The sequence below is a fragment of the Carex rostrata genome, chromosome 12, assembly GCF_964058835.1.
Source record: "Carex rostrata chromosome 12, lpCarRost1.2, whole genome shotgun sequence".
NCBI lineage: Eukaryota > Viridiplantae > Streptophyta > Magnoliopsida > Poales > Cyperaceae > Carex > Carex rostrata.
The window spans coordinates 7,416,698-7,488,786 of NC_135929.1; the positions used below are offsets into that span (position 1 = coordinate 7,416,698).

At 32.1% G+C, this 72,089-nt stretch overlaps 6 protein-coding genes, 2 long non-coding RNA genes and 2 other non-coding genes across 12 annotated transcripts in view; 5 read left to right on the plus strand and 5 right to left on the minus strand.

Moving 5' to 3' along the window:
* Positions 1–213, plus strand: part of LOC144563573 (F-box/kelch-repeat protein At1g57790-like) — a 1,071-nt gene extending 858 nt beyond the window's left edge. Inside the window, exon 1 of the mRNA XM_078313065.1 lies at positions 1–213. This exon is cut by the window's left edge and continues 858 nt beyond it. Coding sequence (XP_078169191.1) covers positions 1–213 — 213 coding nt within the window.
* A 2,451-nt stretch (positions 214–2,664) lies between these two features.
* Positions 2,665–6,477, minus strand: LOC144563210 (bidirectional sugar transporter SWEET6b-like). The gene is made up of 6 exons (XM_078312636.1): positions 6,363–6,477; positions 6,231–6,267; positions 5,073–5,289; positions 4,803–4,964; positions 3,432–3,551; positions 2,665–2,994 (listed from the first exon to the last, which is right to left on the minus strand). The coding sequence occupies exons 1-6, from the start codon at positions 6,403–6,405 to the stop codon at positions 2,830–2,832; spliced, it is 744 nt and encodes a 247-aa protein (XP_078168762.1). The 5' UTR covers positions 6,406–6,477; the 3' UTR covers positions 2,665–2,829.
* A 20,554-nt stretch (positions 6,478–27,031) lies between these two features.
* On the minus strand, positions 27,032–27,228 carry LOC144563732 (U2 spliceosomal RNA). The gene has a single exon (XR_013514402.1). It is a non-coding gene; the product is annotated as a U2 spliceosomal RNA (small nuclear RNA).
* A 3,990-nt stretch (positions 27,229–31,218) lies between these two features.
* LOC144563574 (uncharacterized) lies at positions 31,219–32,868 on the plus strand. Its single transcript, XM_078313066.1, has 2 exons — positions 31,219–31,788; positions 32,359–32,868. Exons 1-2 carry the CDS (start codon positions 31,219–31,221, stop codon positions 32,866–32,868), a joined length of 1,080 nt encoding a protein of 359 aa, XP_078169192.1.
* A 17,246-nt stretch (positions 32,869–50,114) lies between these two features.
* Positions 50,115–50,311, plus strand: LOC144563753 (U2 spliceosomal RNA). The gene has a single exon (XR_013514420.1). It is a non-coding gene; the product is annotated as a U2 spliceosomal RNA (small nuclear RNA).
* A 152-nt stretch (positions 50,312–50,463) lies between these two features.
* Positions 50,464–53,875, plus strand: LOC144563657 (uncharacterized). The gene is made up of 3 exons (XR_013514386.1): positions 50,464–50,515; positions 51,813–51,938; positions 53,347–53,875. It is a non-coding gene; the product is annotated as an uncharacterized LOC144563657 (long non-coding RNA).
* LOC144563656 (protein GAMETE EXPRESSED 3-like) lies at positions 50,588–55,439 on the minus strand. Of its 2 annotated transcripts, XM_078313134.1 has the most exons (10): positions 55,245–55,438; positions 54,521–54,705; positions 53,909–54,226; positions 53,361–53,607; positions 52,676–52,960; positions 52,319–52,405; positions 52,016–52,048; positions 51,860–51,919; positions 51,433–51,575; positions 50,588–51,219 (listed from the first exon to the last, which is right to left on the minus strand). In XM_078313134.1, the coding sequence occupies exons 1-10, from the start codon at positions 55,354–55,356 to the stop codon at positions 50,692–50,694; spliced, it is 1,998 nt and encodes a 665-aa protein (XP_078169260.1). In that variant the 5' UTR covers positions 55,357–55,438; the 3' UTR covers positions 50,588–50,691. The 2 variants fall into 2 exon arrangements, with proteins under 2 accessions (XP_078169260.1, XP_078169261.1); XM_078313135.1 differs by lacking the exon at positions 52,016–52,048 and having other exon boundaries at positions 55,245–55,439.
* Positions 55,440–61,797: 6,358 nt separating this feature from the next.
* LOC144563337 (uncharacterized) lies at positions 61,798–64,160 on the plus strand. Its single transcript, XR_013514318.1, has 4 exons — positions 61,798–62,079; positions 62,932–62,961; positions 63,578–63,658; positions 63,872–64,160. It is a non-coding gene; the product is annotated as an uncharacterized LOC144563337 (long non-coding RNA).
* A 1,706-nt stretch (positions 64,161–65,866) lies between these two features.
* Positions 65,867–67,510, minus strand: WDR5B (Transducin/WD40 repeat-like superfamily protein). The gene is made up of 2 exons (XM_078312352.1): positions 66,638–67,510; positions 65,867–66,560 (listed from the first exon to the last, which is right to left on the minus strand). Exons 1-2 carry the CDS (start codon positions 67,361–67,363, stop codon positions 66,270–66,272), a joined length of 1,017 nt encoding a protein of 338 aa, XP_078168478.1. The 5' UTR covers positions 67,364–67,510; the 3' UTR covers positions 65,867–66,269.
* A 1,388-nt stretch (positions 67,511–68,898) lies between these two features.
* UBC37 (ubiquitin-conjugating enzyme 37) overlaps positions 68,899–72,089 on the minus strand; it is a 3,432-nt gene continuing 241 nt past the window's right edge. The window contains exons 2-7 of one of the 2 annotated variants that reach the window (XM_078312354.1): positions 71,882–72,054; positions 71,435–71,504; positions 71,029–71,134; positions 70,353–70,451; positions 69,726–69,848; positions 68,899–69,355 (exon numbers count right to left, since the gene is read on the minus strand). In XM_078312354.1, the coding sequence (XP_078168480.1) occupies positions 69,044–69,355; positions 69,726–69,848; positions 70,353–70,451; positions 71,029–71,134; positions 71,435–71,504; positions 71,882–72,014 (843 nt within the window). In that variant the 5' untranslated portion in view covers positions 72,015–72,054 and the 3' untranslated portion in view covers positions 68,899–69,043. Of the gene's footprint in view, positions 69,356–69,725; positions 69,849–70,352; positions 70,452–71,028; positions 71,135–71,434; positions 71,505–71,881 lie in introns of both variants that reach the window. The other variant, XM_078312353.1, reaches the window with a different exon arrangement.

A 72,089-nucleotide genomic window follows, 5' to 3' on the forward strand; every position in this document is an offset into this window, starting at 1 on the left:
AGCTTAGGTGGCCGGTGCTTTTTTGTTTCGTTCAATCCTCTTTCCATCGAGATTGCAGAAGATTTTAGAGGAGAACATGATATGATATATTTTTTTGGTGAAATGACAGAAGTTGGGAGTTTTTTCTGTTATGACGTACGCTATGCATGTATGAATTTTCCTGAAGGCGCACCCATTCAGACACTTTTTATCAGAAGAATTCTTGTTGGATAGTGCCTAAATGGGATTGTTCTTCACCAGGGGAGAAACATTAATTGATTCTAATTTTTTGAATGAAAACCTTTTTGATTGCTATTATTTTTTTTTCAATTTTTTTTTTATTATTGATAAAAGTTTGTTGAATGTGTGGATTTTATATATATGAGAACTCATTGCATGCTTTCAGACTTCTCGACTCTTTCTTTGAGAAACTTTGGTCTACATTTGTATTAGGCAGTACTCGTTGTTGGAGAGGTGAGATGTTAAGCCTCAGGATTAAGAAATGAAGGACATTTTTCAAGTTATTAATTTATTTTATTAGGGCTTGGGCCTCATATTATTTCTATAATAAAACCAGAACTTCTATCCTAACCTATTCCAGCCCAGCCCAAAAGAAATAACGAAAAAAAGAAAAAAGTAAAAGGCGTCTGGTCCTCATTTGGACCCTTTTAAGATGATCTGGGCCGTAAAATCTAAATCAAACGCTTTAGACCGAGCCTTGGACCGTCGATGACATGGATCTGAAATTGTTTCATCCGAATCTCTATTTCCGCACCTATTTATTTATAGGGATACGCTTTAAGATTCGTGTCAGTTTAAAACGGATGTTGCAGATTACCTTACTAGATCTGAACTTCTGCTGAAACCAAAAACATCGCTTTAAGATTCGTGCCAGGTATAAACGGATGATGCAGATCTCATTCTATACGGTATACATACGGCAGATACCGCACTGGATCTGAACTGTTGGCAAAGGACGCGATTGCTCCGTCGGATTTGATCGGCAGCTCGTCGAGTTGGGTTTTCTTTAAATCCACATCCTCTGAGGTAACAGAATATTTCTGTTTGGATCACGACCGTCCAATCATGCAGATTCTGATTGGACGGTCCAGATCCAAACATAAATATTTTGATACCTTAGGTGATACGAATTATTTTTCTTTGCGAATGGATTGTACGCAAAAGTGTCTTACAATAACCTCTTTCGCTTGTTGCGCATTCTAGAGAAAACGCAGAGAGGCAGCTAAATTGGGCAGGAAACAGCTGACGTAGAAGCTTCTAGAAACCGATTATGATGATGATGAAGAATTAGTTATTTGGATTAGAAAAATTAAGAGTAGATAGCTTCAGTTTTAAGCAATATTCCTTTCAGAAAGATAAGCAGAGAAGGGCTGATGATCAAAATCTCACAGTCTAATTATTAGCAGCCTGGCAAGTTGTCTGACTTGGCGAATATCAGAGCTGCTATAGTTCCCAATCTGTCAAAACTAGAAAGGTATCTCGACAAGAATGTGTCGATAAGGGAAGTAAAAAAAAAAAAAACCCTGTCAGATATTGAAAATGAAATTAGAGGGGTTGATTTCGGTTTTGTGACCAAAGCCGTTGATATGAATCTGTCGACTGAGCTACAATCACTCAATCAGAGATATCCTACCATTGATGGATTGAAGAATAACCGAGTTTCAATTGAACCAAATGATGTCTTTAATGATACTGGCCTAAGAGACATACAACTGCTCGATCTGATCAGATTTTTGTTAATTTTTTTCCAACAAGCCCTCAGTTTATTTTCTGAATACAGCCATGCTTGAGATATTGGAATCCACATCCCCTCAGGTTACATGACTGAGTACAATTGAATCGGATGGTTTGAAATTGAAATTTTTAACTTGGCACGAATCTCAAAGCACAAATAAAACTGCCCCCCTACGCCATCCTGAGCAGGCACTGGCTGAAACTAAATCTGGGCCATTCATTTCAATTGTGTTGAGTCAAGTACCTGGGAGAACATACCGATTCAAGATATTGGGTACCTAACAAACAACATGAGGTTGTCAGCATTCTGATAACCTCCTAACAAATAACATGTGATTTTGTCTTAGTACTATAAAAGAGACGCATAACAGAAATTAGACCTGAGTGGCTATTAGAAATTGCACCACAGTTTTATGAGCTCAAATATATAGATGATTCCTCTAAAAGGAAATGGCCTCTGTGACAAGGGAAAGTTGCTCTGTTTCTTGTGCATATATATAGGTTGTTTTATTTTTGTAGTGAACTAAAAATGTGGAATTACGTCTGAGAGTTTCCATTTATTATTTCTAGGAATTTGATCTTTCTTTACTGTTGTGGTACCCCATGCTATTCCTACAAGGAGAAATTATTGAAGAAAGTATTAACCTTGTTTTACAGTTTTACTGTTATCTTGATGGAGCTAGTATCCTAAGTTATAATTGTTTTGTTACCTCATGTAAATGTCATTGAACAAAACAAAATTGCTTGCCTTTGGTTAAGTTGACAACTAAGATTGAATAAGTTTTTTTAACACCTGATAGTGAATTAAAATCATGATTGACCTAAACACCATTTGATTACTCCAATTGCATTTTTTCCAATTCATGCTTAAACCTTCTGCCTTGCTGAATTACCCGTAATCAAACAATTGCAAATGTGATGGTTATCCAATTATTCTACGGAGTACAATAATCCTTTTAGAAGCCAACATAGCACAAGAGATACAAATGCAAAAATCTAATGTAAAGCACAGAAATAACCGTAGTATTAATTTTCACTGAGATGAAACTCGTATTATTAATAGGGTAGTAATGTATTAGAATATAAAATCCATCTCTATCTCTCGACTGTCACGCAGCTGAAAGAGTCAGGTGCACTGGTCGCAACAACCTCTGGCACCTCAATGTTTTGCTTTGGCTCGTCTTTGGGAGTGGTACGGTAGTACTTGAAGTAGAGAATTAGCTGAGCTGCACTAAGTAATGCACCGAGACCATTTGGAATCTGCTCATTCAAGAAAATTATGGCCATTCTCAATCAAATGTCAAGACAGAGATATATATTCATCTCGGGTTATGCCACCACTAAATTTTGTTGGCACATATATATATTATTATTATATTATATATATGTATGTATCGGCTAAAAGTTGGTTTTTGTTGCTTATCTGAAACCATAATATTTTACTCTGATTTTCTTTTTACTATTTTGGTTTGGTCCAGCAGCAGCGCGAATACAAGTACCAAAGTACTGATTTGAGCCCCTTTTCATTTTGTCTCTGTTGCATATTATGAATAACTAAATGAGCTCTGTGGAGATTCATGGAATGACCCAAATAACTCTAAAATGACAGAGAAATATTAAGCAGGAAATTTCTTAGGTACAAAATGCTACGCACTAAACAGATTTTGGTTTATACCAATTGAGAAAATATTGCTAACCAAGATGTAGAGGTCAAAGCGAAGGAGAGAGTAGGACATCCAGCAAATCCCATTTAGAAAGCTGATGAAGGAGAGAGAAAATGGCATGTATTTCACACTCTTCGTGTCAATCACTGTTTTCTGTCAAAAGATGCAAAACAGAGGGAAACTGTTAACTAAACAGATATCTCTTGTGGCAGATTATTACATTCTTACAGTGTTGAATTTGCGGTAAGTAAGATCGTTAGCCACAGGGCACAACTTAATTGGATCTTTTCTAATTTATTTTTTTGCATTCATACTTGAAAAATATTAATCGATTAATGAAATGACATTTCATAGAATAAATAAAACAAAGCTCCAAAAAATCTAGGTTCATAAGCACTCAATAATGACTGAATTAAATTAAAATATGATATGAAATTTAATTGATGTCTAACTTATTTCAAAATGTGCCTAGGTACCAGTTCCAATATCATAGAACATTGCTGTTTTGGTATGACATTCAGTTCCACAATGTTTAATCATTAGGAAAACACATGCTTCAATAGAAACACAGAACTCTTTGCCATTTTTGTACAGAAAGTTTCTTTCTCAAATATGTGCTAAGTCATGATCGGCCTTCTCTTAACCAATGTTTCTTTTGCAAAACAGAGAAACTTGAACAAAAAGATGCAACCACCTAAAATACTTCTTTTCAGGTTTCTGTTTAAAAACTCACCAATTACTGACAAATATCATGCACCTAATCTGGCCAAGTTCCCATCTACCAAATAGAATGCACATGCATTTGTGACTCCATATATAGAAACATACAATATATCTGATGTTCAATCATCTTATTGAGTGTATGTATGAGTTTCAATTTTGGTGGACCCTAATTTAATGTAAACCTGAATGAATTTAAAATGTTTTTAAGACATCATGCTGTCAACTTTCTTGAAATATCAAGCTAGTAGGAAATTTTGGCTACTTGTAAAGTTAAGAAAGGTGATTTAAAAGCATCTAGAGTAATAACTAAATTAGAACCCAATTTTGTAACTCAAATTGATATACAAACTGAGAACATTATTTATTCAAGTTAAGACTTAAGATGACCAAATTAAGGCATAATATATATATATATATAATAAAAATAAGATCTGATTAACCGTGGTTTTTTATCCAAACAATCCTAAAGCCAATGACACACATCTGTAATGCAAATACTAAGGTATACCACAATAGCAATGGCAAACTACATATTTAGTTCTTTTCAAAATTGTTAGTGTTGTGACACTTGATAAAAACTGAGCCAACTTTTTAGTTAAAGCTCAGTACATATAATATCATAAATGACCAATACACTTCCATGCACATTACAGCTGCTTATAAGAAAAAAGATGTTCTTACCATGATAGAAAGAGGTGATGCATACATGGCAGTGCCAAAGATGACACAGAGAATACCCACAATCTCTGTTCTCTTGTTGTGAGTGTGGGCACCACCAAGAACTCCAGCCAGGACAGCCCCAACAAATACTAGCTCTGCTACCAATATCCCCAAAATTTTAAGCTGCATTGCAAAGGAATATGTATTATAAAAATGTTAGTATTGGCAGAATACACAACAATGATATAATTTATCATCTTCCATGTTAACATAAAAAGAACAAGAGCTAACACGGAGGCGGCGTGGGGAGAAGGCAAAGAAAATGGAGATGTAGAGAGCCTCGATCAGTAAGCCGGCGCCATTGATGGTGAGAACGAGGACGCTGTTTGGATGCACAATCGGTAGCCCGTACACAATCCACATCATGCAATTCAGCAGCGTAGCTAGGTATGGCATCGGCGAGAACTGCTCCACTGCCTTCTTGCTTACAATAGTCATGAATGTGGGCCTATTTGTTCATCCAATGTTCAAAAAAAAATAGTTACTATAGTTTGTTTATACATACACTTTGTGTCTGAGCTAATGCACTCAAAGAAAGTATTATACTATTAATAAATTGTTTAATTAAGTTTATCTTAATAATAGGTTAATAAGAGTACCATCAGGTTAAATTTGCTGTTAATATAACTGCAAAAAAAGAGGATAAAAATGCAAATTTGCCAAGTCCAAGAGGATGCAGATACATAGAACTTTATGGACTGGACTGCTGGAGTGCAAACCAAATTCAACAGCATAAATAATTTAAAGTTTATGCATTGCAAAGCCAATTCATACGTTCTCATGCACATTGAAATTTAAAGATACCAAAACCGCAGAAAACCTTAAACCTTTTTTTTCCATAGTTGAAATTTAAATTTGCAAAGATTAAGGGTATACAAAATAGGAAACTATAATAAAAGCATCAATCTTTGAAAAGGCAAACCTAGAAACAACAAATATCAAATGTCAAAGATGCAGTGGAAACATACCTAGTGCTTTTTAAATTTTATGGTACAGCGGAGAACAAAAGTAAATCAGAGGCGCTGTGTTACGTATTTACACTATTTGCATACTAGTCCAGAAAAATACTAGTCCAACAAAAGTCATAAATTAATTTGACAGACTTTTTCATACTAGTCCAGAAAAATACTATTTGCACTATAGATTCGCTTATTGCATCCGGTTAACCAAAAATTTAATTCTTTTTGAACAACTCTATCTATGAACAACGACAGTCATAATCTCAGAAAAAACAACAGAGGTTGTATCCTCCTCAAATCTCAACTACAGCAAACATGAAAAGGATGCAAAATAGATTGAAAATCTCATCAGATAGCGGATCTAATTAAAAACGCAACGTAAATAGGACGGATCTAACTATTGCGATAAGAGGAGATCAGATAAGCTTACAGTGGAGAGAGGAACAAGCCGAAGGAGATCACATTTCCTGAAATAATGAAAAGAGAAAGCGATTAAACTTTCTAGTCTGACAAGATGGAGAGAGAGGGAGAGGAATAACTGGAGATCGCCATTTGTACGTACCTATTATTCCAACCACTGTGCGTACTGAACTTGTGGAAATCATTTTCGCGTGAGGGAGAGAGCGAGAAAAGGAGAAGGAGAGATGCAATATGCAGAGAACGAGAGAGAAGCAGTGAAGCAAGAGGTGGGACTGTGAGAGAGATATATAACTTCAGCGAATCAAGCGATTAAACCCAAATAGAAACTAAAATTTTAACCTGGATTTACTAATTAGACGGGATCCAATTCCACCCCAGGTACCTCACTGAAGCATAATTAGAAACCAACGGTCTAGAATCGTCATTTTAACTTGGCACTTCTCAAAGCACAAGTAATACTGGTCCCTGGGCTATCCCAAATAGAAACCGTTTTTTAGGTAATCTGGGCCCTCCGTTTCAATTCGTTTGTGTCAGGTACCTGAGAGGATTCGGATGCAATTAGACGGCCGTTAGTCATTTTAAGTATCGCCGTTAAGTATTAGCATTATGAAGAAACTGACAACAGACACCAGACGCCAGACAACAGTCTTCTTTTTCTTACAACTTTTTAACCGGACGTATTTAAAATGACCAAAATAACCTTTTTAAAGAATTTGAATATTATTGATTTTGTGGGGCCCACCGGGCTTGGAAGCTTCTCCAACTTTTTTTTCTGTGTGCGGCGGTTGGACCCCTGGTAGGGGTGTCAATAACACCCGTGACACCCGTTTAGACATTTGCTCTCGGGTAGGGTACGGTTACCTCGGCTATATCCGGGACGGGTAGTCGGGTAGGACGGGTAGTTGGGTAGAACGGGTACAGATAGGTAGGGTAGGTTTTTAAAAAAGTGTACCCTATCCGTGCCCGTCTCGAGTAACGGGTACGGGTACCTCGGATAGGGTACGGTTTTTTTTTTTCTGATTTTTTTGTGTTTTTTTTACTGTTTTTTGTGTTTTTTTTGGTGTTTTTTGGTGTTCTTTTTTTGTGTGTTTTTATTTTTTCTATTTTTTTTTACAAACCAGCGGGAATTTTTTTTAAAAATTTGAATTTCAAAATTAAATGGGTTAATGGGTACGGGTTAAACGGGTAAAGGGTGCGGGTAGAAAGGGTAAAGTATGCAGGTTCGGGTTCGGGTAAATGGGTGCGGGTACGGGTACAAGGGATTCGGGTAGGCGGGTTTCGGGTACGGGTAAGGCGGGTACGGGTTGGGCGGGTTTTTTCTCAAATATTGGTACCCTACCAGTCTCAAACCCATACCTGTGTACCCGTTTACCCGCCTATACCCGGGCACGGGTACGGGTACCTCGGGTAATGGGTACGGGCTGGGTAAAACGGGTAGTACCCGAACGGGTATTAGCAAATGTCTACACTCGTTTATCCTACCCGTATCGTATTCGATAAGATGAGTATAAATAAGATTTTTTTTTCATTAACTTATTGAGTATGAGTATAGGTATGGATAAATATTTTGTTTCATTAGATAAATAAGTATGGATACAGATAAAGGTTATTTTGTACCCGTTGGGTAACGGATAATTATATAAAATAAATTATATCATAAGAAGAATATTACGCTAAATATTTTATTTTTTTTATTTGAATATTTTATTATTTAGTTAAAGAATTGAATTTGTTAGAAGAGATATTTGTGATTTTGATTTTTTTTACTTAATAAAAATCTATTACTTAGAATTAATTGCATATTTATATTTTAATTTTATATTAGTAATTGTAATTGTATATGTATGGCATAATAAGTTTTGATGGTTTATTTGTAAAAATAATAAAACTATTATATTTGTATTATTCGTTATTCGTCAACTACCATTTTATCTTAACGGGTATGGGTAGGATAGGATAAGACAAATTTTTAACGAGTATAGGTAGGATATGAATAAGGTTAGTTCTTAGTGGGTATGGGCATAAAAATGATTCCACCTTATCCGTATCATACCCATTGACACCCCTAACCCCTGGGCCCTGGGGAGATGATAAAATTGATTATTTGCACATTTGTGTAATTTTAATATTTAGATTTGTTAATCAACAACAGAAGATAAAATAAATATTAATTCTAAGTAAAGAATGATAAAAATGTTTAGACACTAACGCTCATTTAATTCTAAAGTAGAACATTATAATTAGGCGTTTTCCTCTTTCAAAAAAGCTGAGCATTATACCAGATATCTGACGATTCTGACATGACAGTCTCTGCATATTATTAACACTTGCTTATTTCTTCATAAAAAAAGGAAAAAGTTCCTTTTTTATTCAAATGGAACAAAATGATCTTTGTTTCGACTAACTAAAGTGTCGTCACATCTCAGATGTCTTTAAAGAATGTGGATGGATCAATTTCATGGGTAAATTCGGAAGGCCGGCCCGGCCCACTATTTGTTAAAGAACTCTTTTCATATCGCCTGAAGTAACTCAATTTGTGAGTTTAGATCCGGGACCGTCAAATCTGGATTGACACGAATATTAAAGGTATTCTGTGCATGCACCTCTGGCTGGATTAACACGAGTTCTGATCAGACGGTCCGAATCTAAACTCTATCGCGTGGAGAGTTGTATGGCTTCTTCTCTCCCTTGGATCCAATCAATTAATAAATATGACCACCGTTTAATTTCAATCGATCAGACCAAATGATTTGAATTGATTCAAATCAGAACCTCTCAACTATGCTCTTATGTATCATTAATTTTAATCGAACGGTGGTCCGTCTAGAAATGATTCGTTTAAGCTCTGATTAAAATTAAACGACATAAAAGTTTGAGGGAGGAAGAGAGAAAGATGACATTTAGAAATATTGAACTCGTTCAATTAAAATCAAAGAGCATATTAGTCATTATTTTTTAAAATAATTAAAAGGATATAGAAGAGAGTATGTTAAATTTGTACAAAGATATTAGATATTTTGATACTTTGATGGATAAATTAGCTATTTTTAGATGGGCATATTAGATTTTTTTTTTTTTAATCTTAAGCTGCATTAAGGAGAATTTATTTGACAATTAAGTTAAAAAGTAACTTTGTTAAAACATTTTTAAGCTAAGCAAAAAATTTAAGTCTTACATAATCATGTGGCTTAAGAACTTGAGCAAGTTTTAAAAAATAAACAAAAGAATTAATGAATAAAAAAGTTGTATGCATTCCAAATTTACTTGACATACGTGGTATAATATAATAGGTTGTAGTATATAATCGTAGATTTTCGGAAAGATTTCGATAAAACAAACTAACAGCTATACTGGAAGGGGGCCCCTGTATCAGAACTAAGTGCAGGTCCCACATTATAGTTTCACAAAGCCATATAGTGATAGTCTATAGAAGATCCGTCAGAATGAAAAATCGCATCAGTGACAGAAGCTGAGAGTGGGCCGGGCATCTTCGTTAAGATAAATTCTATTGGAAATTTGGGTGTAATTGCCAAACGAACTTGTACTAAAAAAAAATACAATAATTGACCAAGTGCCATATATTAAAAAATATCACACTCAAAATAACTTGACATACATTAAAAAAAAAAAAAAAAAACACACACACACACAATAAAAGACTATGAAAAATTGAAGAGACAATAAAAAGGAGCAATAAAGGACACACATGTGCACCATTGTGGAAGTTTCGGTTTTGGGCGAGCCTGCCTGTGTATAGAGGTGTGGACTGGTTCCGGTTTAGTTGGTTTTGAACCGAACCGAATTATTTTGGATCAAACGGTTCGGTTTTTCGGTTTAATTAATAGTTTGTTTTCTAAAACCGAATTATAACTTTGGTTCAGTTCAGTTCAGTTTGAAAATTTTCAAAAACAAAATAACCAAACCGACTGAACTTTTATATATTATGAATTTGGTCCGGACTTTCCCGGTTTATTTTTTAATCAATTGCTTTAAATACTTCGGTTTATTTCTTAATATCTCAATTTATTTCTTAATATCCTGGTTTATTTCTTAATATTTCTTAATATCCCGGTTTATTATAAATCAATTGCTTCACAAACAAAAATTAATATATTTCGTTTTGAACCGAACAAACTGAAATAAAATTTTGATTCGGTTCGGTTGCAATACTAAATCAGTTCGATTCGATTCTATTTTTGAAACCAAATGATAACTTTAGTTTGCCTAATTCGGTTCGGTTTCAACCAAACACCCTTAGGCTGTGTGTGGAGATCTTTATCAAGGCCTCAAGGGCAAATTTTAGCTCCATTTCTATGATTCTTATTTATATATTTGCTAACATAAGACTGTAATTGTATAGAATTATATGGAATAAAAAAAAAATTGAGTGTGGAATTCCACCAACAAATTACAGGTTTTCATGAGCATGGAATGTACGGCAAAAATATGAGATGAGTTACGGTGAGCCATGAAGTAAAATGAGTTGGTGCTCCATGACACTGTATTTTTATTTTGAAAATCCAAACGACCGATCCGAACCGTTAGATGTGATATCCATATTGAAGTGTGCTTGGAGACCAAATGTTATATTTTTTGGAATTTTTTTACTATTTATTAAGCAATTTTGAAAACTGTTGTTTTGCTGTGAACAGGAAAAAACAGTAAAAATTTATGGACCACCGGATCAGCGATTTTCAAAATTACTTAATAAATGGTAAAAAAAAAATCAAAAATATGTAAAATTTGGTCTCCAAGCACATTTCAATATGGAGATCATGTTGAGCGGTTCGGATCGGTCGTTTGGATTTTCAAAATAGAAATATAGTGTCATGGAGCACCAACTCATTTTACTTCATGGCTCACCGTAGCCCATCTCCAAAAATATATAAAAAAAATATTTAGTTGTAAGAATTTTCATGGAAATTAACTCAACTTAAAAAAAGCTTCTTATATAATCATGTCAAAATAATGATCTACGCCTAATGCAATTACCAATTTTAGTATTGATGCACAATTTTCAAGGCTAAAATCAAATAAATGAAGTGAATTTCACACGTGTTGTTTCTAATATAGGAATGTGTTTTTTTTTTCCCGTCCGAAAATTTATAACCTGTAAATAACCATTTTAATCTTTATTAACAAGTATATAATCAAATATAATTTAGTACTAAATTTTAGTCCTTGAACAAAATAAAAATTTGTCCGTATAATAATTGAACAATTTAAATCGAGAATTAAATAGAATATGACATTAATAAATTAGAACGATCTATTAAGATCATAATTAGCATGTCAGAGAGCTATTTTGACAATTAGGATAGAAAAAAAAATACCTAAACAAAATAAGTACGGGGCCGTGAAATACCAAAAAGGTAAAACATTTTTACTGGACCTGAAAATTTTATTAAATATCCTTCATTTAAAATTACTTTTTTAGAAAATTGTGGACCATAAAAAATCTTACAATTTTTAAAAGCTTTTACTATTTTTATGAATTTTTTAAAAATCATTGTTTTTCAGAAAATCGTGTACCATAAAAAATTAGTGATTTTAAAAAAATCCAAAAAATAATAAAAAGTTTCTAAAAATTGAAAAATTTGGTCCCCAATCACAATTTAATATGGAGATCAACTCAAATGGTTCGGATTGACGTTTTGACCTTTGAAATTGAAGATACAGATGTAAAATACTCGTTTTACTTCGCGAAACACCGTAGCCCACCTCTCTCTCTCTCTATAGACATGTTATCTTCTCCAAAGCAGCTCCGATTATATTATTTTTTTATTAATTTTTTTTAATGAATAAAAATATGGGAACCGTAGATTGTACGTAAAGACATAAATCGATGTTCATTTTTATTTCAGTTCTCAATATTGAATTGGGAAAAAGAGTGTACAATGTGATATCCGATTTTTTTATTTATATCCATAAAATAAAAGGAATTTAAAAAAATAACCAAACGGGTTATGAAAATCGAAAAGTATCCAAACCGGTTAACGGTTAACCGGACCCAAATTAAATTTCCGGTTAACCATTAACCGGATTCATTGAAATAATCCGGTTAACCGTTAATCGGATCTTTTTTTTTTAATTTTTAAAGGTGGGGGTCATGCATTGGGGTGTGGGCATGTGAAAGAAGGTCCGGTTAGCAGTGAACCGGTTTTTTTTTTTTTTAAAACATAATTTTTTATTTTTTTTATTTTTTTCTATTAAAATATTAGAAATATTGAATATATTTCTTTGAAAATAGATGGAATACAATATAATTTGATTTATTAGAAAGACTGCAACAAATAGCCCGGTTCAATATTTTTCAGATCAGATTTTTCGCGGCTGTAAGAAAAATTAATATATCTCTTTATGTGTTATTGAAAAAAAAAATGCTTAGATTCCGAGTTATTGATCCCGGTTCAAAAGTCACTTCTATGTAATCTAGAAAATATTGTGATCCTTCTAGGACATTTAATTTATGAAAAGTTGTATCTATTTTGAGAATTCTTTTTTAAAAACAATCATTAAATAAATTAAAGTTTTTGTTTTTTTTTTCAAAAATAGATACAACTTTTCATAAATTAAATGTCCTAGAAGGATCACAATATTTTCTAGATTACATAGAAGTGACTTTTGAACCGGGATCAATAACTCGGAATCTAAGCATTTTTATTTTTTTTCAATAACACATAAAGAGATATATTAATTTTTCTTACAGCCGCGAAAAATCCGATTTGAAAAATATTGATCCGGGCTATTTGTTGCAGTCTTTCTAATAAATCAAATTATATTGTATTCCATCTATTTTCAAAGAAATATATTCAACATTTCTAATATTTTAATACAAAAAAAAAATTTGTTTAAAAAAAAAGAAAAAAAAAAAGAAGGAAAATGCACAAGTCCGGTTAACCATTAACCGGACTCAAATCAAATTTCCGGTTAATGGTTAACCGGACTATTTCAATGGGTCCGGGAAACCAATAACCGGAAATTTGATTTGAGTCCGGTTAATGGTTAACCAGTTTGGGTAGTTTTACAATTTCATTAGCTAGTTGGTTAGTTTTTTAAATTTATATTTTATTTTGGATATAAATAAAAAAATCGGATGTGATATCTAGAATGAGGCTATATAGGTAAAGTGCGGATCAACTCATATTATAGAATCATATTGTTTCTTTTAAATTTCAAACTGTCAATATAAATCTCTCAATGTAATATTTATATGAAAATAGAGTTAGACCAAACTTTGTAGGTAAGTTAATTTAATTGTCAAGAGCTTTAGTTTCCATCAAGGAACGAGAAAGAGCATAGGCGCAAATTGATAAAGAAGATGAAGCGACTCTTTTCTTTTCACTCTTAATTCAATTTTATGTTACTAATTTAAAGAAACATCTTCATTTGAAAGGAGGAGATAAAAAGAAATAATGTTAAATTTTTAGGACATGTTGAATATTAAGATTTTTTAGTGAGAAAATTGATCATTTAAAAAAATATCATGAATGCACTAAAAAGTTTTTCATTAAACTATGGATAAAAAAAATGGGTAAACCGTAGACACAAATTGATAATGTCAATTTTTATTGCAATTCTCAGTATCGAGGAAAACAGGGTACAATGTGAAATATATATATATTATGAGGAGGGTTCAAATGCTTTCATTTTTTGTGCCTCCATCATGCCTCTATTTTTAAAAACTTTAATAATTCAAAATTTAAAACTTAAAAGTCAAAATAAAACCGTTGGATATGATCTACATCATTTTATCTATGCACGTGTAAAAAATTATGACATTTCAATTTTATTTTTATTGTCATCAAGAGCTTGTAAAAAACACACTAATTTGGATGATTTTTAGACGTTGACTTTTGAACTTAATGATTCACATAAAAACAAAATTGAAATGTGATAATTTTTTTATGAGCACATAGAGAAAATAACATAGATCACATCTAACGGTTTTATTTTGACTTTTAAGTTTTAAATTTTGAGTTATTAAAGTTTTAAAAGATGGAGACATAGTGAAGGTACAAAAAATGGAGGCATTTGAACCCTCCTCTATTATATATCTACTTCATATTTTAGTTTTGGATCTATGAGTGAATAGTATCCTCTACAGTATTACTGACATGTGAGTCCCACCTCTTAGACACAGTTTCAGTACTTTTCGTTTTATGTCACGAAACAGGCTTTATATGAGCTCTTTAAAGTCCACATAAGGTAGCATTGAGTTTGATAATTTGTTTGTAACACTTTGGATATTGAAATTTTTTATGACTTTGGATTTTTTTTAAGGAATTTTTGGCAGTTGGATTACTTTGGATTTCAAAACTTCAATTTCTGCGTCAAAAGATTGCACCCAAAGTTCTTAAATTGAATTATGATAGTTGCCCTGATTGTTAATTAAGCTTCTAAAAAACATCATATATTTCAATAAATTTAATAAAGATGTTTTTATCTCGAATTAAACAAATACTTAATTTGGTTGGCTAGATTCCCATTGATCCAACACATTCTTAATAATTTCATCACCATTAATCATTCGAGATACATGTTTTTATTATATTTTTGTCATATCATAGATAGAAAAGGTGTTTCATAATTTTATCATAATTGATCATTTGATATACATGTTTTTATCATGTTTTCATTATTTCTTAGATACAAAAAGTGTGAGAAAAAATGAAAACCGTAAGTATAAAATATGATCTAGTTTGAAAGCATAACTATATAATAACAATCTTGGAGACTTGAACTCATTTTTTAAACTTAGTAGAAAAAATATCCCAATAACGAAGTTTATAATAGTCTTTTCAAACATTAAAAAAAAACAAATTGAAAAACAATAAAAAAAACATTTTATAAATAAAATATTATCTATTAATATATTTTTTTTAATATTTTTGAGACATTAGAGAAAATCAACACAGAGAAAAAAAATTAAGAATTATTTTTATATCTAAAAAGATTAGATATTTTAGTTTATTTTCAAATAATTGTTGTTTATTAATAATTAATTTCATGCTTATTAAGTTAATAAAATTGCTATGGCTATAGATTATATAACTTTGGAGGCTCTTACTTTATCTCGCACCTAAATGCATTAATGGGTTTTCAGTTACACGTTTGTCTCAGAAGTAAATACACTAAGTAATGCACTGAGGCCGTGGGAGATCTGCTTATTAAGAAATTAAATAAGTTCTATATCAACTGTTAAGACTGAGATATATTAAATTATTTGATATCTTACTATTATATTGGTTGAAGCGAAGAAAAGAGTAGATCATCCAACAAACTGTACAGACAAGGTAAAAGTTAGTGGAACAAAAACTAACATGTATTTCACATTCCTAGTTCAAAATTACTGTTTTATGTTCAGAAAGATAAATTCATAGCATTGTAAATGGCAAAATATACAGATAAATATTTGGCTAATAAGAGCAAAATAATGCCTTACCATGATCGAAAGCGGAGAGGCATACATCAGCGTGTTAAGTGTAACGCATATAATGCCTACAATCTCAGTACTTTTCTTATGAGTGCGAGCACCACCAAAAACACCAGAAAGGACAGCCCCAACGAGCGTGCACCATCTCTACTGCCAAAACGCGCAATATAACAATCTATATTATGCAAAAGACATTCTTGTATAATAGCTCAAAACTGCAGAAAAAGTAAAATTAATTAGAGAAGAAAGCTTAATTACCCGGAGTCGCGGGTGGAGGGGTGGAGTAAATGTAAATGATGATGATCCAGATCATTTCCATTATGATCCCTACACAATTGGTGATGAGCACAAGGATGCTATTTGGGTGCACGGATGGAATTCCATAAATAACACCCTCCCATGCAACTAAGAAGCGCTGCTAAGAATGATAGCGGTGAGAATTGGCCCACTTCTTTGTTGCGCACTATGGTCACGAATGTAGTCCTATTTATTAATTTAATTTTCAAACAAATTGTTAGCTACAGGTTAAAACCTTGAATAAGTAAAGAAAAGAGAAGATAAAAGAAGAACAGAGGAAGAAAGAAGTTTGATTTCTTTTCTTCCATGTATTTATTGAATCCAAGAGTGATTAATAACAGTACCATCAGGTTAAATTTTGTTAATATAACTGCATCTTAGCTAATGCACTTCTTTTACCTAGTATTTAAAAAAAAAAAGAGGCTAAAAATGCAAATTTGCTGAATCGCAGAGGAGCAGATACATAGAACTTTTATAGGATGGACTGCTGGAGTGCAAATCAAATTCAAGAGCATAAACAATATAAAGTTTATGCATTGCAAAGATATATAAAGGCAAACCTAGAAACAACAAATATCAAATGTATTTATTGAATCCAAGAGTGATTAATAACAGTACCATCAGGTTAAATTTGTTGTTAATATAACTGCAAAAAAGAGAGGATAAAAATGCAAACTTGCCAAGTCACAGAGGTCAGAGGATGCAGATACATAGAACTTTTATGGGCTGGACTGCTGGAGTACTGCAAACCAAATTCAACAGCATAAACAATTTAAAGTTTATGCATTGCAAACCAAATTGTCATGCACACTGAAATTTAATGATACCAAAACCGCAGAAAAACTTGAACCTTTTTTTTTCCATAGTTAAATTTTAACTTTGCAAAGATTAAGGGTATACAAAATAGGAAACTATAATAAAAGCATCGACCTTTGAAAAGGCAAACCTAGAAACAACAATTATCAAATGTCAAAGAATCAAAGATGCAGTGGAAACATACCTAGTGCTTTTTAAATTTTATTGTACAGAGGAGAACAAAAGTAATCAGAGACACTGTGTTACGTATTTACTAACAGTTATAAATTAATTTGACACACTTCTTCATACTAGTCTAGAAAAACACTATTTACAGTTTTACACTAGAATCCAAGTTTGCTTTATGCATTCGCTTATTGCATACTGCATTGAGCTAATGCACTTATTTTCAGGTATTTGCGAAAAAAAAGGGCTAAAACTGCAAAATTGCCGAGTCACAGAGGATACAGATTCATAGTAACTTTTATGGGCTGGACTGCCGGAGTGCAAACCCATTTCAATAACATAAACAACTTAAAGTTTATGCATTGCAAACCCATTGCAAACCTTCATACCAAAACCAGAGAAAAGCTTAAAACCATCATACCCAATGCTTTTTAAAGAGTTAAGGAGCAAATTGATGAAGAAGATGAAGCGACTCTTTTCTTTTCACTCTTAATTCAATTTTTTTGTATGACTAATTTAAAGAAACATCTTCATTTGAAAGGTGAAAGGAGGAGTTAAAAAAGAAATAATGTTAAATTTTTAGGAAATGTTGAATATTAAGATGTTTTAGTGAGAAAATTGATTATTTTAAATTTTTTTATGAATACAGTAAAAAGTTTTCCATTAAACTATGGATAAAAGGGATAAATAAGAAAATGGGTAATTAAACCGTAGACACAAATTGATAATGTCTATTTTTATTGCAATTCTCATTATTGAGGAAAATGTGAAATATATATATTATATATCTATTTTATTTCATATTTTATTTTTGGATCTATGAGTGAACAGTATCCTCTACAGTATTACTGATATGTGAGTCCCACCTGTCAAACACACATTTTCAGTACTTTTCGTTTTATGTCACGAAACGGGCTATGAGCCCTTTAAAGTCCACATAAGGTAGCATTGAGTTTGATAATTTGTTTGTAACACTTTGGATATTGAAATTTTTTATGACTTTGGATTTTTTTTAAGGAATTTTTGGCAGTTGGATTACTTTGGATTTCAAAACTTCAATTTCTGCGTCAAAAGATTGCACCCAAAGTTCTTAAATTGAATTATGATAGTTGCCCTGATTGTTAATTAAGCTTCTAAAAAACATCATATATTTCAATAAATTTAATAAAGATGTTTTTATCTCGAATTAAACAAATACTTAATTTGGTTGGCTAGATTCCCATTGATCCAACACATTCTTAATAATTTCATCACCATTAATCATTCGAGATACATGTTTTTATTATATTTTTGTCATATCATAGATAGAAAAGGTGTTTCATAATTTTATCATAATTGATCATTTGATATACATGTTTTTATCATGTTTTCATTATTTCTTAGATACAAAAAGTGTGAGAAAAAATGAAAACCGTAAGTATAAAATATGATCTAGTTTGAAAGCATAACTATATAATAACAATCTTGGAGACTTGAACTCATTTTTTAAACTTAGTAGAAAAAATATCCCAATAACGAAGTTTATAATAGTCTTTTCAAACATTAAAAAAAAACAAATTGAAAAACAATAAAAAAAACATTTTATAAATAAAATATTATCTATTAATATATTTTTTTTAATATTTTTGAGACATTAGAGAAAATCAACACAGAGAAAAAAAATTAAGAATTATTTTTATATCTAAAAAGATTAGATATTTTAGTTTATTTTCAAATAATTGTTGTTTATTAATAATTAATTTCATGCTTATTAAGTTAATAAAATTGCTATGGCTATAGATTATATAACTTTGGAGGCTCTTACTTTATCTCGCACCTAAATGCATTAATGGGTTTTCAGTTACACGTTTGTCTCAGAAGTAAATACACTAAGTAATGCACTGAGGCCGTGGGAGATCTGCTTATTAAGAAATTAAATAAGTTCTATATCAACTGTTAAGACTGAGATATATTAAATTATTTGATATCTTACTATTATATTGGTTGAAGCGAAGAAAAGAGTAGATCATCCAACAAACTGTACAGACAAGGTAAAAGTTAGTGGAACAAAAACTAACATGTATTTCACATTCCTAGTTCAAAATTACTGTTTTATGTTCAGAAAGATAAATTCATAGCATTGTAAATGGCAAAATATACAGATAAATATTTGGCTAATAAGAGCAAAATAATGCCTTACCATGATCGAAAGCGGAGAGGCATACATCAGCGTGTTAAGTGTAACGCATATAATGCCTACAATCTCAGTACTTTTCTTATGAGTGCGAGCACCACCAAAAACACCAGAAAGGACAGCCCCAACGAGCGTGCACCATCTCTACTGCCAAAACGCGCAATATAACAATCTATATTATGCAAAAGACATTCTTGTATAATAGCTCAAAACTGCAGAAAAAGTAAAATTAATTAGAGAAGAAAGCTTAATTACCCGGAGTCGCGGGTGGAGGGATGGAGTAAATGTAAATGATGATGATCCAGATCATTTCCATTATGATCCCTACACAATTGGTGATGAGCACAAGGATGCTATTTGGGTGCACGGATGGAATTCCATAAATAACACCCTCCCATGCAACTAAGAAGCGCTGCTAAGAATGATAGCGGTGAGAATTGGCCCACTTCTTTGTTGCGCACTATGGTCACGAATGTAGTCCTATTTATTAATTTAATTTTCAAACAAATTATTAGCTACAGGTTAAAACCTTGAATAAGTAAAGAAAAGAGAAGATAAAAGAAGAACAGAGGAAGAAAGAAGTTTGATTTCTTTTCTTCCATGTATTTATTGAATCCAAGAGTGATTAATAACAGTACCATCAGGTTAAATTTTGTTAATATAACTGCATCTTAGCTAATGCACTTCTTTTACCTAGTATTTAAAAAAAAAAAGAGGCTAAAAATGCAAATTTGCTGAATCGCAGAGGAGCAGATACATAGAACTTTTATAGGATGGACTGCTGGAGTGCAAATCAAATTCAAGAGCATAAACAATATAAAGTTTATGCATTGCAAAGATATATAAAGGCAAACCTAGAAACAACAAATATCAAATGTATTTATTGAATCCAAGAGTGATTAATAACAGTACCATCAGGTTAAATTTGTTGTTAATATAACTGCAAAAAAGAGAGGATAAAAATGCAAACTTGCCAAGTCACAGAGGTCAGAGGATGCAGATACATAGAACTTTTATGGGCTGGACTGCTGGAGTACTGCAAACCAAATTCAACAGCATAAACAATTTAAAGTTTATGCATTGCAAACCAAATTGTCATGCACACTGAAATTTAATGATACCAAAACCGCAGAAAAACTTGAACCTTTTTTTTTCCATAGTTAAATTTTAACTTTGCAAAGATTAAGGGTATACAAAATAGGAAACTATAATAAAAGCATCGACCTTTGAAAAGGCAAACCTAGAAACAACAATTATCAAATGTCAAAGAATCAAAGATGCAGTGGAAACATACCTAGTGCTTTTTAAATTTTATTGTACAGAGGAGAACAAAAGTAATCAGAGACACTGTGTTACGTATTTACTAACAGTTATAAATTAATTTGACACACTTCTTCATACTAGTCTAGAAAAACACTATTTACAGTTTTACACTAGAATCCAAGTTTGCTTTATGCATTCGCTTATTGCATACTGCATTGAGCTAATGCACTTATTTTCAGGTATTTGCGAAAAAAAAGGGCTAAAACTGCAAAATTGCCGAGTCACAGAGGATACAGATTCATAGTAACTTTTATGGGCTGGACTGCCGGAGTGCAAACCCATTTCAATAACATAAACAACTTAAAGTTTATGCATTGCAAACCCATTGCAAACCTTCATACCAAAACCAGAGAAAAGCTTAAAACCATCATACCCAATGCTTTTTAAAGAGTTAAGGAGCAAATTGATGAAGAAGATGAAGCGACTCTTTTCTTTTCACTCTTAATTCAATTTTTTTGTATGACTAATTAAAAGAAACATCTTCATTTGAAAGGAGGAGTTAAAAAGAAATAATGTTAAATTTTTAGGAAATGTTGAATATTAAGATGTTTTAGTGAGAAAATTGATTATTTTAAATTTTTTTATGAATACAGTAAAAAGTTTTCCATTAAACTATGGATAAAAGGGATAAATAAGAAAATGGGTAATTAAACCGTAGACACAAATTGATAATGTCTATTTTTATTGCAATTCTCATTATTGAGGAAAATGTGAAATATATATATTATATATCTATTTTATTTCATATTTTATTTTTGGATCTATGAGTGAACAGTATCCTCTACAGTATTACTGATATGTGAGTCCCACCTGTCAAACACACATTTTCAGTACTTTTCGTTTATGTCACGAAACGGGCTATGAGCCCTTTAAAGTCCACATAAGGTAGCATTGAGTTTGATAATTTGTTTGTAACACTTTGGATATTGAAATTTTTTATGACTTTGGATTTTTTTTTTTTTTTTGAGAAATTTTGGCAGTTGGATTACTTTGGATTTCAAAACTTTAATTTCTGCGTCGAAAGATTGCACCCAAAGTTCTTAAATTAAATTATGATAGTTGTCCTGATTATTAAGCCTCTAACTAGCTTTATATATTCCATAAATTTAATAAAGATGTTTTTATCTTGGATTAAACGAATACTTAATTTGATTGACTAGATTCACAATTGATCCAACAACACATTCTTAATAATTCCATCACCATTAATCATTCGAGATACATGTTTTTATTATATTTTGGTAATATCATAGATAGAAAAGGTGATTCGTAATTTTATCATCATTGATCATTCAGGATACATGTTTTTATCATGTTTTCATTATTTCTTACATAGAAAAGGTGTGAAAAAAAATAAAAGATCAAGTTTATAAGCGCAACTATATAATAATAATTTTGGAGACTTGAACTCATCTTTTAAACTTAGTACAAAAAATCTGCCAATAACAGAGTTTATCTTGTCACTCATAAAAGAAAAAAGACAAAAATTTTTTTTTATAAATAGAATATTATCTATTAATATAATTTTTTAATATTTTTGAGATATTAGAGAAAATCAAAATACATCGAAAATCTTATCTAATGAAAAACACAATAGAACAAGAATTTACTCACAGGGCCTTAAAATCAATAAAAAGAACACTGATTAGCAGCTGGATTGAGGCAAGTAAATTAAGAATTGATAGCAATCATTGTACCTAGAATTCCGAAAACACTGTGAGCTGACATTTTTCTATGGCGAGAAAGAAAAGAAAAGAGCAGAGATAGAATGAGAGGAGAGGGAGAGAGTGAGAGAAGAGAAAAAAAAAAGTGTAAAAGAAAGTAGAAACTGAGGCGGTTAATTAATTTTGGAGTTGCACTCGGATAATCAGGTACCTAATTCAATCAAATAGAACTGAACCGTTCTGAATTGTTTTTTTTTTTTTTTCAAAATTAACACGAATCTCAAACACATCTAATTCATCCGTTTTAATTTGCTAGAGTCAAGTACCTGATAGGATATATTCTCATACTGACCAATGCAGAGGCTGGTCCTTATGTGAGCATGACTTCCTGAATTGTTAGAAAAAAAGAAAATTCTCAATATTAATAAGCTAATGTATACAAATAAATAACAAATTAAAAAAATTTAAACAATGTTTTGTGAAGTCTTCTTTATTGCACATACGTTCTTCAAGTTAATAATTTCGTTGAAAATTTTCATTATATAAAATTGAAGTGTATCTGTAAAATCATGAGTTCAATAATATATGATCCATTTTGTAGGTTATATATGCAATAATTTGATTCAATTTAAAATTTGATCACTATTCGAAAATCAAAATCCATGTATAAAATTAATTTCAAAATTAATATAGAGTTTATCATTAGACGCATAGCGGAAAATTCAAATACTAGCAGTAACCTTATTCACTTCATACACCTCGACACCTCGTGTCAAATCCACGCCATAACAACTGCAAGCACATCTCTACCGGTATCCACACGAACAAGTTGACAACCAACAACAAATCGAAGTGCTAGCGCTAATTCACAGTCCCCTCCTAATCTTTCCTTTCTCTCTCTGTTTCCGAACTGTTCAAATAGATAGTTCAGATTTTTCCAGTTTTTATCTAAAATCGAAATATGCTTCTCTGTTTTTCTTTATCTTTTTATGTCTGTACTTTATGATCCAAAAATATATCAGATATATATATCTCCTCCGAAAATTAACAGTACATGCATGTATATATAATACATCGTACCTATTTAGATCGCACACATTCAGTTCGCATCCAATCAAAGAGATCTATCCAGATGAATCAGATCATATCAAATTAGAGAGATTAGAATTTTAAACCCATTACTAATGCAGTCCAATAAAACTTAATAATTAATTTAGACCTAAAATATTATGAACTGTTAGTACGAACATTTCTAATACATTTAACAGTATATGATAAACGACAATGAGAGAGTTCCATAAATTAAAAAATATATTAAATAGAAATTAAGATCTGCTTTAGTGAACATATATAATTCTGAAAAGTTGCACATTTGCTCGGTGCAAATGACTCAAAGTAATCAAATTTTCATTTAACAAAATGATTAATTAATGTGGCATTCATCTCAGAAAAAAAATCTGACACGTACTTGCATAAAAAGTGACTAAATAATCTAATGTATTGTAATTCTATTTTATAAAAAGAACTGAAAATTGTGAATGCATGTAAAAGTTACAAATTTTTAATGGACAAATAAATTTAATTTATAGAGAACATATATATATCCTCTATTTCCCTCGTTAATTATTTTCCTCATTGTTTTGCGTTTGGACACATTATAGGCACAACTAGAGTTGTAAATATGTATTTATTGGACGAATTGATACTGTTAAGCGATTAATCGTTATATAACTTATTATTCATAATTTTACGAATAATTTTACGTCATTAAAATTATGTGCATATATTTGTCATTGTTAAAAATAATTAATTTAACTCATCAAACTTATCAAATAATTAATTTATTTTAACTTAGTTTCGTTGTTAATTAATAAATATTTAATAAATATTTTATCTAAAAAAGCTCAAATAAGGCAAGACAGTATGGTACATATATATAACAAATAAATGCAGAAAAATAATAAAAATGTCCAATTAATTGATTGTATAAATAAAATAAAATAAAGATAATTCGCAACATTTTTTTTTCTTTTAAAAAATGAAAAATCGAACGCTGGAGAGTTAGCCACGTGACGACACTGATTGATTGGAAGAGGGGATAGCTCATATCGATCCGTGTATTTTTTTTTTTCCTCAATCTAAAATTAATGAGCTTTTATTCAAATGGTTGGAATATTCCCCTTTTCTTTCTTTTGATCAGTATCCAATTTGCATCCATATTAATGCATTCAGAAATATCACACACCTTCAAAACTTGCTATAATTAAACTGTTGGAGAAATTCGAAAAAAAAAAATAGAAAAAATCATTTTAACCCTCCAACATTAAAATAACGGTTATATTATGTGAGGATATGGCAGTGGAAAAATTGTTGAAATTATCATTTTAATTCTGTTGAATTGATTTAAACTTCTAATTTGTCGGTTTTTTTTTATGATGTTTATTACCATTACACTCATCCAAAATTCAACCAAAATCAATTTTGTCAAAGTTCTAAAAGTTTACCATTTCCATATTCTCATATCTCAATCTCCTATTTCAATTTCCATATATTCTATTTTAATGATCTAATTCTCATACCATTAATTATTGGAGACAGTTAATTTTTTGGAAAATTTTGCAAGCTAATTATTTTCTATCTTGTATCATAAAAAAAAAGACATATTATACACATTTTGCACACCTTTTGCAAGTAAATAAAACTAGTATACACTTGATAACTTAAAAAAGTGCAAATTTTTTTTTCAAGTACTTATCTATCTTGCATGTTTTTCCCAAGAAATATCACTAAAAAAACAGGAGAGCAAATGGAATTAAAGGTTGTCAATCTGGAAAATTCTTCCATGCCAAATTGTACATTGCCAATAATGAACAAACTTGGTCTGACCTAGATACTACGCCTCTATCAAATATAAGACAAAAATAAAATAATGACCAAATAAATGGCCTCTTCAGTTACAATTTTAGCACAAATTAACTTTCATATGAAAATAATAACAAATAACAAATTATTAGAATTTCAGAATAGAAAATCCAGGAGAGCTTTATTTCGGCCTTTTAACGTCAACGAACGAAAATTCAAAATAAGATTCAGAAATTTTAGCAGCTGTTCAAGAACACATACTTAGAACAACCATGATAATTTCTATCCATCCTTCACGAAAATTTTAATTTATCTTATTCACTTCTCAATTCTTACGAATTTTCTTATATATATATCCCTAATTTAATTAGTGTTATGTTAAATATAGTTAATTAATAAAAACCTTTAGTTTATTTTTGATAAAAGTTACAAAGTCAAAATAACAATTGACTCTCAACTGAAAATCAAACATGCCCCCATCAACATTTTTCAGTTTGGATACATGTATGACTAAATTTTAAAATTAAATATATTCTATGATTTGATATATTAATTAATCTTAACTTGGTAGCTTCCAGGGGCCTTGTCTAAAATATTGAGTTTTCAAAGGGTTTATACGCAAAAGGGGTTTATTTATCAATTGTTTAGGCCTTGAGATTGTCACTAGGCTTTCAGATTCGTGTTAAACCTTTAAGATTTATCCACTGGGCTTCCGGATTAACATGGGCTTTATGAATTGTACTGGGCTTCGAAATTTGATCATTGGGCTTCGGATTTAAATATTGGGCTTCATGGTTCGTGTGTATGGATTTGTTTTAAACCGGCCTACTGACAAGCGGGGCCCTTCTCCAGTAGACATTGGTCTTCGATTTAAATGTTGGCCCTTTGATCATACGGCTGCATCAAGATTCACATTTCGTTTTAAACTTTCTTTCAGCGCCGAGATCCAACAACTTTGTTTGCTTTGAGATTCGTGCCCAACCAGATATGGGTTAGGGTTGGCCGCGATGGTAGGGTTCTTCAGCTCTGGCGATGCTCCGGCTGCGGCAAGGTTAAAGGAGGGTATGGTTGGAATCTTATCGATGCCAGGAACTCATTGCTTGGACCCTTGGCTGTCGACGATCACTGGAGGTGATTGTTCTTGGCTGAGCTCAGATTTCTTGGTACCAATAATTGGGTTTTGATCCGATTCTTTCATATTTGCTTGAGGTTTTCTTCAAATACTTTTTCATTCGGTATCTTATCGAGGTGGTGAAGCTGTTTGTTGCATCAATTTGGATTTAGGTTGAACTTTGGGCATGTTTCAAGTTTTGAGCCCTCGGCTTGGTACTGGAACAGCAGGTAGTTACTTTGTGATATGGCTGAGGCTCAGTATGGTTGTGTTTGAGTATGTTGAAGTAGATTCAGGGGATGAAGGGTATACATAGCACAGTATAAGCTGTGCTATGAGGCTTGTTGTTCACTGTTTGTCATATTTTCTGCATGTTTTTGTATATAAAATAAAGTTTATTTGTTACAGTCATGTTCTAAAATAGATTTAGTGCTTATCTTACATTTTCCATGATTTTATAGCATTTATTTGACTACTGTTCAAGGCAAGCTTTAGATTACTGCTTCATAGTGCATATTTTTACTGTTTTTGCCATTTCTCATGGTGTAAAATATCTCGATTCATTTAGATTTATTCATTAAGGCATGCACAGCCTTACTCTATAATGTCAAGACTACTAAGTAAATAGACTTGCTTTTGCTCTGTAAAACCATATAAAGAACTCTCAAAATGACCTAGTGAATTAATCACAGTGAAAAGGAGAATTCTTAAAAAAACTGAAAAACTGTGAAATATGTATATTGTTGCTGCTGTCAACACTTTGCACTACTATTCGGAATAGTTTTTTTTTTTTTTAGAGATAAAAAAAAAAAACCTGAAATATGTATAGTGTCGCTACTTGCATAGGAAATAACAGTTGCAACATCGGAAAATTGAAGTGCGCAAGGCTGTATTGGCAAAACATTCTCGAAAGCTGAAATTACAAATAGCTTTCAAAAAATAAAAACACTTGAATTAGCTTTGGTAGGGGTGCGCCAGGCCTGTACAGTAGTGCAGCGTACGGGCGACGCGTAAGAGCCCCGGCAGCAAGCTACCGTGGTGGGCCCTTCCCCACAAAAAATTAATTTAATATCGTTGTGAGCACATGGCCCACATATCAGATATTAAACTGATAAGAACAGATACTACACTTGATCTTAGCCAAAAGGCCGAGAAAGGTATGAGTTGTTCTGAAGCCTTGCCTCTTATTTTATAGACTCTCGGGAGACTCAGTGATGATACATAATGATTGTGGGACTAAGCCATCGATATCTAACCGTAAAGCAAACCGGTCGCATCTATCGTTTGCTGCATAGGCTTCTAAATAGAGTGGGTTGTTCCTGGACCAAAGGATTGGTCTCAATATGGGCCTCACTTTATGGCCTATTAATATGTATGATCAGGTTTGTACTTTTCAGTTCAAAAATCAAAATACTTGATTCAATAAAAAATTATTTTTCAATTATAAAATCACAAAGCTCCTCGTAAGTAAATTCATGGGATGATCAGTTCTTAAGACATCGTGTTGATAATATTCTAAGCAGAAAATATGTTTTAAGGCAATTAAAAGGAAAAACAAAATGAGCTTTGTAAATATTGCTACAGCAATTTTCATATGTAGCCGCTACCATTTGGCAATCCACATCAATGACATGTGGGGTGGCCTCCCAATAGCATTTTTATTTTAGCAACACAGTTACACAAAGCATCCTGCGATCAGATCCAATCCGTGTTGTAAATAACAGTATACGGTTATTGGACTGACAGAATATCATCAAGTGATTAATCAGAAATAAGTGGAAATAATTGGTCATAATCGAAAATAATTAGTTGATTAATCGAGAAAATCTGTGACGATTTAATTACCACCAACAACTAACTAGCCAATTATTCAGCCTAAATAGACGTTTTTTACAACACTTATTCCAATTCCAACCGATAAAAATTTCTCCTTGGAAAAATCCAACCTGTATATGATAAATGATAGAAAAGAATTAATAATTGGAGATCCAACTTGCAAAATTTCCAAATAAAAAAAAATAAATGTCTCCAAAAATATTCTCCAACAAAGATATGAGAATTAAGAAAATTAAATTGGAATACATGGATATTGAAATAGGAGACTGAGATATGATTATATGTAAATGATAAACTATTATTTGAAAAAAATGATTTTGGTTGAATTTTGGATGAGTGTAATGGTGCTGAAATGACAAAAAATAACACATAAATTATACCTTAAAATCAATTCAACAGAAATAAAATGATAATATCAAATAATTTTTCCGCTGCTACCCTCGCATAACCGTTATTTTAATATATATGTTGGAGTGTTAAAATGACCAATTTCTATTTTTTATTTTTTCAAATTTCTCCAGCAGTTTATAACAAACTTTGAAGGCGTGTGAATTTTTTTAATGCAATATTGATCCACCTTCTTTTTGAGAAAACAATATTGATGCAAATTGGATACTCAAAAGAAAAGAAAAGTAAAAAAAAGATTCCGATCATTTGAATAAAGTTCATTAACCTGGACTAGCAAATTTAGAAGTAGATTGGTTTAAATGGTTTAAAATTATTATTTAAAGTCAATTCGATAAATTTTAAAGATAAAAAAACACTTAAAGTACTAATAAAAGCATAGTAGCCAAACTCAATTATATTTTATGCATCTATTTTTGTACCACACAAGGACTTTCTGGTCCAAATTAAGAATCTACTTTTAATTAGAATATAAAACTCGATCTACATTATAATTAATGTTTGTCACATATTAGATATTTTGTCTAGTACTTGTAACAAAATGTACATGTACAAAGTAGGGGTGTTAATGGGTATGATACAAATAGAGTATTTTTGAAGTCATAACCACTAAGAACTGATTTTAATTACATTTTATTTTTATTTATTAAGAATTAACTTTATTCTACGTTACTCTCATATGTTAAAATTATTGGGTAACAAAATAGTAGTGGGTGAATAATGAATACTACTAATATATTAATTAATTTTATTATATTTTACAAAAAGAATATCAAAACTCATTCATTCAACATGTGCAATCATACTAATAATGAAAAGAAATTAAATGTGCAATGAGCTCCAACTAACCATTGTATTTGACGTAAATTGTGCTTTTCATAAAGCAAGTGAATATAAAATCGCAAATAACTCTTCGAACGAATTCAATATTTAAACATACAAATAAAAGTAATATAAAGTAATATGCTTAATATTTTTCTTATAACAAAAAAACACATATTGAATAACAAAAGTACATCACTAATTATTGTTCAAACACTATCATAAGAAATATTACACAAATAAATTTTACCATAACTAATTATTACTTAAATATTATCATATAATTACACATTATTGCTCAAACATTATCATGTAATTATATTTTTTTTTATCCGTATTCTTGCCGGTTTAACTAATGAAAAAAAAAATCCTTATTCATATGTATACCCGAGAAGCTAACAAAAAAAGCCTTATCTATACCTGTCTTATCGAATATGGAACAAATAGAGTAAACTATTAATGCCCATTTTCGGTGAAAATTTAGATAGAAATAGCCCATTTCAAATCAAACAGAAGATTAACCATAATTAATTGAAGTGTGTGTAATTTTTAATGCTTCACAGAACCGAGTAAAAAAGATTACAAAAATTATTTTATTCGACCAAAATTTTCACATGCAGATGACAATCTAAATATATTAGTTTCGTTTGATTTTTCTACTTTTCTTGCCCCTCTTGGAAAAAAAATAGTAATTTAGAGAAAAGAGGATCAATAGAGAGAGTAAAGATCAATTCTTAGAACACACAACTCCGATGCAAATTCATGAAATAAATTTTAATCAGAAGCAAATATTTGATAATTCCGTTTCCAAATTCTGTTTTTCTTTTATTTATTTTTTATTTTTTTTGAGGTGGAGTCGGGGATTGTAAAGTTTGATTCGCCGTGTCCTTCCGTGTCCTGCCCTGCTCTGCCCGTCACTATTTGTTAAGTTTAATATCCTACTGCCTCTTGGACTCTAATTTATTTTTTATTAATATAATTTGTATGGGAAAAAAACTTATATCCTATATTTAAATATTTTTGTTAAAATAATAAGACGAGATTTATGTAAAAAACGTAGAAACACACACACACACACACATTAGTAAACATGTCATTTTAAACGAGATCTATGTAAATATTATTTTCAACGGAAAAAAAACGTAGAAATATATATACATTAATTACTAAACATGCCATCTTTAAACGAGATCTATGTAAATATAATTTTTAGTTAATTAATACATGTCAACACAAACATTGATAAACATTGATGCTAGCTAGTTTTAATTTAACATGTTATGTCAGGATAATGAGATAAATTATATATTTTTATGGGAAATTTTTTGATGTGCCCATCCAAACTTTCAAAATAGCCGAATTGAATACATTTTAATCTCTTTTTCTAATTTTTAGAATGATAAAAGTAAATAAGACTAATTAGTATCAAATAAAAAATTGATGACGTTGAACAAATTAAATGATGCTTCTGAAATAAGGACCAAAGTAGCGCAATTGAGCAATATTTTCAAGACATTACTTTTTAAAGACAGTAAAAAATGAAATATTATTTTTCAAATTTTATCTGTAATATTGGATTGAGGTGCACAATCAGACCGGTTATTAAAAAATCCCGTGCTGCATTTAAGCTCTGTAAATAGTCTCTACAATAATATAAATTCAATATTATAGATATCAGATTGTATACCATCTTCTCCCAATTTATAACAGCACTAAAAATGGACATTGCCAATTTATGTCTTTACGGTCTACAGTTTATTCATTTTCTGATCAGGCAAGTATTTTTCTTCCTATTTTTATTCAAACATTTTTTAAAAATAGCAATAATATCTAATATAAACCGCTTAATTTCGAAGAAGTAACATATATATTTTATATATATATCATACAATCTAAATTAATAAGAGCAAAAAAGTAGGAAAATATATATAAGGATAATATTGGCCAATCAAAAAAGCATAACAGATTATTGTATTTTAGTTTGGAAGACAAAAATAAGTGTTATTAAATAAATAAGATTCATATAAATGCATCTACAGGTTCATATAAATACATCTAGAGACTTGCACCAAAACGAAAACTGCCTCGATGTATCCTTTGTGGCTTCTTTCTCTCGTCTTCCACCTGGTCCTCGGCACTATTCCTTGCTCGGCGCGCCAGGTCATCAACATCAATTCGTCTACCCTCCTCCAATTTTCAAGTCTAGTATGGGACCCAACCACGAAGCACTTTGTTGCCGGATCTGCCATGAGCCCCACTGTTTATGCCATTCCTGATGAAGGCACGGTCAAGTGCCTCCTTTCAGAACCTTCTTCCAATAGCAGCGGTGTCTCAGCTGTCACTGCTCTCGCTATTGATCATATACGTCTCCGTCTGATTGTTGCTTTCTCAAATCCTTCAACTGTCTCTGCTTATGATTTGAAATCATATAGGAGAATTTATGCAGTGCCATTGCCAGAGTTGGATAGTGCTCCTAGTGGGGTCGCGGTAGATTTGGAGAGTGGGGAGGTGTTCGTTAGTAGCGCAAGTAGAGAAGTTGTATTGAAGGTGGGGCCCCAAGGAGATAGCAAGAAAGTAATTTCATATTTTAAAATTTCTGATGATAAGGGACTCGGTGGGATCGTGTATCTTAGCCATGGATACATCCTTGTTCTACAGGTATGGAATATACTATATATATAGAGAGAGAGAGAGAGTTTGTCACAAATTAATGTTTGTCAAAATTAAAATTTACCAATCCAATAGGGTGCACCACAATATTGGTAATCACTTTGATTTACTTGAATCTCTCATGAGAATTTGAATTTATATTTCTCCCTAGTATTTTCGATGATATATATTAATTATTCTTTATTTTAATTTTTTTTAAGTTATTGGTTAACCACACATCACAGCCCCACCTATATATAGTGCTATTCGCCTTTTTAGATAATTTTGCAAAATTTGAGTTCTTGCAAATTTTGATTGTCAAAGAAGTTACCAAATGCAGAAAAAAAAAAAAAAAAAACATGATTTCCATGTAAGTTAGAATTTCATCTCGTATCGCCCCTATCTAGTTGGATGGACAAAATGAATTGCCAAGATTTATTTTTTCTTGAAAAAATGGATACGGTGCAAATGAGCACTATTTTTTTTTCTTTCTTATACTTGTAGCCAAAACAATAGTAAATTAAAATAATCAACACACAAATTCCAATTTTTTTATATATATATATTTTCCCCTTACAGACAACAACAGGAAAGATCTTGAAAGTGGATACGATAGACGGCACAATGAAAGAGGTATTATCAAGAGATAGCTCAATGCCGCTGGCACCACCCAGCCACGCCATTGCATTGCAAACTGAGAAATCAGTAGTTGTTGCTACAAATCAGAGTCTTCTCATAATAGAAAGTGATGACAATAGCTGGACACGAGGGGTTGCTATCCAAAACAAGATGAAGATGGAGGAGGGGGAAATGGTTGTAGCAGTAGCAATGCGAGAAGGAGAGAATGTCTCTGTGTTGGTGAACTCACAGAAGGGGTACAAGATAGAGGAGGCGGTTTGGAAAGAGTCTAATAAGGAATATGTTTATGTTTTGTGGTGCTTTATCTTAGGCAGCATTTTAGCTGCTTCACTTTTCCTTTGGTTAGTGTGGGGACTCTACGGAGATAAAATACAATCTAATACTCCATATGGTCACGTCTATTGGGACGTGAATTGGCGAAAAATTTATTATTGGTTTCAGAAAAAGTGATAGTGACATATAGCTAGTGTTTTTCTATTGGTTTAGGGTTTGTGTATCATTATATGTTTTATATTTATTAGTATTTTTATCAATGATTTTTTATATATGTATGTGAAGTGGTTTTGTGTTATTAATTGTGTATGATATTTTTTGGTAAATCACACCCGAACACTTCTTCTGTTTTAATTGTGTATGACTTTTTCATATAGAAATTCCATGATAAATTAGCTTCTGTCAGAGTTTGTTTATTGTGGATATATAATTATAACACTATTAATTGTAATTAACTTAATTAATTTGCTGGCACATGTAACTGTAATTATGGACGTGGGTGAATATTCGGTTGGAAATTAAACTCAATCGGATTGTGGAAAATTAATCACAAGTATTATTATGGTCTCTTAATATAGGTTTACATTTTTATGTGCAAAAACTCAAAAAACTTGACTGAAATAAAAATATTATTTTCTGAATTATTAAATCATGTGTAGTTCTAGTAAGTCACAAGTATTTATTTTGCTAACTATTTTTTTAAGTACGTAAATCCATGTTGCATTTAGTTCTTAAGACAATTGTTGATGGTATTAATTAACTGTTAGCAAAACGCAGGGAAAGAAAAATAAGTCTAACTAAATTGTGTTGATCTAATTTCTTTAATTAACAGATCTCCAGTGGGTGCATTAATTACTTAGTGAAGCTCAAGTAATTATCTATGTACCACTCCTAGATATAAACCTGGACTAAATTGTTGAGTCCGTGGAGAATCCACGGAACCAATGTGTGTGACAGATGGGACATAAGATGATTTCCTCTAATCTCTCAAAAATATTAAAAAAATTATATTAATAGATAATATTTACTTCATAAAATGTAGAGGAGTACACATGTGTACGATACAGGTAGGGTGGAAACATTTTTATATCCATACGCACTAAGAATGATATTATCCATACCATACCTTACTCTTACTCATTAAAATTTGATCTTACTTTAGTCTATTCTTACCCATTAAAATTATTGGGTAACGAAACGGTAGCGGATGAATAACGAATAATGCGACTATAATAATTAGATCATATTTTATACTTACGGTTTTCATTTTTTTCTCACACCTTTTGTATCTAAGAAATAATGAAAACATGATAAAAACATGTATAATGATTAATTATGATAAAATTATGAAACAACTTTTCTATCTATGATATTACAAAAATATAATAGAAACATGTATCTCGGATAATTAATGGTGATGAAATTATTAAGAATATATTGCTCGATCAATTGTGAATCTAGCTAATAAAATTAAGTATTTTTTTATGTTGATTTTCTCTAATGTCTTAATTTTTTTTCTATGTTGATACTCTAATGTCTAATTAATTATTATATTAATATATTATATTCTATTTATAAAATGTTTTATTTTTATGTTTGACAAGAATATTATACACTCTGTTATTGGGATATTTTTTTTCTACTAAGTTTAAAAGATGAGTTCAAGTCTTCAAGATTGTTATTATATAGTTATGCTTTCAAACTTGATATATTTTATACTCACGGTTTTTATTTTCTCTCACAACTTTTGTATCTAATAAATATTATAAACATGATATAAGCATGTATTTCGAATGATCAATGATGTAAAATTACGAAACACCTTTTTTATTTATGATATTACAAAAATATAATAAAAACATATATCTTGCATGATTAATGGTGATGAAATTATTAAGAATGTGTTGTTAGATCAATTGTGAATCTAGCCAACCAAATTAAGTAGGGGGAATTTCATGTATACCCCTCAAAAACTTCAAAATTACGTATTTCCTTCTCTAAATTTTGAAATTACATATTTCTCTCTCTAAATTTCAAAAACTCACAAATTTACCCATTTTATTGTCTTTTATATTAAAAAACATTCTAACTTTATAAAATACTCATTTTACCCTTTTATTAAAAGCATAAAATGCCCATTTTACTCAAATTTGAATCTAAAGGGTTCCTCTGTCCGAACTGCTTTAAGATCCGTACTTGCTAGATTAGCACGAATCTTGAAGTGAACACGCACATATATTAAAACAACGTGCACAGATTTAATGTGTTGCGCATGCATCGGGATTGCTTTTAAGATTTGTGCGTGCTAGATCAGCACAGATCTTGAAGCGAACATGTACATATATGGAAGCGATGCATGCGGATCGTACGGTAGAGAAATCTTTTAGATTCAAATTTGAGTCCGATAGAGCTTTTTATGTTTTTAATAAAGGGCAAAATGGGTATTTTATAAATTTAGAATGAGTTTTAATATAAAAAAATAATAAAATAGGTAAATTTGTGAGTTTTAGAATGAAGTTTTTGAGGGGTATACATGAAATTCCCCCAATTAAGTATTTGCTCCTTTTTATTGTCTTCTTCAATTTTGCATAGTCTTTTATTGTGTGTTTTTTTAATGTATGTTAAGTTATTCTGTTTATGATCCTTTATAATAGATGGCACTTGGTCAATTATTGTCTTCTTTTAGTACAAGTTTTTTTTTTTTTTTGAAGAAGAAACCTAGAGGTCTAGCCTCTATATTTCATTGATCAAGACACAAGGAGTGTCATTTTTACATAAGAAAAGAAAGAAAAATAAGAAAAGAACTAAAAAAACAAAAGATTCAAGCAAGCTACAAAAATAAATTTTGGTTAGTAAGACATAAACAGAACATAAATGAAGCCATATTTTTATTTTTGAACATCTTGTGTTGCCTTTGCTTCTTCCTTGTCTGGTCTTCTTTGCTTACTCTCCTGTATCAGACAGGAACCATCCTCTTAATTCTTCCATTACCTCCATCGTCAGTATGTGCGGTGTTTTCCTTTTAGTACAAGTTCGTTGGCAATAAAATAAAGTTGCCTAGCTATGTTTTTTTAATATACAATTTTACCAGTTTTACTAAAGAAAGAGAAGGTGCTTCGTTTATTGAGTGGTCCGAACGCTTTATTGGTCAATTTAAATTGTATAAAAATTCAATAAAATTTAAAATAGTTAAAAAGAGATAAAAGAAAATATGTTAAATTTGTATAAAGATATTAGACATTTTAATATTTTGATAAAAAAAATGATTTTTTTTTCTAAAGTTTCGATGGGTACTATTTTTTTTTCCTTAATTAATATCCTACTACCTCTTGGACTCTAATTTTATTTATTTTTATTAATATAATTTGTATGCAATTTTTTTTTACTATCCGATTTTTAACTCTTTTTTTTGTTAAAACATTTGATAATTCGATTCTTACTTTTGAAATACATACATATAATAATTTAATTTGACTGAATTTATGGAATAGAACACTTGGAATACATGCAAAAGTAAGAAGCCATACAGCTCTCCTCGTGATAGAGTTTAGATTCGGACCATCTGAACTGGTGTCAATCCAGCCAGAGGTACATAGCACAGAATGCCTTTAATATTCGTGTCAATCAAAGATTTGACGGTCCCAGATCTAAACTCACAAATTGAGTTACTTTAGGCGATAGGAATTCCAGCATAAACATATATCGAGTTAGGCTGGGGTGCTATGGATAGCATAGTGGCCTCTATGCTACGGCTCAATATTCGAGTTTTCAAAATCCAAACGGTCGATCCGAACCGTTCATCTTATTCTCCATATTAATATCTGCTTGGAGACCAATTTTTACATTTTTCTGAATTTTTTTACTATTTATTAAGTATTTTACAAAATTGTTGATCCAACGGTGGCTGTACAAAACAGTAAAACCGTTGGATTAGCGATTTTCAAAGTGGCTTAATAAATAGTAAAAAAAATTCAGAAAATTATAAAATTTGGTTTCCAAGCAGATATTAATATGGAGAATAAGATGAACGGTTCGGATCGACCGTTTGGATTTTGAAAACTCAAATATTGAGCCGTAGCATAGAGGCCACTATGCTATCCATAGCACCCCAGCCTAACTCAACATATATCATGTCAATGCCAAAAGTGTACTGTTTGTCAAAAGAAAAGAGTTCTTGAACAAATACTGGGCCGGGCCGGGCCGGGCTTCCGAATTTACCCATAAAATTGATCCATCCACATGCTTTAGTTAGTCGAAACAGGGATCATTTTGTTCCATTTGAATCAAAAAAAGAACTTTTTTTCCTTTTTTATGAAGAAATAAGCATGCGTTAATAATATGCAGAGAGAGACTGTCATGTCAGATATCTAGTAATGCTCAGCTTTTTTTAAAACCTTTTTAAAAGAGGAAAACGCTTAATTATACCTGGAATGTTCTACTTTGGAATTAAATGAACATTAGTGTCTAAACATTTTTATCCTTCTTTTGCCAACCATGTTCTTCTCATCAATTGCTTGTCTTTACTTAGAATATGTATTTTATCTTCTGTTGTTGATTGAACTGCTATTTAAATGAAATAAAGTTTATATGAAGGATGTGTTTTTTTTAAATATTCAAATACATGTATTAAATCAAGGCAATACTGAAGATGTGTTCATATACATTTCATATATCAAAGCAGGTCTAGTAGCGTAAGAATTTAGACCTGATATTAAAATGGTTACAAAACATGTTTAGTAATTAAAGTATTGCTACATAAATATCAAATCAATATTATTATTATATATAAAAAGTAGCTGTCTATTTCATCGCTTAATTAATGTGATGTTATTCCTACAGAAATACTATATTAGGTTATTCTTACTAAAGATATATGTACATAATTTAACTCTTAAAATCCATGTTTTATGAATATGTCTGTGCACCTGATCATCACTTTAAGTGTTTTTGATCGGTAAAATTTATTGAATTGGTTTTAAATAATAAATTTAAACTATTTAAACCAATCTATTTCATGAGCGTGTCTTCTCTCCTCAATTTGAATCTTCGATGCAAATTTGCTAATTCAAGTCAATGAACTTTATTCAAACGGTCAGATTCCCTTTTTCTTTTCTTTTGAGTATCCAATTTGCATCAATATTGTTTTCTCAAAAAGAATGTGATCGATATTGCATTCAAAAATTTCACACGCCTTCAAAGTTTGATAAAAACTGTTGGAGAAATTTGAAAAAAAAAATTTGGTTATTTTAACCCTCCAACATATTAAAATAACGGTTATGCCAGGGTAGCAGCGGAAAAATTATTAATATAATCATTTTATTTCTGCTGAATTGATTTTAAGGTCTAATTTGTCCTCTCTCTTTTTGTCATTTTAGCACCATTACACTCATCCAAAATTCAACCAAAATCATTTTTTTCAAGTAAAGTAAGCTCTCAACCTATTTCAATATCCATGTATTCCAATTTAAATTTCTTAATTCTCATACCATTAATTGTTGGAGAATATTTTTTGGAGACATTTGTTTATCTTTTAAATGGTGGTAATTTGAAATTTCTAGTAATAGATGACGGGACGTACAGAGATATCTTCGATCCGTATTGCTTTCATTAGTCAATTTTAAATTCGAAATCTACGTTTGTCATCTCCTCATTTTGATCAGTAATTAATCGATCCGGGAATATTAAATCCAAATCACCCTGCGAATCCATTAATTACCAGGAGCTAGCTAGGCAGGCCTTACACTCGGTAACCCTGCAATAAGTATTATAATTGTAATAGTAATCACAATAATCCTCCTGCCTGAAGCAAATCCATAGAACAATAATGCCTGATTACATGAAAGAGTCAGAGCAAGAAGAATGCGACAACGTATTTATGCATTTGTATAAATAAAAAGTGAGATTTATATATATATGGAGGGGAGTTTTATATTAAAATTGTCATAGTTCTCCTCCTGAAGCAATTAATGCCGTACAAGATTACATGAAAGACTCAGAGCAAGAAGAATGCAACAACGAATTTATGTATTTGTATAAATAAAAAGAGATTTATATATAAGTTCTTGGTACTGGAAATCCCAAATATGGAGGGTTTTATATTAATATTGTAAATTGTACACAATTAATTAATAGTTTTATAATGATTTGTGCCAAAAAAGTTAGTGTTGACCTAAGTAATTATGTTGGTTGAAATAAATAATTGTGATCGGTACACTCTGCAACACCTGTGACCTAGCTATGTGAGTGTTAATCTACAACACACGCAGAATTGTCAAATGGTAAAAATTAGTTAAAGCTATTTTTTTTCTTGTTTGTTCTCCTGTTTCTCAATTTATGATGTATAATCAAATTTAAGTAAACTAATGTATAAGTATCAATCCTAAACTTGTAGAGTATCATCATCATTTAACAAGTGCTGATCAAATTTAAAAAATTACTAATCATTTATTAACTTCTGACTAGATCCAAAATTTTCTTCTAGAGTAAAGAGAAAAGAAGTACTGAACGATCCATGGGCGGATCATAGTGGAAGCTGGGGGTGCTAAGCCACCCCAAGATTTTCAAAATTTACTACCAAGTATATAGAAACTCTTATTGATTTTTTTTCTTTTATATATATTAGCACCCCTGTAATAATTTAACAAATTTAAAGGGACTTGAATGTAAACTTCAAAAGTCAAAATCACGGATTGGGCTTCCATGCCTATTTGGGTGCTTTGATTTATGTGTGTGCACAGTGAAAAAGAAAAATAAATTTTTCCAAAAAAGATACTAGAGGGTTAAGGTGGATATGCACCGGATAAAAGCATTCACACCATGTTTGGTTGTGGCCTAAATGGTGGAATAAGGAGTTTAGGCCTCGTTATTCCACCAAACATGCCTTAAATGAGCCGGCCTAAGATGGCATAAGCCGATGTTTAGGCCGGCCTAAATTAAGCCACCTCACATGGTGGTTTAATTTTTATTCCACCTCGTGGCCTAACTTGAATGATTATAATAATATTTTATTTGTATATAATTAGTATATTATTGTTAATAATTATTATTAGTATATAATTATATAATTAATATCTTATATTGTTAATATATTAAATAATTATTATAATAATATTATATAATTAATATCCTTTTATTAATAAATAATTATATAATTATTATGTTATATTGTTAATATATTAAATAATTATTATAATAATATTATAATATATTCATATTATATAATTAGTATCTTATTATTAATAATAATTATTAATATATAATTAATACCCTATATTGTTAATATATTAAATAATTATTATAATAATATAATAATATATTAATATTATATAATTAATATTTTCTTATTCATAATTATTATTAATATGTAATTATATAATTAATATGTTATACTGTTAATATATTAAATAATTATTATAATAATATTATATAATTAGTATCTTATTATTAATAATAATTATTGATATATAATTAATTAATATCAAGGAATAACACTAAGAACAAGGGATGCTAAGATATGAATGGTCAAGCAAAGATGCTACTGCAAACTTGTCTACGGAGACCAACAATAAATAATAAAATAGTGACTGATCTAATGAAAATGAAAAAAAGGCCCAACTGGAGATAAGCACTAAACTTCAATGAGACAAAGCATTAGAACGTGTCAGTACAATAACAGATCAAGAAAATCTTTGCCAAGGCTAACATATACTTTCTGTAATATGTATGCTTAAACTTCAAGTCAATGAATTTTTTAGTCTAGATAGGCAAGTCAAATACATTAAGCTTAACACAATCCATTCTCTTTGCTATTCACAATTCATTCTTCTGGAAGCAGGCATTAGGCCATAGGTTAAATTCTGGCTAGAAGCACTACATCGAAGGATGAGTTCCTATTCTAGAAGCACTATGTTTTTCTCAGAGAGAAGACCTTGATACAACTAAGCATAACAACCAAGTTTTCTAGCAAACAGATCTTGCAGCTAGGTAGGTAGGATATTGAGCTACGAAAAACACCATCAGATTTCAAAGAATCCCCAATTTTGCTATCTCCCTTCATTTTCCACCACGATTGTCTGAAACATTTAAAAAAAGAAGATGTTGTTTAGCCCCTTATACTTAAATTTTGGTTCAGCCCCTAGAACGATCTGAGGATAAAGTAAGGTAAGCTCTTGGAAGTGGCATGCAATAGACTTGACACTTGAATTGATAAAACAGTAGTCATTGCTTTTCTTTTCTATGATAGTGGATTACTTTCGGTGGATTACTTTTCTTTTCTACAAAACAGTGGTCAATATGTCTTGGCTGTTTCTAAGAAACCACCCTGAACTTTTTTTAATTACAAAAAGTAGGTTTAACATGGGTTTTAGAAAAAAAAAATATTTTTACAGGGACATAGACATGGAAACTCTCCAATTTCAGAACCCATGTCAATTATGTTTATTCTTTTGTATAACATGGTAACAAAAAAAATTGGGGAAACGTATATAATTCACAACAACATAGTAGACACTTTTCGCAAGGGAAAAGACACATTTATGATAGTACTTCGTTGCGAAAAGTACCGTTGTGAATAGAAAAAACAGAACAATAACGGTGCACCTCTCCCTGTTAAGGATTTTCTTGATATAGCCTCTATATTATGAATTTTTTATTTTTTTTGAAACTGTACAAAACTTATATAAGATAATAGATAAATTGTGGTGAAATTTTGATACATAAAAGGAACCGATAATTTGGCTCGCTAATTGAACTAGTAGATTGGTTTCTTTAGTTGTCACACTAAAACTCAGAACCACATGATAGGCTGCACCAAAGGTCGTCCTCTAAAGGAGATAAAAAATTTAACAATTCAGTTTTAAATTTTAAATTATAGTAGTTCTAAAAATGAAGGCATAAGTGAGGTACAAAAAATAGAGACATTTAAACTCTCATCAGAGAAGGGTAAATGCTTCAATATTTTATCTCCGCCATGCCTTTACTTTTTAATTTTCTAATGATAATAATTCCATATAAAAATAAAACCGTCAAATGTGAGCAATGTTATTTTCTCTACATGCACATAAAAATATCACTTTTTAATTTTGATTTTATATGAATTAATAAGTAAAAAAAATAACGTTCAAAATTTATGCACATTGCAAACTCTTGATATTAATCAAAACAAAATTTAAATATCGTGATCTTTTACATGTGCATAGAAAAATAAGAGTAGAACTAGGGTGTTCTTAAGTTCACCAAGTTTCTTGGTGAACTCAAGTTTAAAACTCATCAAATCGGCTTCAAATAACGAATCCAAATCGTTGAAACACACCTACCTTACTAGTGATGAGTCTACATGTGAAAAAAGAGACTTAAATAAAAACCAGACAACTAGATAAGATGCGAAAATTTTGGAGTGCGATAATATGAAACCGGACCAAAGATTTGTTGGGGTTCAGAATGCGGAAGCGCTCAAGGAGTAATTATATTGAACAATTTGCAAGCATACACCAATATCCGAATCAAATGAAAAAATATGAAAGTCAAATAAGAAGCCAATAAAATTAAGCAATCAAGCACAAAAAATAAAAGAGAAACAAGATTTTACATGGAAATCCTTTCGGAAAAAAAAATTATGAGAGCACACGGCACATCTTCATTAGATCAAAGATTTTTACAAATACAATGATATTAATAAGCCAATAACACTCTTACTCACACTCTCTTACAATCTCACACACTAATCTATAAGATTCTCAAATGTATCAATAGATTGATACAAATTCTAGAACAAAGCTTAGTTCAACAGAGAAGAGAGCCACTCATATATTTCATTCGGCTCAATATATTAAACAGCTCGCGGTTTTAGCCTTTTAATCAAAGCATACAAAACCATACCCTATCGGTTTCAACTTATGCTTAATTAATAGTCAATTACCAACGGCTCCATGCTTTGGCCGATAGAAAAATACATCAATTACCATCGGTAAAGATTCAAACCGATGGCAAAGGCTTAATGGATTTTAACCCATTAATTTTGATTTCATAATATAACAAGATTTGTGGAAATTTACCAAAAGAGAATACAAATTAATTTTATTGTTATATTAGGTCAGGTGCACTAATGGGTTGGAAATTAAACCCGAAATTTATAAATATACCATACCCCAAAAAAAAAAAAAAACCAAACAACCACATTTTCTAAAAAATTCGAATTTTGACATGGCCGCATCTCTTAGATGCGGCTATCTTTCTATGAGCCGCATCTAGGGTGATGCGGACCATAAATAGGAGGCCACATTCTCTAGATGCGGACCTGCGGTTAACTTTTTTTTTTTTTTTCTTTTTTCCTTTTCCTTCCCTGATAACGATTTTGAATCGGTCAATACTACGGTCAAAATTTTGACTGTTTTTTGCATTTGAATTAAAAGGGCCGCAAGAAGAAAGAAAAAAAAATGTTTGCCGCATCTAGGGGATGCGGCTCCTATTAATGGTTCGCATCCCCTAGATGCGGCTCCAGAAAGATGGGGCCGTGTCAAAATTTGAATTTTTCAAAAAAACATGATTTTGAGTTTTTTTTTTTTTTTTTTGGGGGGGGGACTAAATTTACTTTTTAGATGGCAATCGTTGTCAAACTACAAAAGATCCTGACTTGCTCAAGCATAACCAAACATTAAAAAAATGCACCATAACTCACGACTCGTGCTGAAAAGTTGCATTGACCTGAGGTATTCATTTTTCATTGCTTGCCTTGGAAAGCCAATATATAGGAATAAAACCTTGGAGTTGGAGGTACCAGCTGCATCATAATAGAAAACTCAAAACAGGATAAATTAAACTAATTCCAAGTATGTCAACAACAAACGCTCTTTCAGTTCTCTGCATTATCTTTCTATTTTTCACTAGCTCTCTCGTATTGCCTTATACCGAGGCTGCTCAAACCTTGGAAGCGAGCAAGGTTGATGGTAAGTAATTAATCTCTCTCTTTCTTAATTAATATATATCAGGTGTATTCATTTTTGAAGTAAGTACTCAGACTTTAATTGACATGATAATTCAACGAAACTTGAACCAGTATCTTTTTTAATATATAATTTGCACCTCATTAATTAAGTGTAATGTTGAAATTTTTAGTAATAGATAAAATAAGAGACATATCTTCCGTACGTATTTCTTTCATCAGTAAATTAAAAATTTCAAATTTACTTTGTCGTCTCCTCATTTTCAGCAATCAGCCTGCGAACAAGTGGATACTTTCCGCCTCCAAGCAGCAATGGACATCGTTCCACTGGACCCCACCCCTGCAATAATCCTCATCATTGTGGTCCTCCTCCGGAAGCAAAGCCGTAGAAGAATGATCCCTGGTTAGAAAGAGTTAGAGCAAGAAGAATTAATGCAACAACGTTTTTATATGTAGGTGTAAAATAACAAGTGAGATTTATATATGTGCTCGTCGAAAATCCCTATAAGGCTATTGTTCTTCATGAAGTAAATGTCAAGTTACTTCACGCTCAGTCATATTTTGCGATTCAAAGTTCAACAATTGATCCGAATTTTTAAACTTGATCTCCGTCTTAATTGTGCTAGGAGGGCAAATTTTATATTTTTTAATAATTTTTTACTTTTTTTTAGAATTTTTGAAAATCACTGTTTTTTTATGGTTCAGAATTTTTGAAAAACAGTGATTTTATATTTGCAAATAGTTTCATAATCTTAATTTGAATGAAAGCTATAAAAACTTAAAAGAGAAATTTATCTCCCTATTCATTGCTTGTACACACAAGAAGAAACAGAGAGAAGTGCTTCTACTATAGGCATAATTTATGCCGCATAAAAGATGTCCCATAAGTAAAACAAACAAAGAAAAAAAAAATAATAAAGATGCAATGAATATTTTGATATGCTTAATATTGTTTTGGAACAAATAATTGTCCACTAACCAATTTTCAAACGAAGCTAGATGATATGAAACTATATTTAAGTTTTTTTTCTTTTAAGGTTGAAACTATATTTTAAGTTAGTGTAACAATTGATGAAATCCCATAATTTTGTTCACCAACATACCTTTCATGGTGAATTAGCAACACTAACCCATGGTGAATTTGTACAGTGTATTTCGCATGATACTTTACAATGTATTAAACCAGTCAAGCATTGATGTTCTGTAGTTCATCTATTTAATCATGGTTATCATGCCTAGAATAGAAAAGAAAAACCAAGGCTTATCAGAAAGCTGGAAATCGGAATTATTAAATCGAAAATAATAATTCAGTGTGTCACGTCCGCTCACTTCTTGCAGAGAATGAACCATCGACCCATATCGTATTCGATAAGGCAATATGGATAAGAATTTTTTTTTCGTTAACTTATTGAGTATGAGTATGGATAAGAATTTTCTTTCGTTAACCAAATAAGTTAGGGTATGGATAATTCATAATTACTATTTCGTACCTGTTACTTACAGGATAATTATAAAATCTAAATATGTATTTAATTCGACTTTTTATGTTTTCAAAATAAAACAATGATCTTTTATTTTTATTTTTTTAAAATGTTCTCGAAAACTTATATGATCGTGTTCAACATGTGGTTCGGCATGCCTACTGTATTTCTCTGGATTATGTGCCCTGTTTGACACTTGATTATGCCATGCTTGACAGCTTTCTTAGCCAAAAACATGTTATGTTGTGTCTAGTGTTGTAAAAAATGACCGATTAATTCGATTAATTAGCTGATTAGTCGTTAGTTGTGATCAAACTATTATGAATTATCTGTTTTATGTTTATATGGCCAATCAGTTGGTCATTTTTATAATTTTTTTATGCATTTATTTGTTATATATACTATACTTTGTCTTGTCTTATTTGAACTTTTCTAAATGATAATTTCATAAAATTTTATTAGTTAACAATGAAACTAAGTTAAAATAATTATTTGATAAGTTTGATAAGTTTAATGAGTTAAATTAACTATTTTTAATAATTACAAATATATGTACATAATTTTTAACCGATGACATAAATAGTTGTCTTGTTGGTTTTTTTATCGTTAGAGACATGCCTAGATAAGTGATTAGTAAGCACCTGAATTAGTACTGTTTGATCATTCTGAAATTGATTTCTCTCCGAGGGATATTGAACTGTACAAAAGTATTTTTTTAAGTAGTTTATTGTGAATCCGAACATCTAAGAAAACAATGACAAAATCAATTTCAAATTAACAATTGTTTACGGGTTTGCTGAGGGTCGTGTCATCCTATATTAAGTGTTTTAAATTAATATAATCTACAGACAAAAAAAAAATATTTGGGTCAATTTTTATTGAGTGTCACTTATAATTATTTCTTTGTTTGATACATTAAATAGAGAACAGTGATGGGAACAAGTAGTGTAAAGTATATGCCTCTCTCTGTCTCGCTAATGAGCCTATTGAGTTCTATTTTCTGATTGATATATTCTCTGATTCACTTTGATCTATACATCTTGTTAAGAAAATAGACACCAAATAATTAGTTGTGAAACAATATGAGGTTAATTATATATTTGTGACTATCATAGTATTTGATTAATTGAAAACTACAGGTATCAAATGGTATTTTTGTTTTTCTCCATAGAATAATTAAATATTTTTTTGCATTTGCAATTGTTACTGAGACATATATGTGTCACTGAAAACTCATTAGGCGCGAGATAAAGTAAGAGACTCCAAAATTATATAATCTTTATTGGTTTGAAAATAATTGTTTATAGGTATAAAAATAATTCTCAATTTTTTTTTCTCTGTATTGATTTCCTCTAATCTTTCAAAAATATTAAAAACAAATATTAATGGATAATATTCTATTTATAAAATGTTTTTTAATTGTTTTTCAATTTGTTTTTTGTTTATGTTTGATAAGATTATTATAAGCTCCGTTATGGGATATTTTTTTCTACTAAACTTAAAAGATGAGTTCAAGTCTTCAAGATTGTTATTATATAGTTATACTTTCAAACTAGCTCATATTTTATACTTACGGTTTTTATTTTTTATCACACCTTTTGTGTCTAAGAAATAATGAAAATGTGATTAAAAAATGTATTCCGAATGATCAATGATGATAAAAAAAATTTGAAGAAAAATAGGGATCACGTCCCCATTTTATTAATTTAAACTAAGTTCGGTGTTACAATTATCAGGTTTTGATATAAAATTACGAAACACTTTTTCTATCTATGATATGACAAAAATATAATAAAATCATTTATCCCGAATGATTAATGGTGATGAAATTATTAAATATGTATTGTTGGATCAATTGTGAATTAGCCAACTAAATTAAGTATTTGTTTAATCTGAAATAAAAACATCTTTATTAAATTTATGGAAATATATGAAGCTATTTAGAGGCTTAACAATCAGGCAACTGTCATAATTCAATTTAAGAACTTTGGGTGCAATCTTTCGACACATAAATTGAAGTTTAATTTTGAAATCCAAAGTCATCCAACTGCTAAAATTCCTCAAAAAAATCCAAAATAAATTTCAATATCTAAATTCTTTCTCGTTCCTTAATGGAAACTAAAGCTCTTGACGGTTAAATTAACTTTCCTAAAAAGCTTCTCTATCAAGATAATTCCTTCTATTAGGTATAGAAAAGCTTAAATTTTCTTGATAATAAAGTAAAATTTACTTTTATTGATAAATTTCCTCCTTGTTATAAAAATTAGATCGATAAATTTTGTCCTTTTTTAATTACTATAAAAGACAAAATTCAATGGTCTAAAAACTATTTATTAAGATGGGTAGAAAATTCAATGGTCTGAAAATTACGATTTTGTAAAATACTTAATAAATAGTAAAGAAAATTCAAAAAGCGTAAAATTTGATCTGCAAGCACATTTTAATATTTTCATCATGTTGAACGGTTTGAATCGACTGTTTGGTCTTTAAAAATTTTTAGAAATATAAGATGTAATCTGATATTATTAAAAAAGATGTAAGTAGATCTCTCCTTAATATAATATTACTGCATGTGTCTTTTTCTATCAATCAATTGTTTATTTTTTTTCCTTACTCTCTGACTCCAGGGACCGAAAACGAAAGTTGCTCAAGGGAATTATTCTCTGACTTCGCTGAAGTTTCTGTGACTCGCTACTGAAGGAAATTTCTGTTCTCTGACTTCGCTATTCGAAAACGAGAGCGTCGAATACGATGTTGGGCCTTCCATTTAATTATTTTCTGAGATAAGGTTGGGCACAGTATTGGATCAAATTAAGGAATGCACACTTAATTTGCAAATTATACTCTGCCGATTTATTTCTCTTTATGGATCCGCCCCTAACTGGGTTCTACGCCTCTGTGGGCTCCATATTGCCAGAGTCGATGAATAAGAGTGAACGATGCCTGCTGGCTAGAGTGGAAAAATGTATCGTGCCGTGATTAAGTTAATTTTTTGCGCGCTGTAATTAAAATGTTAAGAAATAATTATGGTACGCGAATGGTTACGTCCCATGAGTCACGCCGTGTTTAAACGTGCAATGACCAAATATGACTCGTGTGACCATTTGATCATAATTTATGTTAGTTTATTTAATATTCACCATTTAGTCAAAGATCTAACGCTCCTAATTACACGTGACCACGTGGCGTGCCGTAACTAGATATTTCATGTGACATAACGTGTCGTGTCAAGTTTTCAAAAGATGGTTACTGCACGCAAATAGTCACAGTACATAACACATGAGTCACAACATGTAAGCGACACGTGTGCCGTGTCGTTCCATGCCGTTTGTATTGTAATCGTGCCATTCCTTAACGGAACCGACTCTACTGTACCATTTTTCCCACTCTAATGCTGGCCAGTAGTGGGGGCTTAAGATAATTGTGGCCGAGATCAATGTAAGTTTCGTGTACAAGTCCGAAAATAGTGTTTTCCTGGTAATATCACAATTTTATACAGTTAGCCAAATAGACTTCTTTAAACAGATAAATAATTTTTTATTTAATCAGTCTCTGAATCTCAGTGTGAAGACAACATTCATTGTAGTTTGGCAACAACATCAACAACAAAAAACATTGATTTGAAGGGTTAAGGGTTTTTGAAATTATCAATTAATAAGAGTGAACGAAAGTTAGGCCTAACCATGCATGCATCAAGTAATCAGTAAATTATCAATTTCTGTGAAGTTCCTCTATGGCATTTTACTTCTTTCTTTTTTTTCTCTCCTATAAGATTTTCATGCGATCCTCTAATTTGTAACTATAAAATAGCTATTTCCAATTTCCTGAGATAAAAAGGAGATTCGTTCGGCCATTTTGGAACAAGCTTATTAAATTACTCATTTTGTACCTACAAATTTATCTATCCTAAATAGATGTGATTGATATTGAGATCAATAGTTATTAGGCAAAATCATAGTGTGGTCAGATCCAAAACATGACAAGTCATTTATCACGAAATTACACAGACTCCATATATATTTTTTAATAAAGTTCAAAATGAGTATAGAAAATGTAATAAATTGAGTGAAGTTGTGAGGGATAAATATGATATTATGAAGAAGTGCGTAATTTTGAAGTTTTTGAGAGATATACATGAAATTCCTCCTTATTCAAACAGTCGTTATTAACTGTTGGAGAAATTTGAAAAAAAAAAATCATTTTATTTCTGTTGAATTTATTTTAAGGTCTAATTTGTGTTTTTTTTTTTTTTTTGCCATTTCAGCACCATTACACTCATCCAAAATTCAACCAAAATCATTTCCATATAATCATATCCCAATCTCCTATTTCAATATCCATGTATTCCAAATTAATTTTCTTAATTCTCATACCATTGTTGGAGAATATTTTTTGGAGACATTTATTTATTTATGTTATGTGGAAAATTTTGTAAGTTGGATCTCCAATTATTAATTCTTTTCTATCATGTTCAGGTTGGAACTGATCGCAGGATGCTGTGTAACTGTGTTGCTAAAATAAAAGGCACATGTCATTGATGTGGATTGCCAAATGGTAGTGGCTACATATGAAAATTGCTGTAGCAATATTTACAAAGCTCATTTTTTTTTTTAAATTGCCTCTTGCCTATTTTCTGCTTAGAATATTATCAACACAGTGTCTTAAGAACTGATTGTCCCCGTGAATTTACTTACGATAGCTTCGTGATTCTATAATTCAGAAATAAAAAATTTAATTTCAATCAAGTATTTTGATTTTTGAACTAAAAAGTACAAACCTGCCTATATATACTAAGAGGTCATAAAGTGAGGCCCATATTAAGACCAATCCTTAGGTCCAGGAACAGCCCACTCTATTTAGAAGCCGATGCAGCAAACGATAGATAGATGCGACCGGTTTGCTTCCCGGTTGAGAAATCGCTCTGTTAGTCCCACAATCTGTTTGTATCTTCTCTGAGTCTCCCGAGAGGCTATAAAATAAGAGGCAAGGCATCATAACAACTCATACCTTTCTCGGCCTTTTGGCTAAGATCAAGTGTAGTATCTGTTCTTATCAGTTTAATATCTGATATGTGGGCCATGTGCTCACAACGATATTAAATTAATTTTTTGTGGGGAAGGGCCCACCACGGTAGCTTGCTGCCGGGGCTCTTACGCGTCGCCCATGCGCTGCACTACTGCACGGGCCTGGCGCACCCCTACCAATTCTAATTTAAATGTCTTTTCTGACCTGGCGGACCATACCAATTCTAATTCAAATGCTTTTTTCTGATTTTTTTTAATTCCAGCTTTAGAGAATGTTTTTCCAATACCACCAGTCTTCAACACTTCAATTTTCTGATGTTGCAGCCCTAAATGGAGGCTGTGAACCAGATGTGTTTTGCAAGAAATTTTTTCTGCAGCCCGTAGGTTATTTTCATTATTACAGATACCAAAATATTGAAAATTATAAATTATCTACAAAATCTTTTTTACAAATGTATATTTTTGAGATGGCAAGGCAACATCTTATTTTGGTCAATCTTTTCTTTTCGTTTACATCAATGAATTAAAATTGTACACTCGGAATGCATCTAAATTGTCAGTAGGTAGAAGAATGAGTTCTTCTCTTCAATCCTAATCTCCTCTCTCCACCTGCTAAATCCATCTCAATTTCATTATAAATTGGATTTGAATAAACCCTTGATGCTTGAACAATCTTCCCTTCATCTTCTTCCACTTCCTGGATTTCTACTTCTGGGTTCTCCGTTTCCCAGCTACTTGAACTGCTTCCACTGTATCCAGTCCCACTTTCTCTTTCTTCCCCTGAAGAACTGTCACTAAATGTATTAAATATAGTTATGCTTTCCTTGTGCATTGAGTTATGGAATGAGTGGCTCTTCATCTTGCCATTGTACAAAGGAAGAATTGAGGCAACTGCTCCTGAACTGACAGTACGGTCTAGACCGAGGCTGTAAGAGCTGTAGAGCTTCCTCTCTACCCCTTCTTTTTGTTTGACTATTTGTCCCAAATCTTCAAGGGTTTCATTTGCTGTGGCTTCTTCTATTGCCTTTTGTTCTAGCTGAGAGATCAGCTTGTTTAGTTCCTTTTTCTTCATATGGAGAGAACGCTGCATTTTACACAAAAAAGTATGTTACCATTGGAGGAATAGTTTTCTTATTATTTTCACTTTGCCTGATTTCTCTAAATTGTTGGGGAGTTTCAATCAGATCAATTTATGACTTTATGTGCATTACCAGCATGAACTATCTGGTATGGCAGACATACCAGTTGGACAACCTTTAAGGTTTGTTATTTATTTTTATTTAATTTAACTGCTTACCCTCTTCTCCAAAAAACCACTTAAGCCGTTATCTTTAAGCTTCTCCTTCCTCCAAAAGATGCAGCAAAATCGAACAACCACAGATAGTACCACCAATATGATGGTTTGTACTAAAAGGAATAATAAATTTGCATCTTCATCTCCTAGAAGAATACATAAGATGTGAGATTTGTTGCAAGGGTTACTGAAATGTGTAAAGTATTTAATAATAGCTCACTTCACGGCTCCTTTTTGAGGCTTGATTTTGGTTAAGTTTGCACAACCGAGGATTAATCTAATTCTAAATGAGTAATGTAAAAACATAATTGCAAAATTGATTTACAAAAGGGTATTATCAGAATATTTGTTTTGGCAAAATGACAGGGTACTAATGTATGCAGGTACCAGCAACGGCCAAAGTGCCAAATTTGCAATTTCTTCGCCTTACCAGAGTTTGTTCTTGGGAACTTGGGTGCAGCTTGCGAGCAGGTCCACGCAGTTCTTTGCCCTAGTAAAAAATAGAAAAGGTAAAATTAATCTGCTATATCACATAAAAATAAGCCAAGTGAACCTTTTTATACTGTGGGTTTAAAGAAAATCATACATGTAGTGTAGCATTGAAACGTGTTGCCTACTCCTGCAAAAAGTACAACTTATGTGAATAATTAGAAATTCAATTCTTCTTTCACTAGAAAGAATGAGATATGGGCAAAAAGTACAACTTATGTGAATAATTAGAAACTCAATTCTTCTTTCACTAGAAAGAATGAGATATGGTGAAATTTACTTTTGGAATACTTTTGGGGGGCCGTTTGCAAAAACTTCTTATATTTGCATGATTAAAAGAGAGGCCTTAAAAACTAAAAAAAAAAAAATAAGAGAAATAAGGGAAAAAGAGTAAACGTACTTCCAGATGATAGAAATGCGAGTACCATCCTCTCATCAACAGCGAAGTATTGTAGATCGCTTTTCAACAAAAGATCAGAAACCTCACCTTAACAAAAGACCAACATTTGATGTTAAAAATTTCCTTCAAATTATTATTTCAGACCATGTTATCCAGGAGCTCAATCTTAGATTTCATAATCCCCCAAATAAAGTACCGGGGAAAGAAAACTGAATAATCGCTAAGGTTTGAGGCTTAAATTTCAAGATATGGCCGAATAACAACAGAAAGACTAGGGAGGTACAATACCATTTCATAAACACAGCCTGGCATAACACACAAAAAAAAGAGAGAGGATAAATGGTACAAAAGGCTTACCAGGATAATCACCGGTCCAATATACAGTACCAGTGGCTGGTGCTAACAAAGTGAATAAAACTTGTACAGGTCTCATAGCTGACACATAACTAGTAGTACCAATATTATGGGTTATCTTTGAATCCAGTCTGGTCTGAGAAATATACACAGCAAAACCAGAACAGTCTAGTGCAGGGCTAGCTTGAATTGCGGATTCTGATGCAGTTTCTTCTAGAAGCTTTTTCAGATCACCATTTGGTGAAATTGAGTAGAGGATCCCGTCTAATGACCCAATTGAGATCCAACCTAACATAAGAGAGCAATAATTTAGCTATTATGTGATTAGTTAACGAAATGTTGCATAACATTAGGGTTATTTTGATGTATTGTAGCACCACTGAGGTTACATTGAACCTCAATATTGGATTTCTTCGTTTCGGATAAATGTAATATTTGGTTTGAAAAATGGTCATCTAATATCAGAGAATTGGCAAGGCTTCTTTGTGTCTGCAACTAATAATTGTAAATTGAGAGTTCAATTCATGCCTAAAATTCAACAATGCTGAAATTGAGATAATTGATTTATGCTTAATTGCAGTTGTTGGCTTAAGTAATTGCCACTGGAATTACCCGAATTGTGCAACCAACCATCAAATTCAGAGTTACGATGCCTAAATCAACTTCAATTCCAGGTTAAAAGTGTTACCATTGGAATCTACAAGTGGAGACACCATTTCACTGCTTAAGGGGCCCACAGTCTGTTGCCAGGTGATGTTTCCTGTTGAAGCATCGAGGCAGACCACCATAGCCTGTTTGGGAAACGTGGCATAGACAAATCCATTATTTCCTGGTGTAATTATCATTTTATCCCCAAACACGCCTAAAGATTGGATCCATCTAAATTGTGTGTTGCGGATGTACACCGAGTAAAGTTGCCCTTCGGTATTTGATACCTAAAATGTTATCAGAAATGGTTGTAAAAGATGAATATACACAGAATAAATTGAAAAATTAATTAAAAAAAAAATCAAACTTTCAATTATGACATAGGATAAAATGTGCAAGGGGGCCAAAATTTCAGACCATATATCTAATGTTTTCATTTTATTGTTTTCTCTATCATTTATTAATTATAGGTAATTACTTCCCAAAGAGAAAGATAACCATACCATACCCATATCATACCATATCAATACCACAATGTAAAGACAAAAAGTTGTGTAAGCATGATATCTAAGGAAGGTAATATCTTACATATAGAGTCCCTTCACATAAATCCACAACTGGTGCTGAATTAAAGTAGCAATTCAGTTGATCAGCCATGCATCCCTGAGTGTACCTAAGACGGCGTAGTGTGGGGCCAATGCTCCATTGGAGCTCTCCACGTAGCAAGAAAGAGAAAATGCCACGGTTTCTTACGGTTATAAAAAATGACAGGTAACTGGGGCTGATTGAGAGCCCCAATATCTCCTCAGAAGAATTGTGAGAGAAGAGCACTTTCGATGGAGGCTGGATAGAGCCTATTTTCGAAGGGTTAATCTTCAGAACCGTATTTTCAGCTACCAAATATATCTGCCGAATAATAATAATGTTCTTGGCTCAGTACTCAGTACTCACCAAAGAAAATTTATCATTATTTTCTATTATTTTTTCCTTCTGAAAAATAAACTGATTTTGTTGTTAATCTTGTAGGAGTTCAAGGAAAGCAATAAACACCAGGTACCAGAATATTGTAATTAGCAATTATTTGAACTCAAAGATTCTGCAATTAAGCCTCAATTTTTGCCTGATTCAGACAAGATACACCTCATGTCTTGCACTCAATAATGCTCCAATTAAAAAAAAATGGAAAAATGAAAGGTTGACCTTTCCTCTGTCATCGGTTACAGGGGCTATATCTTCTCTACAGAAAAGACCAAGAGGAACAACCCATGCAAGCGATCCGTTTCTGTCAAAAGCAAAGAGGTTTTTTCTCGAACACGCAACAATCCTCCCATCTTGTATTATAAGAGGGGATAAAAGTGTATGTTTTACTGGTACATGAGCCTCATCTGCAGTAACAAGTAAAGAAGCAAGAGATACGAAGACACAATTTTAAGTGATAACCTCAAAATATTTAATTATCAGAATGTTGTCTCTTAGGCTTTAAAACAATAAATAATGGTGTCCAAAAATCTCTCCTTCTAAATCACAACAACATTTCCTAATATCATATGATCCATCATTTGGTCTCTGAGTTTTTTTTTATTACCCATTTTAGTCCTTGATTGTTATTTCTAATTAGTCATGATGTCAAGTTGTGGTTTTTTTTGCTGAAATCATTACTTGGGCCAAATTTTAAAAAATGTAGCAATTGTGAGTTCCTTGAGAAATCCTACCAAATATATTAAAAAATGTGGTCTTGTAACAAGCAGGGCTTACTCTTCATGGAACAAACACATACTTAATTATTCCACAAAATAAAACCCAAGTTATCATAACATAACTACCATTTTGTTGTTGATGAAATAAAAAAAAAAAACAAAAGAAGTCCGTAATTGCCAAGAGAAATGAAATGAAATGGAAGTTGAATAAAAAATGGAGAGCATACGAGTAGAAGGCGTAGCAAAAAAGTTGGAGGGATTTAGTGAGTGAGATGCGGCCACTAACGCCAAAAGAAAGAGACACATCCGCTGTGCCTTATTTCTTCTACAAAGAGGCATAATCCAAATCGGAAGAGTGCGTCGGAAGTGGTATTGTTTTAGACTGTCAGCGCAATTGTTCGCATCTTTCTATTTTTCTTTTTATATTTCTTTTCTCGGCTATCCGATTTTTTTTATATGTAGTATTTATGATAAATTATTCAAATTCGTGACATGGGGAAAAATCAAACTGCATTGTATTGTGAATTGTGGACCGTAAAAAAATTAGAAGTTCACAACTGCCGTCGTTAAAAAAAGGGTTCCGGATTCCCTAAATTAACCTCCCGATTCGAATATAACGGTGCGGATCTAAACTTAAAAATTGGGTTACTTTAGGAGATCCGATTTAACAAGGGCCTCGAATAATCATACGCAACCATTCGTGCTGGCAATTTTCTTTACGGGAATAGATGGACGGAACAGTTTTAATAGAAATTGAATTGCTTTATAGATGGGTGTTTTGAGAATATGAACGGTCCGGATATTCTATGTATTAACTCTAATTTTGAGACTCGCGATGTGAACTCCCGCCCCACCCCCTCCTGCACCGCTAGCCGCTAGGGACTCCTAGCGGCTGAAACAGTACACTCGTGATGTGTGTGATGTGTCAATATTTAATTTTTAAACTTGTTTTCTCGAATTGGTTCTTTACTTTGAGAGGACTGAGTCAAACCAGTATTATAAATAACGGTATGCGATTGTCGAATAGATAGGATACTGTCAAGCGATTAATCAAAAATAATTAGAAATAATCAGTTATAATCGAAAATAATCGGCCGATTAATCAGAAAAATCCATAACGGTTTAGCCACCACCAATAACTAATCGGTCTAAACGGACGTTTTTCTAAACGGCCGATTAATCAAACAAGAGAAGCGCGTTAAGATGCCGAAATTTTTTCAGTTACGTATTTATTAAATTCAAATTAATTAAACACCACTCCAATCATCAAAATTATTTATACTACCCACGCATCCTCAATCGACACACCAAATTGAGCCTTGGTGTGTCTTTTTAGTATGCGCACCAAGTGGTGCTCTTCCTCAGGCCGTGCTCCAAATTGGTGTCGTCCCCCAGTGTATGCACCAGCTTAATTAGGTGTGCGGACTGAGGACGCGTAAGTGATATGAATTGAATTTTAATGATTTGAGTGGTGTTTAATTAATTTGAATTTAATAGAGTGGTAACTAAAAAAAATTCAAATCAAGATCACCTCGAACATGCAAGGTCAAGACTCATGTACATTGCTCCTCTATATTATGCATCTTAAATTAAATTGGCTGTCCTGAAACTGCAACGGTTGGAATTGATTGATCTAAATTCGAATTGAATCTAAACCCTCCAATTAAATAATTTGTCTTCTTTTAATTAAATACATCATTAATATATTAACTAGTATCGTACCCGTGCGTTGCAACGGGAACATTTTATAAGATAACAAAAAAATATTCTCAAACAAAAAGACATTTTAATAAAATAAAAATAGACCAACAAAAATAATAATTATTCAAATAAATAATTAAATAGAACTTTCTATAATATAAACAAAGTCAACAGGTAAAGCATACAAATTCTCCACATTTTGAATGATATAACCTAACAATATAAATTAAAAAAAAAAAACATACTTGCTCCTGCTGTAAGGCTTGCATCTCCAAGTGCTTACACAAACTTCTCATGTACATACATTGGAAAGTTCTAGCATTGCGTTTTTTTTAAATAAAAATAAAAAGATAAAAAATCCTTCAAACAATAAAAAATTATCCATGCCCCATCAATATTTAATTTCGACAGTGTCCAAACTGCCCTTAATGTTTCATCTTCAGAAAAGTGTATCAAGAGATAAGAAATAAATCACCTCCGTGTTGAATCTTGTATCAGCTTCTGGATATTCAACTTCTCCTTCAAAATCCTGGCTTTAAATGACAGCACTATAAAACATTAATAACAAAAAGTATATCATTTGTTCATCCTCTTCTTACCTTGAAACCATTGTAACAGCTAGAGGTGCTATCGGGTCGGGTCGAATCCGGGTATTATTATATTTGGACCCGGACCCTAAAAGTGTTCGGGTCCAAATTTCGATCCATATACTTATTTGTTTCAAATCGGGTCGGGTCCGGATTCGGATACCTATCTACCCGTAGATATTTCGGGTCCAATCTTTCGGTTCCGGGTAGATAGATACCCGTAACTTGTTTGTGGATTATCGGGTCCGGTTCGGATACGGGGCGGTTCCGGATCCAGAGCGGGTATAGGTCACAACTCCAAAGTATTCGAGAAATTATTTACATTTAAATATAATTATAATTTCTTAAACATCTCATATAATAAATCATTACAATATAAATTAAAAACTACTGCAAAATAAAAATTATACTATTAATCATGTTTATAAATAATAAAATATATCATGCTACATAGCAAAATAAAAATAATAACTCTAAATTATTAGTTGGTTGTTGGTTGGTTGGAGTACTCATGGTGTAACAAAAAATATTGAATTCAGTTTTTTGTTAATAGCTTTTGAATTCAGGAGGATGGAGGAGATATAATTTTTAGAAAGTGAAATATTAGAGATGATGATTTTCTTTTATATAATTCAAAAAAATCTATGAATTGAATGTAATAGAAGAAAAAATGTATAAAATAAGCTGGTTATGGAATAATAAATTTGACAATCATGTGTCATGTGTCACATGTGTATAATATAGAACAAAAATTAAATGACGTAATTAAAGGGCTAGTTAAGGATGTAATTAAAGGGTAGTGTAAAACAGTAGCATAAATTTGGTTAAGTTTTATCAAATTATAGCTCAGCTGAAATATATTATCTAACACAAAAACTTGATGCAGAGTTATTAATATATATTTTATCGGGTATTTATACGGGTATCGGGTCGGGTTCGGTTATGGGTCGGATAATTAAATGATACCCATATCCTACCCATTACAGTATCGGTTCCGGTTCGGATCTGGGTCGGATATTAAATTATTAATTTTGTACCCATACCCATAATTTAATCGGTTATATTTTTTAAACCATACCCTATCCAAATTAATTGGATCCGGGTCGGATCCGGATAATCGGATAAAAATAGCACCTCTAGTAACAACACATGACATGTTACCAGAATAAGACGGAACAAAAACATTAATTTCATATCTACTGAAATGATATAATCTAGAGCTGCAATTTGAGACACACCCTTGCTTCATTATTGGCTTAATGGGTACAAGTACAGTCACCTTCCCCACACTTAGATCCGACCGACTGTTCTGCATTACCTTTTTTCCTCTGTGCTTATGGGATGGTAGAGATAGAGGTGGTGCTTTAGCCACACTTGGATCCGACCGACTGTCCCGCATTATCCCCTATATTAAAATAAATAAAGTATCACAATTATTGCGCAAACATAACCTTGTGTCACAAAAAACACGATCCTGTGTCATATTGTATTCCCTCATCCGCAATGTTTGCTATATTATAATTTTATCTTGCACAACCACCTATAAAAACCATAATTGTAACTAAAGAAAAGATACAAATTGTTTGTTATGTCTGTAAGGCCTTAATCTTTTTGGTATTTTCCTGAATGAATCTGTATGTTCTTCTTTTCTGACAGTCCGCTCGTCAGGGATGAGTTCCATGTAGTCAGACCAGTTAAAAGGGTAGGTTAAACAGTTAAAAGGGTTTCATTGACACCCCTAAATCATACTCAAATCTGATTAATTTTAGACCGAAAAATTTGGAGGCATTTGAAATAGACTTACCTTACTGGGTTTTACATTGCGCTAACAATTCATGTTGGCGCCATTCATACTTGTTACTAATAAGACCAGGATCTATGTTGTATACTTGTATGGTGATAGTATACTCTGTATAATCCAAATAGTACTTTCATGTTGTCTGCCTTTTTCACTATACATTTATCTGAATATGTTCATTTTCCTTTGGAAACTTTTTGGTTGCAATATTGGTGAAGATGGTATCTGCCTGGGTGAGGCGGTACATGGATCTGCACCTGATATTACTGGAAAGGTTAGTTGCTCTAAATTAAAAAAAAGAATTGTGTATTCTTCCTTAAAAAAAAATTTTACAAGTGAGGCTATGGTACTATGTATAGTGTGGATTGGTCCGTACTATGGATCAATATCTTAATTTTTTAATGTTCAAACAATTGATCTGAACCATTCAACATAATCACAATATGATAATGTACTTGTAAAATTAAATTTAACATTTTTAGAATTTTTTACTTTTTTTAGATACGTACAAAATCAATAATTGGATTGGTCTAGAATCTTCGGAACAAGTTTCTGCCTATCTAAAAAAATAGTAAAAAAAATATATAAAATATAAATTTAATCTACAATTACATATTCACATGGAGATGTATGAAGATTATTTGAACGGTTTAGATCAACTAAGATTGTTTTATTAAATCTTCCGGAAAAGATCATATTGTTTACTATTGCAAGTAAACATTATTATTGGATTGGTCTAGAATCTTCAGATCAAGTTTCTGCCTATCTAAAAAAAAAATAGTAAAAAAATATATAAAAAATATAAATTTAATCTGCAATTACATATTCATTTGGAGATATATGAAGATCATTTGAACAGTTAAGTCGACTAAGATTGTTTTGTTAAATCTTCCGGAAAAGATCATGTTGTTTACTATTGTAAGTAAACATTATATTCATTAATTGATTTTCATTTTCAGAATCTCGCAAGCCTAACTACTGTTCTCCTTAGTGGAGTCATGATGCTCCGGCATTTAAATCTGAATAGCCAAGTTGATCAAATCCATAGTGCAATTCTGAAAACTATTTCAGAAGGAAAATACCTCAACCACTTCTGACTTCACCAAAGCAGTGTGCAACAATCTATAAGAAATAGAACCCGTTATTTTCCACTTTTTATCTTTCTGAATTTCTTTTCGTTTATTTAGTCCATGAAATGTGCATTCCTTCAAGGATATTAACACATTCCTTTTGCATTTCATTTCTCTTCAGCGACAAGCTCATTCTGGTGAGGAGGTAAGGATCCACTTAGGATTTATATATAAATTACATGTATGTAATAATCATAAATGTTTTCAAGAAATTGAATTATCATCAAATTCTTGTACCTCAGGCCAACATTTGCTTACTATCAGTAGCAATTGGTCACTTAATTGAACTTCAAGCAAATTGGTGATTTCTTTAATCTTTTTCCCTTGTCAATTGGTCACTTGATGTATCTTATATGAAAGCTGATTTTGTTTCGGAATTAGACATGAGCCTAAGCTGATCAGATTTTGAAACTCAAGCAAAGTGCAAAGAAATTAGAGCTTCCGAAAAGAAATTGAGGATGCATGTCCTTTGAATACAATGGACTAACGTCTAGCTTATTTTTGAAAATCAGAACGCAATCAGTTCACATATTGATAGTTCAAACAAAATTCTGAGTAGCGTCTTCTTCTATTGATTTTATAATATTTTTTGGGGGTTTCCATCCATCCTTTTTTAGATCGAATTATTATACAAACTATGGTTTACCCAAATAGACCGAGATAAATTTTGGTTAATTTGGTCCGGTTTGAAGCGAATCGACCGTATGCATAGCCTTTTTAAGAACTACCATATCTATTTTTGTGAATATTAATAATTGGGTTAAATTGGGGCAAACGTGTTGGATATATACTTTGGATGGTAGATTGCTACAATAATTTGTTGTAGATATGTACATAAAAATAAAAAATAAATTATTATTAGAGGTCACAGTTCAAGATAAATAAAAGCACATAATCATATAAATTCTCTCTTAATTTTTTAATAATATATATTTTTGTTTGGTATGTTGTTTTTATGAAAATATGCTATTTTGTATGAATATTTTTTCTCCAATAATATGTTTTCGTTGTAACGCATGGGCACAATACTAGTATCTATCTATGAATCTAATTCTTGATAGATAAATACTGTAGAACAAACAGTACTACTACAGTAAAACCCTAAAATTAAAAAAGAGTGAGTCTATGGTACTATGCATATTACGATTTAACCCGTAATACGGCTCAATATTTGACTTTTCAAAATTCCAACGGTCGATCCGAACCGTTCATCTTGTTCTCCATATTAATATGTGTTTGGAGACCAAATTTTACATATTTTGAAATTTTTTTACTATTTTTTTAGATTTATTGAAAATCATTGTTTTTGGATGGTCTAGAATTTCCAGATCAATTGATTTTCTAAATATCTAAAATAATAGTAAAAAAATTTCAAAAAATGTAAAATTTGGTCTCCAAAGTCCAAACACATTAATACGGAGAACAAGATGAACGGTTCGGATCAACCGTTAGAATTTTAAAAAGTCGAATATTAAACCGTATTACGAACCAACCCGTGATATGCATAGAACCATAGACTCACTCATTAAAAAAATCTATCTATGAATCTAATTCTTGATATATAAGTACTGTAGAATAAACAATACTACTACAGTAAAACCCTAAACCCTAAAATAAAAAAAATAAAAAAATTTAAAAAAAGAAGAAGAAAAAGCACGGACTTACTGTGCATTTCTTTTTTACCATCTTCTCCCTGTTCTGGAAAGATCCATCCGTCACTATTCCAGAAATATCTTATCCCTCTTCTGCTTTTCCAGGCGGCTGTTTGGGCGATTTCGTTTACTTCTCAACTCTGCGCGACTTGGAGACGATTTACTGTGAAATTGTTTGCATTCAGCCTCTGAAGGTTAGCTTCTTTCTTCTAATTGCCTCCTCCTTGATAGAGCGTTAGCTGTAGACACAGGTAGGAAAATTGTATGGGAAGAAACGAACGAGCCCTTTCAATTAATTTTGAGTTTTTGACACGAGGATGCGTCCATTTAACTGAATCAAGACTAAAAATAGAAAATGAAAAAAAGGTCAAGCCGATATACCCTGCAAAAAAAAAAAAATTTCCATATCCCCTTTCATCAGTTCAAACATCCCTTTCACATAATACCCTTTCACGTGAGCCAGGGATTTTGCCACCGCTTTAAACAACTAAAAAATGATATTGCTATTGAAGACATATGTCAACATCAACACGTCATTATCAGAATACCTCAACCCAGATTCGAGATAAATCAACATCTAACACAAATTAAAAGGCGTTTGAACAAAAAACGAGTTACTTTATGATCAATTTAATGAACATCCTTTTGTAATTATTCTCAGCCAAGTTAATTAAGTTGTTGTTATATAATATAAGAAATTCCCGAGGCAGCAATGATAAAAGAGGCTTTATTAGGTTCATTAACTATAATTTATACAATAATGAAAAGAAGAAAAAAAAACAATTAGCTTTGGTATTTCATCCTTCTCTGGGGTCGAAACCCAAATTTTTGTTTTTCATAAATACAATTGTAATTTTAGTTCTAAAATCACATTCTTTACCTTACTCTTCTCAAAACTGCATTTTTGGTTTTTCTTAAGTTCTAAATATAATTTTTACTCTATTTTTTATTGCCGGTATTGTAATATACTGATACGAGTGATTTATTACAAGATATTATAATAGTCTGATACAAAGAGGTTTCTGATTGGTTTTTTGACTGAATAGGCAATAGACAGCAGCTCTTGGAACTGTCAGGTACTTTCATTTCTTTTTATTTTCTGGACAATTCATTTATATTTTAGCAAATGCTTATTAAAACATATTATGTAATGTAAATCTTCCTTTGGTAATTATTCTTATCCAAGTTAATTAAGTTGCTGTTGTATAATATAAGAAATTCCTGAGCCAGAAATGATAAAAGAAGCTTTATTAGGTTTATTAACGACAATTTATACAATGATGAAAAAAGGTTTATTAGCTTTTGGTATTTCATCCTTGTCTGGAGTCAAAACCCAAATTTTTACTTTTCATCAATATAATTGTTATTTTAGTTTTCAAATTGCACCCTTTATCTTACTGTTCTCAAAATTGTATTTTGTATACTATGTTTTGTTTTTGTTGTTTCATGTGTAAACTATTATTTGCATAACATGTTCTTAAACCACTGCCAAGTTGTTTTCTAGTATAATCTGGTCTTTGAGCAACAAGTTGGTTTTGAAGTGAACTGTAAACCAAAATCAATTAAGCATTAACATGCCAAGTAGATTTTTTGGTTGTATATATTTATATTCCAGCAGTTATGCAGAGCTTTTCTATTTGTAGCTTTTTTTGTTATTCAGCAGCAACTGATCAAATACTTTTATTTTTGTAGAAAAAATGGAAACCCCACAAGCACAAGAGTCACAAGATATTGTAATGGCAACTCTGCAAGTACCCGCTAATCAAGTCACTGGTATTTCCATTTATCCCTTAGTTTGTACAATAACTGCCTCACTCGAGTTTTAGTTACTTCCAAATGGTCTTTTAGCAAATAAACATAATATAATCAGTTAGCCTCAAATTTTTTTTGCTGAACTGGCAACTTTTTTCTAACTACTATGTTAGAATTTATCTTGTCTCTCCTCAATGAATCTACAACTTATAATACATTATTCTTAAATTGCAGAGTAAAGCAGGAAGCATATCATCATGGATCTATTATATTGTGTTGTGGTCATGGAGGTCTCTTCCAATTTTGCAACTTCTCTGAGACCAAGAAAGAGACCAGCAGTCCTAGAGACAAGAATTTTCTTTACCTAAGTATTTTTTTATGTGGTTATCAGAATGGAACAGACAATTGTAGAACTTTAAGTGGTCTCTGGATTTTCTGAAAATTTCTCTTGTATTTTCTATATTTTGTCATTGTACTACTGTTACTGGTTCGATTTGGCTAAATTGGATCTTTTCATTTTCAAGTCAAATCCTATTTAATTTCTTGCTATATTAACCATAGTTGTTAGTATGATTAGATTGTGCTGGGGCTTTATTTAGTAAACAACAATGACATAGACTTGCTATATATATAGCACTTAAATATGTGGCGTACCCCTAATTAATCAGAATACTAATGTCCATAATGAATTGACTTGGTTCTATTTTGGTGAAGTCTTGCAGCAGTGCATAGCAGTTTCTCTTGGTACGGTAATGTTTTGATTGAATGTTTCTTTGAAGCAAGAGTGAATAAATAATCTATTAGAAATCGGTTTCTATTCATCGTTGGTGGATTCTTCACATTGGAGAGGGATAAAAAAACATACTTGCCAGTTCAATGGAGGGACAACAGGATACAATCCAAGGAATGATTTCTATTGGTGAACAGGTCGACACAAATGAATATCTTTGAAGGCAGAAGAGAAGATGAGAAAGATGTCGAAGTTGCTATGTTTTTTGTGAATCTTATGTTTTTAGGGTCTTTTGTGCTTAAAAACTGTTTTCATGTCAGTTAATAATGTTTCAATATGTGTTTTTGATTGCAAGGGTGCTGTAGGTATGTTCTTCATACTTGCTTAGATTGTGTCTTCTTTTAGGTTGAATGGTACCAGAAAGGTAGTACCATGAACAGTTCAATGTTGTAATGGTTTTCGTTTTGCAACGGAAATCAGTGGGATTCCCCACTTCTTTCAAAAAAAAAAATTGTATTACATCTTGGAAAACAACATAGACTGCACAAGTTAATTAGGAGTTTCAAGTACTTGAATTGTATTGTTAGCTGAACATCAAAGCACTCAAGGAAATAACAAAAGCTTCTGTCAATTCAATTGCCCAAGTCATATTTGGTACTTGGTACATACCATTTCTACCAGTATTAATACCAAACCCACTTTGGTGATTGTTATCTGTACCTTTGTAATACATAAAAGCTAATATATGGCACAGAAAACCCACTGAAAACACACAAAAAGAGCCCAGATTTCTCAGGTATTTGCTAATTTAAACTATTGACTTGACAACCTGATTTGAGGTTGTATACATGTATGACCCTTGATCTCTGATCAGCATGCCCCAACCCGAGCAGCAGTCCTAAATGGAGAGTAAAAGAGGGGTGAAAAGGGAAGAAGAAAGAAAGGATGACAAAATCCAGATTGTGTTCAAGGAGGTGATTTTCAGTGGGACCCATGAGATCTTGACCCTCAAATGTCCTTTACACCTTGTCCCTTTTCTATTCAATTTCTAAGAATGCTATGCTGACACAATAACCCCCTCTGTAAAAACTGGACGAAGCACTCAAAAGTCAAAACATATGGTGATTTGTGAACAATCAATTAGCCACCCCCTTAAATCCTGCTTCTTTCTCCTCGACCTTGACGAGCAGCTTGCACCAGTCGTGAAACCCTAAAACCAGATGCTAGTAACAGGATAAAAAACCAATATGACCTGTAAGAGCAAATGTAATAACTAGTGCAAAGAAGTTGGTGTCTAACAAGAAAATTCGACATTCATGCCAAGTATGGGTTTCAAACTCCCCTTGTCAAATTTCTATGAGAGAAATCATTTGAAAGTATGCATGAAACAATATAAGAAAGAAGCACTTGTTATATGAAATTCTAGGCACCAATACAAGGCTCACCACAGCGATAAACTTTTAAAGACAAATGTCTCTGTGTTAAAATTTGAGATGGAATTTGAAGAAGAAATATTTCATTGATTGATTGAATGATCATTACATTGCTTACAAGGGTTTATATGGGCTAATTAGCCTTAATGTTTGCCTAATTTGCTACTAGCCACTGGAGGCTTTCCTAATTACACAGATTCTAATTTGTCTCATATTTATTTGATTGATAATGCAAACCTAAGGTAATATGGGTAAGATTGCATAGAACATGTCTTTTGCTTGGTGTACCCAAGATAGCATCTCCAATTTGTGTATTTTAACACTTTTCCATATATGCTACATTCTCTTCCTATCCAACTGCAATAAGAAAACACTAGTCTTCCTATCCATCTACTTACACTTGAGAATTACTCCTCTCCTCCCTACAAATGGAAAGAAGTAACACAAAGTAAGAAAGTAAAAAATGAAATCAAGCATCCTGAACCCATATCTTGATAGTGCGATCGTTGTCAAGCCCGGCAGATGCAATCTTATTCTGGGTGGGATGGCACGAAACGGATATGACAGTGTCATTGTGTCCTTCCAATTTCTGAAGCACATTCTTGCCTTGGAGGTCCCAGATGTAAACACAGTTATCCTCGGATCCACTCACTATGTACTTGCCATTTGTCACTGAAAATGTCGAGGTAATGCAGTACACCCGGTTCGTATGCCCTGTGTACACCTTCAGAGATTTCCCGTTGGCCAGGTTGCATAGCCTCTGTTACCATGTTACCAAATATTAAAAACAAGAAGAATTGCTAAGAAACTTGAGAAAACTGTTACCAATTACCATACCAGTGTGTCATCAAAAGTGGCAACAAGGATGAACTTGCCATTTGGAGAGAACTTAGCAAAGGAAACAGCAACAGGGGACTTGCCAGGCTCGATGAGGGTTTTGAGGCAGAGACCAGTGGCGGCATCCCAGACCTTGCAGGACCCATCATGGCTTGCCGAGACAATCATGGAGGCGTCACGGACAAAATGGAGCGCAGTAACCGGAGCATCGTGCGCCTTGATGTCACGAATGCAGCGGCCGGAGACAACATCCCACATTCGGATCGTGCAGTCGAAGGAGCCCGACACAAGCAAGTTTGACTGAGCATTGAAGTTGACACAGAACACATAGGAAGCATGGCCGCGAAGAGTACGAACACACCGGTCTTCAGAGGATTCTCTGCTTTTAGATGAGTTCGAATTGGGAGGGGATGGGAGGGATTTAAGGACCCAGAGGCGAACGGTACAGTCGTCCGAGGCGGAGGCCAGGTAGCTGGCGTCGGAGGAGAAGGCGATGTCAGAGATGCCCTCCGAGTGGCCTCGAAGCGTCGTCAGAGTGACCAGGGTGGAGGAGTCCAGCACGGCGATCGTCTTGTCCAGCGACGCCGACGCCAGGAGACGCCCGTCGGGAGGAGAGAACTTCACGCACGACACTGCCCGCGAGTGTGGAGACACCGTGCGCACCAGACGGTACGGGCGGTACGTAGGCGCAGCGCCGGCGCTGGCCCCAGATGAGGCGTCCCCCATGTCTCTCACCTTTTGTCGGCTACTTAATTTGATCAAACACTAGTATAGACTATAGACTAGAGATGGAAATAAAAGGAGAGATCCGAGAAGTTGGTGTTCTGTAACGGCCCATGGGCCTAATAAAAAGCTTCGACACTTCATCCCATTCTTGAAGCAGTAAAAGTTGAAAAAGCATGATAACTTTTTTTTTTTTTGGTATCTCTGAGAAATGACATCCATTTGGATTATAAATAACGGAGACTTATAGAGAAATATTTTCAATTATACAAGCGACCGATCTAAGTAAAATAATTTAGAATTTTTCTCTAATAATCGCACGTAATATAATTATTATAAATTAAAAATAGCACACGTTTATTAGATGAAAGGTTTTAATTTAACATTTTTAAAGTCTAGTGGAATCACGGAGCATACCCAAATAATTTATTATAAAACTACCAGTATCAGTGCTTCAGTAACCAAGATGTCAATGCTGAGTCCAGCTAGTATGAATTAGTGCCGTTCAAACCAATATACTTCTTTAGTTGTGCATTACATGCAAAATTTATAATTTTTTGAATTTATTTAATATCAAGTTAAGCGGTCAATATGAAAGTTTTTAAGTTAATTTTAATGCATTCATTTTTCAACATTTTTTTTATCGTTTGACTTGGTACTAAAATAACTTTAAAAAATATAAATTTGGCATGTAAACACATCACTCATACAGTAAATCAATTTGAACGATTTGCATTTATCATTTGAAATCTATCCAACAAATTTTGGAGTTGGTATCATATAAGACCAGTCTTATACTAGCCGAACTAGGGCTACAAATGAGCTGATTTTGAGCGAATTACCTCCAACTCGAACTCAGCTCATTTAATAAACAAGCGAGCCAACTCGAGTTGGGATGATAATAACGAGCTGTAGAGCTAACTCGAACTTAGCTCGTTATCAACTCGAGTTGACTCGCAACTCATTTATAACTCGTTTATGAGGCTCAGCTAGTTCACCTGTGCAGCATTTTCTATTTTCAAGATATAAAATTCAAATGGCCACCATAAATTGTAGGCAATCAAAAGCGTGAAAATTTACTCATCAGAAATAATGCACAATTTAAGACCTAATTGAGAGCAAGTAAGCAACTACGGGCAACAGAGCCACATTTGATTAATAAACATGAAGTTACAGAGTTTGTACCTACAATCTAAATAAGAAAAATTACAAATAGCCCAATACATTTGGGCAAATGAACGAAACAGTAAAATCATAAAAATAAGCAGACTAGTCCCTAAAGATTATTGAAATCAGCAAAGTAAAAGAAAAACAGAAAAGAAAGCAAATCAGAAAAGTAAAAGTTAAAGCGAGCCATTAACAAGCAATTAACGAGCGAGTTATGAGCAGACTCGAGTTGTAAATAAGCAAGTTTAAGCGAGCCATTAACGAGCAAGTTATGAGCGAGTTGCGAGTTCAAGCAATTTTGCCCAGCCCTAAGCCGAACTCGTCAATGCTTAGTTCTAAGTTGTAACAACAGTAAAGAAGAACACAAGTACTGAATAAAAAGGCAACAGACAAGACATCACATTCATCCCGGCTACATTAAAGTAGCAAGAGTAAAAACAGCAGAGTTTTAAGAGGTTTTAAACTAAAACAACCAAAAAGCAATGAAAGATTCCTCATATTTGCCAACCCATTTCATTACATCTTGTTTCTTTTCCCTGCAAGCCGATTTCGTGCAAGTGACAACCTTGATCGAGCTGGCCTATTGCGTTCATCCTCACTTTCCTCACTGTCTGAAACCACAATTGTATCTAATTTCAAACTTTCATCTTTAGGTTGAATTTCTGCTGTCAAATTTTCTTTGTTGTCATTGCAACTCTTTTTTATGGATGCTGATTTTGGCGTCAGCCTGTGGTCTTGTAGCCGCAACTTTTTTCTCTGTCTTTCACAATTCCCAGAATTGTCTGCTGAGGTTTCTCTCCTCTCTGTTTCCTTTAGAGGATCACTTGCCTAGATATACCAATAAGAAGCTACTTGCGTGAGAATCATTCAAGACTTGCAAAAAGAATAAGAATCATGGGTATAACCCTGTAAGAAAGACATTTGCCATGCACCATTAAAACACAGCAGTCCTTAAAACATAAAGACTTTCCTCACCTACATGTCAGTCCTTAAATTCTCACAAATTAACTACCCAAATTACCCTTCATTGCAAACCAAAAAAATGAGAGGAGATTGTTCAGGATGCGTGACATTCATCAATTGATAGGCTAGAACCGTAGAAATGATATCCTGAGGTATCCCAGAGGTGCACATGGAATTGACTCATATAAGATCTAACAAAAAACAACATAATAATTAATTAAAGATTCATTATTACCATGGAGGCAATTTCTGATTTTGTTTCTTCTTTACTTCCCTTGGCTCCTGGGTAAGCATATTTCTCAGTCCATTGGAGAGCTTTCTGGTCAAATATTGTTCTATTGTACTTGTACTCTTTACTCTGGAAATAAAAATAAAGAAAAAAGTAGGGTAACATTAGCATTTAATTATATAAGGGTTGTTCTCCAACCTTATTTGCAAATGGCACCCCATGTTTATCATAATTGCAAATACAGACTGAACAAAGCACAAACCATCATCATTTCAATGAAAAAAGATCCAAGTATGTCTTCATTTGAACATGCTTAAACTGAACCAAAAAGTAAAATCAACATGGTGTGATGCCAGTATAGATGAACTGTGGTATGAAGGTCCAAACAACTACTTCCATATTGTACCATTAAAAAAAAACAAAAATGGCCTGTATAATTTAGTGACAATTTTGGTTAACCTCAAATAACATACATTTGAGACTTGACAGTACAAGGGACATTCTTTTCTCATTTAACACTTGCAAATATATATAAAGAAGTTTAGCACCAAGAAAAAGAGCTGTTGGGTTTGATTTATGAAAAGTCCATGCGTAGTTTAAACGTAGTAATTCACATTATGAGAATGTTCTTACTGCTTCAGCCATGAGGCCATCGTCTGGATTGGGCTCGCTCAGTAATAAACCAATACTGGTTAGCACAGTCGAAATATTAAGAGATGGTTGCCATGCCCCCTTTATTGTGAAACTTAGAAATTAGAATCATTCTTAGATAAAAGAAAATTTAAACAATAGTAAGATAAATATCAAAACAATTCCCAAAAGCATTGAAGTTCAACCCCGTGTTGATGAAAAATAGAGCTTGATGATGTTCCAGGCATCCATTTATTTCTCGCAAGTACAATAATTGGTGATTATACTCTTTGAAATTTGAAACTATCTTGACGATTTCTCCCTTTATTGTTCCAAGTTTTGCCTTTCTAATTGTATGATTGAGGGCAAAATTAGGTCAGTTTGGGTCAAATTAAGGATTACACGTGGTAACATGAGTCTGATTGGGACAAAGTTAGTTTAGGTTTCTGTATAATTTAACTTTGACCAAGGCTTAATTGGATATCTCAGGGGTGCCATTTTGACAAAGTACAGTTCAGTATTAGACAGCCAGCTCAGTACAGACCCCAATTGCAACTGATGAGTTTGCCCAACAAAGTTTCATTGCTAAAGTTCAAATGACTAGTTATTGAATTGTAATACTCTCTCCAAACAACAAAGTAACCATCAGAAACTTCTAGAAAAAAAAGAGGAAGTATACCTTTGGAGGTAGATTTAGAATATCAAGACAAATGCGTCCCCCATTGTCAATATTGGGATGGTAGATTGGGGTTAAAAATGTCACATTTGGTGGCTGAAAAGGATATCTGCATTCAAAGTTTAAAATAAATCAAAGACGTGATTTTTAACAGCCAATAATACAGATACATAATTGACCAACACAGCAATAATGCTCCAATTGAACCCACATAGATCATAATCAGACAGCAGTTATGCAATTGGGCCTCAATTGCCTAAATAAACTGTCATTTCCCTTATTAGTACCAAAAGGGTACCAAAGCCCACTTTTTGCATTTCCAATGCCAGAAACCTAATAGTTATCCCATGCAGATAAGAAAAACTGTAAAATACATAACTAAATAATAAATAAGTAAAAGAACCCAGACCTTTCAGGTATTTGGATCTTCAATTTAAAAGTTCCTCTCATGTAAACAGTTCCATCAGGTCCCTTAATACCTAAACAGCATTTAAGCATTTATAAAATCAGTAAGCATCAGGTATTCAGGCATAGAAATATGACAACATAAATATTGCTCTCATGAATAGGTTCAGTATCTGTACTGGGAAATACATTTAAACCAAAATATTATTGTAAAAGAACCATACCAATAAAATTGAATCTTGATATGGTATCCTTTGTAAATTTTCTTATGGTGTTGCTCACCATCATGGTCATTGATTTTTCAAATTTGAAATCTGAAACAGTGATTAAAGGGCAAAATAGATCCACATTCGACACAGATGAACCGAGTAGGAGCTGGTACAATAATCAAAGCAGAAAATGTTCTTGATTTGAATAGTACTGGTATGGTAATCAGAAGTAGAGAATGTACTTGTTTCAAAACTAGTGAGAGAAGAAGTGTTGTCATAGTCAGCAATGTCAATGGAGACTCCTGGAGGTGGGTCTGTCATTAAAATTTTGAGCTCCTTTTGCATTCTCAGGTTTAACCTTGCAGCTTGCGCCATTCAACGCAGTTTTTGCTCTTCAAATAGTACAAAATACTGTCTGTAATTATGGAATAAAATTGGTATTTTGTATCA

Coding starts and splice junctions, on each gene's coding strand:
- LOC144563210 (XM_078312636.1), bottom strand. CDS start 6,405: ATGATTTCCACAAGTTCAGTACGCACAGTGGTTGGAATAATAG. Junction 3,552..4,802: donor CATCACCTCTTTCTATCATG/GTAAGAACATCT, acceptor ATCTTTTGACAG/AAAACAGTGATTGACACGAA. Junction 2,995..3,431: donor GCTTTGACCTCTACATCTTG/GTTAGCAATATT, acceptor TTGAATGAGCAG/ATTCCAAATGGTCTCGGTGC.
- LOC144563574 (XM_078313066.1), top strand. CDS start 31,219: ATGTATCCTTTGTGGCTTCTTTCTCTCGTCTTCCACCTGGTCCTCGGC. Junction 31,789..32,358: donor GATACATCCTTGTTCTACAG/GTATGGAATATA, acceptor TTCCCCTTACAG/ACAACAACAGGAAAGATCTT.
- LOC144563656 (XM_078313134.1), bottom strand. CDS start 55,356: ATGCCTCTTTGTAGAAGAAATAAGGCACAGCGGATGTGTCTCTTTCTT. Junction 52,406..52,675: donor TTGGACCGGTGATTATCCTG/GTAAGCCTTTTG, acceptor TCTTTTGTTAAG/GTGAGGTTTCTGATCTTTTG. Junction 51,920..52,015: donor GTTTCAATGCTACACTACAT/GTATGATTTTCT, acceptor ATTTTTTACTAG/GGCAAAGAACTGCGTGGACC.
- WDR5B (XM_078312352.1), bottom strand. CDS start 67,363: ATGGGGGACGCCTCATCTGGGGCCAGCGCCGGCGCTGCGCCTACGTAC. Junction 66,561..66,637: donor CCACTTTTGATGACACACTG/GTATGGTAATTG, acceptor ACATGGTAACAG/AGGCTATGCAACCTGGCCAA.